Source organism: Manis javanica, chromosome 14 (assembly GCF_040802235.1).
Source record: "Manis javanica isolate MJ-LG chromosome 14, MJ_LKY, whole genome shotgun sequence".
Classification (NCBI taxonomy): domain Eukaryota; kingdom Metazoa; phylum Chordata; class Mammalia; order Pholidota; family Manidae; genus Manis; species Manis javanica.
Genome location: NC_133169.1, coordinates 18,219,901 through 18,291,989, shown reverse-complemented (window position 1 = coordinate 18,291,989; position 72,089 = coordinate 18,219,901). Strand labels below are relative to the sequence as shown.

The window sequence follows — 72,089 nt, the reverse complement described above, 5'->3', positions numbered from 1 at the left end:
AAAAGAAGACTGTATTTCTGGTGTTCTGCAAGATTTACCTAAAGACTCCACCTTCATTCATTGGAGGAAATAAGAGATATAACATCCCTACTGACTCAATTTACAGGTAATCAGTTATAGCCTATTATTCTATTCACAGTATATAGGCTATGCTTATCATCTGGTTATTTTTTGTATGCATGAGAGAAATACCACCAACATATAGGATAAGCTACATGGTACTGAACAGGAGAGCTTTTGCACTCTGTGTGACCACAGATCAAGATATGTTGCTAGAACAGCTGTCTGGGTCTGATGTAAAACAAATAATAATGTCCACTTTCCCAGAAGTTGAATGTGTCTAGAAATTAGCCTGTGAAGGCAACAGATTTCTAATTGAATAATAACTAATAGAACACCATTCCCTTCAATAATGCTCTTAAATGAGTTTATTATCCCCTCACCCAGGAAAAATTATTGGATATTCTAATCACTGTTGAATATTTTGTCTTTAAAAGTCAGTGGCCAGTTTTGGTAATTAAGGTAAAGAAATGAGTTTGTGTGTCAACTATGATGAACACTAAATACAGCACAACATATGACTGGACAATGAGGCCTAGTAATGTTCCATAATGAAATAACTGCCAGAAATAAAAAGAGAATTAATCATCCCTGAGATGCAAGCTGTTGGGATTGGACAGATAAAGAAACAATATGTCATACTTATGAAAGTATATGGGCCCTATTACATAATGACACCTGGGAGTTGATATCCATAAAACATTTACTACATATGGGATATGGTTATGTCCACAAACTAGATGTAATCCTGAATTCACTGAACAATGGTGGCCTCTAGTTACCACCTGGGTCAGTGGATCATGGTATGTGAGAAAGGTCATTCTGCTGAGAAGCAATGGAGAAGCAAGTTATAATTTAAACTGTGTTGATGTCATTTATTATTTTAATCTCTGCTACAACATTATTGTGACCAAATAATTTCCATTTAATTGATAGACATATGTAAACAGTATCTCCATGGTGAGAAAATATTATTCAGATTAAAATTTACCACTTACTAACACTCATAGAAAATTTTGGGACAAGTTTCCCTATATGCTATCTGCAAAATGACTCTTAAATTGCCTTCAGAAACCTCAAAAAAGGAGCTTTGCTCTCATAATATAAAAAATTGTTTTAAAGTGATACTAAGCCTGAGCAATTTGGTCAACCACAAAAGAATAATTAGAATGTGTTTGAATGGATAAAAATTTGAAGTGATACTCTTCTCTGTACCAGTGGATAACAAGATAATGGTTCTGATAAATTAGAATGAATTTTTTCCAGACTAACCTTCCAGATTCTATGGAAATTTTTGATATTCAAATTGTATTTAGCACTGATATATTTTTTCACATAGTCTAATACTTTAGCTGCTATGTTAACAAAAATCTTGTTTTACTCAGTTTTTATGTTCATCAGGTGAACTCAGTCTGAGACTCAAAGAAAAAAGATTTTCAATTAAAAAAATAAAAGAGATATTTGGAGCTGACTAATGCCTAGTGACTAATGCCACAGTTTATACTACAGTGATATTATTTGTTATTTAAACCATAGAATTAGGAAGTGCCTTCTCAAAATTTCATGTACAATTGTACAGATTTCTTGATCCACATGTTTTCTACTAAATTATAATGTGGATTTTTTAAGTAGTCCTTATTACAAAAACAATTTTAGTTTAAAATCCTACTGAAATGAAGTACCCCAAGTTATTCTACCCTATTTTTATTAAGATGTCCACTACACTAAGATTCTTAGTGTAGCAAACATATTAAGAAACTTTCCATAAACTGGAAAACAAACATATTAAGAAAATGTGGTACCAATGAAATAGTGGAATTTGTTAATATTCTTCCAAGAATGTGAGACAGAACAAAAATTCTCTTAAATAAAAATCAAGGAATAGTACCTATTGTAGGGGAAATGTTTCTATATTTTGTGTTTTTGTAGGGCAAAACTGGATCACAGGGTATAATGTTACAATGTGAATGCTTGGAGCATTCTAATTCCTTCCCTTTTTTTCAAAGTTGATTACTTAGTTGTGACAAATGTACCATATTAATATAAGATGTAAACAACAGGGGAATCTGATGGAGGTTACAGGGGAACTCTATGCTAGCTTTGCAACTTTTCTGTAAATCTAAAGCTATTCCAGAATTGAAATTTTACTTTAAATATCTTAGAAGTGTTGCAAGGATGTGAAGAAAAGGGAACTCTCATGCATTGTTGATGGGAATGTAAATGGTGCAGCCACCAATGAAAACAGTATGGAGATTCCTCAAAAAATTAGAAATATTTTATGATCCAATAATTCTACTTCTGAATATTTATGCAAAGAAAACAAAACACTAATTTGAAAAGACACATGTACTCCTATGTTCACTGAAACATTATGCACAATAACCAAGATATGGAAACAACCTAAGTGCCCATCAATAGATGAATGGTTAAAAAAGATGTGGTACATATACACAATGGAATATTAGCATTGTGATGATGGGATGGGATTTGATTTATAGTTTTCAAAGCATTTTACATAGTATTGATATATTAATATTTAATGAAAACTCAATATAATTGGCTAGTTATGAGAAGCTTCTAATCATTGATAATAAGGGATTTTAAAAGTATTCTACTGAGTATATTAATCAATATCATCATCAGAGAAATTGTTCTAAAATAGAAATGTTATTCTAGCTGAAGAAATGTTATTTTAGAAGAAAGTCATGTCTAAGAATTTGATTGAAGGTAAAGAAAATTTTATTTACAAAACTTCTGCCAATTATTTGTCTAAAGGTGATGATAGCTCGGTTCTTTGGAAAGTTGCAAATGTCCTATGTTTTAGCTCTTCCTACACTTTACAGGACTGTTGGTACTCTATTTTGTATAAATAGGGACCACATATTTATATCTGGTTGTATTTAAGGTTTGAAACTTTAATGAGAAGTCCCCTATTTTACTAACCCATATTCCTCATTTAAGGTTGCATAACATCAGAGGTAGATGGGCAAAACAAGTAAGGGCCTTGTAGTATTTTTCTTTGGACAAGGTGAACGCTTCCTTTTTGCCTATGGTGACAATGTGGGGAGAAAGTCATGTCTAAGAATTTGATTGAAGGTAAAGAAAATTTTATTTACAAAACTTCTGCCAATTATTTGTCTAAAGGTGATGATAGCTCAGTTCTTTGGAAAGTTGCAATAATGGGCCTGATCTATTAACCATTATTAGGCACTGGGCATGGCCTAGTCCAACAAACTTTTTCTATAAAAGGCCAGGTAACAAGTGTCCTGGGCTTCAAAGGCCATATGGTCTCTGTCATGACTACTCATCTCTGCGATTACAGTACAAAAGCAGCCATAAACAAATAGGTGTGACTGGGTTCCAATAAAACTTTGTTACCATAAGCTTTTATTTACAGATAGGGGGTTGGCTCAGTTTTGGCCTGTGGGACATAGTTTACCAATGACTGGTTTAGAAATAAGATGATAAAGAAAGGAGAATTGAAACAGCTCTGCCTAGTAATACAAAGTTTTATCTCCATTGTGGACTTAGGAAATTTTAGTAGATTATATCACAATTGTTATGAGTATCATCACTGAGAATATTTTATTTTACCTTATGAGGTGTATATTCTGAATACAAGTCCTTTATCAGCTATGTTATCTGCACTGTGTTCTCCCGATCTATAGCTTCTTTCCATCCTCTTCAAAGTGTATTTAAATTTCAGAAGTTTTTAATTTTGATGAAATGCAATTTATAAACTTGTTCTCATATGGATTTTGCTTTGGTGTTGTATTTTAGAAATTTACATGAAAATCACAAATTTTTTCTCCTATGTTTTATTTTTAGGTTACATTTAGGTTTGTGGTCAATTTCAAGGTTTTGTTTTTATAGTGCAAGTTCGGGATCAAAGTTCTTTTTCTGCATGTAGATCTCAAATTGTTTTAGTATAATTTGTTAAAAAAAAGGCCTTTCTTTCTACTGAATTATTCTTATACCTTGCACTTTTGTTGAAATCTGTGTGTCTGTTTCTGGACTATATTCAATTCATTGATAGAACTGTCTATATTTACACCAATACCACACCATCTTTATTTCTATAGTTTTTAAAATCAGCCTTAAAATCAAATTGTGTTAGTCCTCTAACTAGGTTTTGCTTTTTTCTAAGTAATTTTGACTATTCTAGGACTTTTGTATATCCATGTGAATTTTAGAGTCAGTTTATAAGTTTTTATGAACAAATGTGCTGGGATTTTGGTGAACATTCCATCAAATCTATAGATCAATATGTGGAAAACTGGCATACAGTATTGAAGGAAATTTGTATAATCTGTCCACTAATTAGGTCCTCTTTAAGTACTTTACAGTATTGTTTTATAATTACCAGTGTAGAAGTCTTTTTTTCAAATTTTTTCAAATTTATCCTATGCCTTGTTTTATGCTATTGAAAATAGAGTTTAAAAAAATTTATTAATATCTAAAAATAATTAATCGAATTTTACATATTGATCTTTACATATTGCTTGCTATCTGGCTATACTCACTGATATATTCTAGTGCCTCTTTAAAAATAGATTCCATTTTCTCTATAGATTATTGTGTCATTTTTAAGTAAAGATTTTTTTTCTCTCTCCAGTCTGGAAGTCTTGTGTGTTTTTCTTACATTATTGAACTGACTGAACTCTTCAATGCAATGTTGAGTATAAATAGCAAAGAAAGATAATTTTTGTCTTGTTCCCAGTTTTAGGAGGAAAGTCCTCAATTTTTAACTGTTAACATGATGATATGTGGATTTTCATACATGTCCTTTGTCAAGCTAAGGGTGTTTCCTTTTATTCATAGTTTGCTGAGAGTTTCCTTTTGTTAAATCAGAAATGAATATTAGATTTTTTTCAAATACTTTTTCTGTATCATAAAAAATGGTTTTAAGTTTTAATTTCTTAATAAAGGCTTACACTGATTTTCAAATGTTAAGCTAACCTGGCATTCCTGGGGTAAACCCAGTTTTGTTATAGATGTATTATTCTTTTTGCATCTTGTTGTACTCAATTTGTTAATATTTTGGTAAGCATTTATATCTTCACATTCATAAAGGATATTGTTCTGTAGTTTACTTGTAATGTCTTTTTCTGATTTTGGTCTCAGGTAATGCTGGCCTTAGAGAATGAGTTGGAAATTCTTTCCTATTCTTAAATTTTATGAAGGAGTTATGTAAAATTACATTTGTAGGATTCACCAGTGAAGCCATCTATTCCCAGATTTTTCTTTGTGGGAAGATTTTAAACTACAAATTCAAACTCTTTTACAGATAAAAAACTTTCCGGGTTATCTCTTTCTTCTTGAGTCTTGGTAGATTTGTCTTTCAAGGAATTTGCCCTATTTCATGTAAGCTGTCAAATTTATTGGCATAAAGTTGCTCGTAACATCTCCTATTTTCTTCTAATATCTGTATAAGCAGTGGTGATATTACCTCTCTCATCCCTGAGATTGGTCATTTATATCTTCTCTTTTTTTTCCTAATCGTTCAGGCTGGAGTTTCACCAGTTTAATTGATCTTTTCAGGTTTTGGTTATGTTGTTTTTCTGTTTCCTATTTCATTGATTTCCACTTTGATCTTTATTTATTATTCTTTTCTTCTGCTTGCTTTAAGCTTACTTAGTTCTTCTTTTCTTAGTTTCTTAACACTGACCTAATAGTCATTGATTTTAGACTTTTCTTCTTTTCTAACATATAAGCTGAATGCTAAATGATTCCTCTAAATATCATTTTAGTAACATCTCAAAAATTTTGATATACAGTTTCAGAAATCTTCAAACAATTTCTAATTTCCCTAAGATTCATATCTTATTTAGAACTGTGTTATGCAGTTTCCAAATATTTGTGAATATTCCAGATATCTTTGTGTTATTTATTTCTTACAGAATTGGATTGTGGACAGAGACTATAATTTGTATAACTTTTTGGATCTTTTAAAATTTACTGAGACTTTTTTATGGCCCAGAATATAGTCTATTTTGGTAAATGCTCTGTGAGCACTTGAAAAGAATATGTATCTTACTGTTTTTAAGTAGAATGTTTTATAAATATCAACAGGTTCTGTGGTTTGATAGTGTTGTTCAATCTTCTATGTTTGTACTGATTTTCCATCTAGTTTTCAATCGACAATTATTGCAAGAGGGGTATTGAAACATCAACCTATACTTCAGGTTTATCTATTTCAACCTGCAGTTCTGTCAGTTTTTTCCTCCTGTATTTTTAAGTTCAGTTAATAGGTACATGAATGTTTTCAATTGTCATGTTGTCTTAATGACATAATTCTTTCATCATTACGAAATGATCTTCTTTATCCCTGGTAGTAATTTTCACTCTGAAATCTACCTTGTGAGATACAACCTTATTTCTGACTAATGTTAGCATGGTATCTTAGATTAGGCTGCTATACCAAACTACTATAGAACTGGGTGGCTTATAAACAGTAGAAATTATGTCTTATAGTAGTAGAATTTTGAAGTCTGAAATCAGGTTGCCAGCATGATTGGGTTCTGGTGAGAGCTCTCTTTTGGGTTGCAGAATGCCATATCCTCATTGTATCCTCACAAAGGAAGAAAGAGAGTGAGAGAGCTCTCTGGGGTCCCTTTTATAAGAGCACTAATCCCACTCATGAGGGCTCCAGCCTCGTGACCTAATTTCCCTGCAAAAGCCACACTTCCTAAAATCATATCGGGGGCTGGGATTTCAACATATGCATTTGGGAAGGACACAAACATTCTGTACATTGCATAGGGTTCATCTTTTCTTATTTTTTTACTTTTAATTTATTTGTGCCTTTATATTTAAAAAGGATCTCTTTTGGACAGTGTATTGCTAGTCTAGGTCTTGCTTTTTCATCTAGTCTGACAAAGCCTGCCTTTTCCTTGGAGCATTTAGACCACTTACATTTAATGTGATTATTGATACGGCTGAGTTTAAATCTACCATCTTGTTGATTGTTTTCTATTTGTCTCACCTATTCTTTGTTCTTGCCTTCTTCCTTTTATGCCTCCTTTGGATTAACTGAGTCATGTTTATGATTCTATTTTGTTTGCCTTGTTGATTTAGAAGAATGAAGGCCTGAGAAGGTGATAGTTGAAGAGCCTTTAAAGAGTGAGCTCTTGGGCTATGCAGAAAAATCTTCACAAGTAGAGGTAAAAGCAAGGTGCAGGGCCCTGAAGCAGAAGCATATTTGACATGCTGAAATAAAAGCAAGGTGGCCAGTATACCTGGATAGGCAAGAACATAGAAGACAGCAGAGGGAGAGGGAGAGTTGATAGATGGGATATGAGATCATCTCAGGCCTTGCAGGCCTTGTATTTCTTCATAAAGCCTTTGGAGACATATGTTTTGGGAAGTGTTCATTGAACTTCCTTTACTTCAGGCAAAGGCATCTGTTGTCATTCTCATCCCAAAATTAAATGAAAAATTCTCTGAATTGCCACCACAACCTGCTTAGGAGAATCTCAGGACTAACCTGCTCATGCCCATTTTCCCATTTTTTATTGTTCTGCACAAAAATCCAGCACTGATAGGTCATTGCTCACTTTCCACTCTCTACCCCCTAAACATAGACCTTCCAATGGGAGCTTTGGAATTCGTGGTCCTTCAAGAGGACAATCCCTTTCATCCAAGCCCTCTTTTCTAAATGTCTGTGGCACAGACTGAAAGTGGCCACTCTTCTGTAGACAGATTCCCTTCACCAGCAGGCTGTCTTTCCCCCATAATCCTCACTCCGTGGGCCCAGAAGGTAGATGGCATCCTGATTTACCAGTGCTCCTTCCAGATTATTATCCTTCCATCTTCCCCTTGAATCACAACTTCTTTGATCAGTATGCCATCAGACTAAGAATGTGTGTTTGTACAGGTTTGAGGGATGGGATACCGTGAAACTTTAAGCGCTTTCCCCTTTTCTATGGCCTATCTTTATAAGTAGTTCTGTGAGAGGAAGTTTTCCCTAATATGTTTGTAATCTCAACCCTGTTTTAAAATCAGATATATAGAGCATATCATTAGGGGCATACCCAAGTAATGGGTGTGTCTACACTTAAAGTGGGTTAGAGGGTACCAATAATAACAATGGCAAGAGCAAACACTGAGCAAATAACCTATACCTGTTGCTCAGTTTCTTTATCTTTATTTGCCTAGGTATCATCTTCCTTTACCTACCAAAGACATGACTCCAATAATTATTTCTTGCCTCTCTTGAATACTAGTTTTTGCTCTCTGCTGAATGGCTTCCATTAGCATGCTTTTTTTTAAACTATCTTTGCAAATTCTTCTCTTGATCTTATTTCCCCTGTTTGTTACTGTTCCTTTCTTTATTCTCTTTACAGCCAAATCCCCACCAATCACGCTGTTTCTCCTATCACTGCAATTAGAACTACCGTTATTTACAAGGTCGCCGATTTCCTCCATGTTGCTAAATCTAAGTCCATGTTAAAGCTAAATCTCAGCCCTTATTTTACGTGACCTGTTATCTCACTGGACCCCATACTTCTTTGTTTTTTTTCCATCCTGCTGATACTCTTCCCTGGCACCTTGGCTGGATCTTCTTCTTCCATTCTCCTAATGAGGATTTCCTCTTGATTTCTATTCTTGTCTTATTCTACACTGACCCCCTTGTGATCTCAGGCAGTCTAAAGGCTCCAAAAGCCAAGTCTAGCAGGAACTAGACTGCTAATTCCCAAAGTTTTATTTCAGGACAGTAAGAGTGTTTTCAGTTTGAATCTCTCTCCCAAACTTCTGACTCCTATATACAAATGCCTACTTAACAACTCACTTGAATGTCTAGTGTGCAATTCTGCACACAATTCCACTGTACAAAGAGGGGGGTTTCCCCACCAAGAAGCAATTTTAAGGACACCATCTGGGTGCCCTACAATTCAACTCAATTCTGACACTATCTACCTGGAGGAAGCCCCAGATTCTACAGGTTAAGAAATCAGTCCGACAAGACTTGCTTCTACTTCGTGTGCCAATCACAAGCCCACATTTCCACCTGTGATTCTGACAGGCTGGCTGTAGATCGGAGGTTCCCAAGACTCAGTCCTTGGATGCCAGATGCCAGTTGCACATTCAGGCTGTGACCTGTATTTCTGACTGACTGGCTATACATCAGTGGTTCCCACAGCCCCCTACTCGGTTTTGATTAATTTGCTAGAGCAGCTCACAGAACTCAGAAATTTATTTACTAGATTCTGAGTTTATTAAAAAAGGATGTATCTCAGCAACAGCCAAGCAGAAGAGATGCATGGGGCAATGTATAGCGAAAGGGCACTGGCTTTCTATGCCTTCTCTGAGACAGCCTCTCTGAATCTCCACATATCCATCAACTGGGAAGTTCTCTGAACCCTGTCCTTTTGGGGTTTTATGGAAGCTTCATTACTTAGGCATGATTGAGTAAATCATTGGCCATTGGTGACTGACCAACCTGCACTCCTATCCCCTCTCTGGAGGTCAGGAGATTAGGACTGATAGTCCCAACCCTTTAGCCAGGTAACCAGCACCCCGTTCTTAAGTGCTTTCCAAAATTCACCTCATTAACATAAACTCAGTTATAGAGGAAAGGGGCTTGCTATGCATATAACAAAACATCCATTTCACCTTTATGGCTCTGAAGTTATTTCAAAAGCTGAGGGAAATAGAAAAATATGATAAAATATGCTCTTACTGCTCTTATCACTTAGGAAACTCCAAGAGTTTTGGAAGCTGTGAGCCAGAAACAGTGGATAAAGACCAAATATATATGAGAAATACATTTTGATCATCTGAATGACCAAATATATATTTCAGTGGTCATGTCTCATTGACCAGTTCAGATGTTCTCAAACTTGTGTATTAAGTTGCATGTGAGTTCTAATATGCAGTAGGGCCAAATATTTACATCCAGTGAATTGGAAATGAAAAAAAAACTTTTCTTTCATCTGAGATAGTTTGAGAAGTACTAGTCAGTAGACCTCTGAAATTCAACATATCCACTAAAAATATTATTTAAATAACATTATATTTATATTTTTACATGCATAAATATTTAAAGTAAATTTAAGCTGTCAATGGACAACCTTCAATATGCTCTATATTTATCTTTACATGCATAAATATATACAAGTTATATACAAATGAAACTCACTGTAAGCAATTTAAACAATATGAAAATCCATAAAGTTAAAATGTTCTCTCTATTCATGGCTGCTTCCATTCCATCACTGATTCTAATGACTGCTCTAGAGGTAACACCTCTTCAGTTTCCTAATTCACTTTTATATAGAAATATTAGTGCAGATCTAGACATAAGATTTTAGTTTTCCTTTTTTTTTTTAAATGAGATTGTACTCATTTGGCACTGTAACCTGATTTTTTATTCCAACAAGCAATGTATTTGGAGTCCTTTTCTGGACAGTTCATATAGACTTGGCCCGTTTTAGTCATAGTATACAACATTTTAAAAATCACTCCCCTATTGTTGAGCATTCTCCTTGATTCTAAGTTTTGGTCACATAACACTGGTACAATGAAAATGCATTTCTTGATACATACCTTTATAATGTCTATAAGATATGTCTGCTCATCTGACATGCTAAATCCAAACATTGACATCAGGATGTAGTGAAAGAAAGTAGGTGTTTATTGCAGGGGGCCATGCAAGGAAAACAGGTAGTTAATGCTTAACTTTCTGAACCCACTGTTGCTTTACAAGTAAGAGTTTTTAAAGGCAAAATTATGGGATAGGGTTGCAGGTTGCATCATCAACTAGTATCCATTCTTCTGACTGGTCAGTGGTGAGGTGATGGGATTGATTCAGGAATCTTAGGTATCAGTCTGGGGTCTACATGCTAGTTGTCAGGAGGTGACCCATCTGGTTGGGGAGGAGGGTCTAAAGTCCTATAAAACAGCTCAAAGATACAGGAGTCAAGAGTTTATCTATAGCCTTAAGGGGGAACTAAGTGTCCTATGCCTGTGTATTTGCCTTACCTTGGTTTGCAAAATCCCATTTTTAAAAAAGATCTAATTACTCAATCTAATTCCCATACTCTGGGTCATAATTGAGTGAACTGGCTTCCCTTTGTTAATGAGAAGTTTGAGGGTTTTCATCAAAAGGCGGGGCTACCTGTACTGTTATGTGCCCATTAAACAGTTGAGTGTGACCATTTCAACACCCAATTTTACAAAACCTCTTAATTTTTGCCAACCTCATGAGTGAAAATTACATCTTTATCTGTTCTTTACATTAGAATTTTAGTGTTTTTATTATTCTATTACTTGCCTGTTGATATACTTTCTTTAGTTTTCACTTTTATTTTCTTGTGTTGTAGAATGATATGCACCATCATATGTTGCAGATTTTTAATCTTATTGTTTGTCTCATAATATGTTTTTCATTTTGCTGTTTGAGTTTGTTAATAGTGTTCAAGTTTATTTAAAAAAAATAAATCATCTACAAACTTTCCATTTTATCAGTAAAAAGTCCTTTCTGACACATCTCACATTGGTCTAGACACATCAAGGAGTGATGGTCATTTTTTTAATAAAATAGTGAGAACTCATCCCAACCGTGGGCAACCAGGTGAGTGCAGACTGGCAGCACTGATGAATTTTATGGTGTGTGGGTTGCATTTCAATAAAGCTATCTATGTAAAAAAAAATAGTGAGAACTCTTCCATCCCATGTTGCAATGTCTTGCTAATAGTTAATAATTACTGTGCAATGCGATCAATGTTTCATTTATTTTAGGAAAAGGTAAGCCTTCTCACAAATATTTCTTTTAATTTATAAGGCCTAAAATTCTGAATACCACTTTCATTATGTGTGGGGGTTTTCCCACACCACCAAGCAATTCTGACACCTGGTCAATATTCCTACAATTCAACTCAATTCTTACACTTTCTACCAGGAGGAAGCATCAGATTCCACAGGTTAAGGGCCCAGTCCCAGAAGACTGGGCTCTACTTCAGATGCCAATGGCAAGTTCAGGCTGTCACCTGTGCTTCTGACCTACTGGCTATAAATCAAAGGTTCTTGCAACCCTCTTGTTGGGTTCAATGAACTTACTTGCCAGAACTCAAGAAACTAGTTTACTCATTAGATTACTGGCTTATTACAAAGGGGTATGAATCAACAGCCAGATGAGCAACACCATAGGGCAAGGTACTCCCAAATAAAGAAACTTCTGACCTTGTGGAGTTTGCAACCCATCTCAGTAGCATGTGGGGGAGTGTTCTGGTTCACCGATCTGGAAGCTCTCCAAACACTGTCCTTTGGGTATTTATGGAGGCTTCATTACAGAAGAATGACTGATTAAATCACTGGCCATTGGTGACTGAATCTCCAGCCCCTCCCCTCTCCAGTACAAGTTTTCTAACCATTTAACCATTTTAAGTCCCAGTCTCCTCTTCCCAGAGATGGGATTTGGGACTGAAAATTCCAACTCTTTAATCACAGGGTTGGGTCCCCTGGCAAAAAGCCCCCATACTTAGATTACTTGAGTGCAGTCCAGAAGTCACCCTATTAACATAACAAAAGAAACTTATTATTCTCGTCACCTAGGAAACTCCAATGGTTTTTTTCGGAGCTCTGAACCCAAATCATGAAGAACAAATACATATTTCTTACTGTAAGTCACAATATCACAGGCCTTATTATAACACCCACTTGCCTCTTGAATTCATTAAAGGCAGAAATCTCTTAGTAAATGTTCTTTTACATTCTTCCCAGGTATGGGTCTATGGAAAATTGAATGGTCTTTTTGCCACCTAATACTATCCTGCAAATTTGAAAGTGAAGTCTCAGATCCTGATAGAAGCATATATTACCAGTTAGAGTAAAAACAGCTAACAGTTGAAAGAGTGAGGGATTCCTGGTTTTCTGCTACTTTAATCTGAACTGTCACTCATCTTCTAAGTATAAAGAAGATATGAGGTACAATGCAGAATGACCCTGAAATCAAACTGCCTGCCTTCAAATTCCTGCTGTGCCACTTGCCAGCTATGTAATTCTGTGCAAGTTTTCTGATCATCTTAAGTCGCAGTTTTCTATTTGAAAAATAATGATACTTATGAAGAAAAAAATGACATAAAATATATAAATCACCAAGCATATGATAAATCATAAATACAAATTAGCTATTATTGTTATATTGGCATATATATTGTTATATATTGGCATATATAATATTTATCTTGTTAAGTGCTACTCTTTTAGGTTGAACTTGGATAAAGTCATCATATCACTGGTATATTTGCCAGAAAAAATCAAACTGTGACAATGAAAATTAGAATATAACATCATATGGCTCATCAGTTTGAATGCTTGTAAAACTGTAAAAATTCATGTCATTAAAAAACAAAATTCAACTGAGTAAATTTGAAGATCTAATTGGTTTTACTTGATTCATGTATAAAGTAGCATCCCATTTAACAAATAGAAGGGAGCTCTGAGTAGTTTTTATAGGAGCTTTTTGAGGCAGAAGGAGGGTGGGACAAGAAATGTTTAAAAATGGCTTATTTCCAGCAAGGTTACTTCCCCAGAAAAAGCAGGGGAGTCTTATCAGACAGGTTACCTCACTTGTGCTGACCAGGAAATTCTAGATTGGATTAAAATACCACTTCTGGGAGATGCTGAAACTGAAATTAGGTTAGGCGTTAAATCTTGGTGGGGGTTAGCAAAAGTGACTCCCATTTGAACCTTATGTTTCTTTTAAGCATAATTTAGTAGCACAAACTAATGACCTCTGAAACAACGCACTGTCTTTGTTAGCTGGTGTAGCTACGGTAGAATTACAACTTGGAAAAATATATTTTAGCAGCCATTAAGGCTTTGGGTTCCAGTTCATATTGCTTAAAGCAAAAACAACCAAATTGTTCAAAGGTGTGTTTGTGTGTCTAACCTTACTTGAGCGTTCACTATATTCCAGAAACATGTAGCCCTACACAGCCTAGGGATTTTTTTGTTTTTGCCTGTTTCCTTCCCTGCTTAACATTAAGAACAGATAAAATGCTTGGAAGAGTAGGGATGAGGTTGAAGAAGCTAAGTAAACGCCATGAAGTTTTTAAATCCCCCAATTTCACTGCATTTGCACTATGTACATTTAGGCATCACGTCTACTACCTCTAGTACATTTTCCTTTCGTCTCACAAATCCACGTGGAGAAAAGTCGACACGAAATATGCTTAACACACAGCCCAGCCTTGCCCTGGGAAATCTCACTCCGGGTACCAGAAAATCTTAAATAGAAAAGTAAAGAGATGGAGCCGCGTACGGAGGAAGGAAGAAACGCAACTCCAGCTGAAGAGGCGGCCCGCCAGGCGAACCCTCCCCGGCCGTCCTCCCGCGCCTGCCGGGCCGGACTGGGAAGCTCCTCCCCGGCCCCGCCTTCCTCCTCCTCCTCCTCCTGCGCGCCGGCGCGGGCGAAGAGCTGAGCGCCGCGGTAGTTTGTCCCGAGCGGCGACCCCTCCTCCCGGCGCGCTGCGGCGGCGGCGGCGGCGGCGGCGGCGGCAACGGTGGAAGCCCCACGCTGAAGAGAGGCCCTGGAGGCCGCGAGAGGCGGAGGTCGGGCCGCCCTCCCGCGCCGCGGGAGCGGAGGGGAGGAGGCGGACGCCGGAGAGCCCCGCCCGGTGGCCGGGAAGGTGGGGGAGGCTCCGTGCACCTCCCGCCCGCCCGCCGCCCCGCTGGCCCTGCGGCCGCCGCCGCCGCCGCCGCCACCGCCGCCTCGGGTTCCCACCGCGAGCTCGGCGGCCCCGGCCGGGGAGGGAGGGCGGCGTGCGCGCCCCGAGCCGCCCGAGATGGCGGGAGGGCACTGCGGCACCTTCGCTGCGGCGGCGGCCGGCAGCGGCGAGATCGTGCAGCTGAACGTCGGCGGGACCAGGTGAGGCGGCGAAGGGGCTCGGAGCGGGCCTGCTGCGGGCGGCCTCCGGGGGGCGCGGGCGGAGCGGGGCGCCCCGGGCGGGACCCAGTAGGTGAGGAGCCCGCCGCGGGAAGCGGGAGGCAGCGCGCCTCGGAATTCCGGACCGCGCCCGTGCGCCCGAGCGCTGCCGCCCTGGAGCGCCGCCCTGGGTCGCCCTCCGTCCCCGAGGTGTCGGGCTCGGGGGGACATTGTGAAGCCCTCCCTGCCCAGTTCTGCTCGTGTCGGAGGAACGTGCGCGGTAGGAGCGGGCCTGTGGCGCGGCTGTTGGAGGTGAGCTGGCCTGCCTGCCTTTCTCTTCGGTCAGCAAGGTTGCGACTTGCTTGGGCAAGAAAGCACGGAGTTCTTTCTTACGCTTAATTTAGGGCTGTTTGTGATCTCGCTGATTTCAGGAGCGGGAGTGCAGTAGATTTGCAGTACGGTGCCACTCACTTTCAGACTTTTTGGGTGCGCGGCTTTGAAGGATATGTTCAACTTCCAGGACAGTGTGTCTAGAAACTGCAGTTTAAACAGCTGGTGTTGGGAAGCCTTGGGTGTTAGCACCGCGTGGCACACACAGTAAACAAACAGAGCTCGCGGACTGTCCGCCCTCTGGCCTTCCTTAACCTTGCTATGCTTTTTATTCAGTTTGTTGGGGAGAAAATATTTTTTTGTGTGTGTGGATTTGCTGTGGTTTCTGAGTCACTCTTAGAAACGGGAGTTTGTCAGCTCTGTTTGAAGGAAGGGGTGGATGGAGTTGTAAGCTTGGCAGGAGATAAATGATGGAGTGAGTGCCCTGGAATATAGTGTATTTTGCTGTGCATATGAAAGTGTTTCAACGTCTAACCGGCTTTCAACTAATTTAAAAAAATGCGAGTAATAACAGTGTGAACCATAGGGATAAAAGTATATACACTTCTAATCCTGAACATTGAATAGTTTTCTAAGTATACCCGAGAAACTCAGCACAAGAAACAGTAAGCATTCTTTCTCTGCATTTTTCTTTTCCCTTATCCCCCAAAGCAAAACTGTTCAATAGTTTAAGAAATTATATTTTTGTTGTTGTCTAGGAGTCAGCTTTATGGAGGAGAAGAGTGTATTCATATTGAAGAGTAACACTGTAGGCATTTAAAGTCTCTGCGCGTGTTACTAATTGCTGTTGGTTGTTGGTATGTTTGTTTAGACATTCTAAAGGACACACGGTATTATGAAAAAGAACAGTATTGTTATTTACCTATATTAAAAGTGGATGGCTTAATGTGTGAAGTCTGTTAATGACTGCAAAATTCAGTTTAAATTTTTAAATCGTGTAAGACATTTATCTTGGAGCTGGAACATTTTAAGCTAGAAGGGATCTGGAAGTCATCTAGATCTTGTACAAAATACAGATGAACACTATTAAGTCACTGGACAAGAAAAATTTCTGAAGTGAGTGTCATTAAAGTTGAATTGCCCAGGGAGAAACCACCTGTGGCATAGAACTGAAGTTGTCTCGTAAGTGACAGAGTAATACTCAGGAGAGTTGATTATGAGCAGAGAAGCACCTGTTACAGGTAAGGGCTCCCTTCTGTCCCTCCCTTGCTCCCTCTCCACACCTGACATACTCGAAGAAATTATAGGACTAATGTTACGGTTTATTTTACACTTTGCGGGTGATTCAGAAAATAGAGAAGATGAGGTTTCATTTAAAATCGTTAATATTGTTTATTTACAAAACTATATGAATGAAGTGAAAGAAATCTAATATGACTCAAATTGTGATTAATTCTGGTTTGAGTGAGTGTGAGTTGAGGCCTCATGAAACAGGGCCGGGAACAGAGGGTGGAGGACTCAGGGACAGAGAACTTTGGAGTCAGACAGATAGGGGTTCTAGTTCCCAGGCTTTACGTCTAATTAGCTCAGTTACCTTGTGTCAGTTATTTTTTATTTCTCAGTTTCCTGAAATGTATAATGACAATATTACCGACTTTACAGGATTGATAAAGGAAGTTGAAGTAATGAATGGGAAATGCAAGAGTTCTGGCATAGTAACATTGCAGAATAAATCATTTAAATTAGATTGCTTTTAAGTTAATTGTAGGAGGCAAGGAGCAAGGAGTATAAATATTGGATATGCTAATATTTTTTATTAATACTTTTGCTGAGACCAAATTTCACATGACCCTTTTTTGGCACGCTGTGAGTTAAAGAGTGAAAAAACAACGAACCATAGAGAAGGCTTCCATGTGTATAGCAGAGAATAAGTAATTTTAAATGTCAGAGTTTTTGTGAAGTCATATTTGGACCCAGTTTTAGAGCTCTGTGATTTTTTTCTTTTTGTCTTACTCCGTTGAAAAAAGAAAATGGTGGGGATGAGAGTCCCATCCCTTTGCACAGAAATTCCAGATTACTAAACACACCCCAAACTGCTGATTTTAATTGCAATTGCCAATACGACTTTAAGCAGACCTGTGTAATTTTTCAAGTAACACAGAATTTGAATTATTTGCAAGCAGTTTTGCTGAATGAGCAGTGAACTTGAAAAGTGGTTACAATTTACAAGTGATCCTTATTTGGAATTAGTCTGATGGCCTCCAAAACACAGTGATTCATTTTTGCAGTGGATCCTTGGATCCTGAAGTTTACCATTTACTTGACTTGCTTATTTATTTGCTTATCTATCTATCTATCTATCTATCTATCTATCTATCTATCTATCTATCTACCTACCTACCTATTTATTTATTTATTTTTTATTATGGTATAATTAATATGCAATCACATGAGCAACATTGTGGTTACCCCCATTATCAAGCCCCCACCACATACCCCATTACAGTCACTCTCTGTCACCATAATAAGATGCCATAGAGCCACACTACTTGTCTTCTTTGTGCTATACTGCCTTCCCGGTGCCCTCCCCTGCATTATGTGTGCTAGTCATATTGCCCCTTATCCCCTTATCCCTCCCTTCCCACCCATCCTCCCCAGTCCCTTTCCCTTTGGTAACTGTTAGTCTGTTCTTGGGTTCTGTGACTCTGCTGCTGTTTTGTTGCTTCAGTTTTTGCTTTGTTGTTATGTTCCACAAATGAGTGAAATCATTTGGTACTTGTGTTTCCGCCTGGCTTATTTCACTGAACATAATATCCTCTAACTCCATCCATGGTGTTGCAAATGGTAGGATTTATTTTCTTCTTATGGCTGAACAATACTCCATTGTGTATATGCACCACATCTTTATCCATTCATTTACTGATGGACACTTAGGTTGCTTCCATTTTTTGGCTATTGAGAGTGGTGCTGTGATAGACATAGGGCTGCATATGTCTCTTTGAATCTGGGCTGCTGCATTCTTAGGGTAAATTCCTAGGAGTGGAATTCCTGGGTCACATGGTATTTCTATTTTGAGTTTTTGAGAAACCTACATACTGCTTTCCACAATTGTTGAACTAGTTTACATTCACACCAGTAATGTAGGAGGGTTCCCATTTCTCCGCATCCTTGCCAGCATTTGTTGTTCCTATTCTTTTTCCTATGTCGGCCCTCCTTGCTGGCATGAGGTGATATCTCGTTGAGGTTTTAATTTGCATTTCCCTGATGATTAGAGATGTGGAGCATCTTTTCATGTGCCTGTTGGCCATCTGAATTTCTTTTTTGGAGAAATGTCTGTTCAGATCCTCTGCCCATTTTTTAATAGGATCATTTGCTTTTTGTTTGTTGCAGCGTGTGAGCTCTTTATATATTTTGGATGTCGACCTCCTACCGGATATGTCATTTATGAATGTATTCTCCCATACTGTCAGAAGTCTTCTTGTTCTACTGATGGTGTCCTTTGCTGTGAAGAAGCTTTTCAGTTTGATACAGTTCCATTTGTTCATTTTTGCCTTTTTCCCCTTGCCCAGGGAGATATGTTCATGAAAAAGTTTCTCATGTGTATATTCAAGAGAGTTTTGCCTATGTTTCTTCTAAGAGTTTTATGGTTTCATGACTTACATTCAACTCTTTGATCCATTTCATGTTTACTTTTGTGTATGGAGATAGTAATCCAGTTTCATTCTCTTACATATAGCTGTCCAGTTTTGCAAACACCAGCTGTTGAAGAGACTGTCATGTCCCCATTGTATATCCATGACTCTTTTATCATATATTAATTGACCATAGATGCTTGGGTTAATATGTGGACTCTCCATTCTGTTCCATTGGTCTGTGGGTCTGTTCTTGTGCCAGTACCAAATTGTCTTGATTATTGTGGCTTTGTAGTAGATCTTGAAGTTGGGAAGTGTGAATCCCCCTGTTTTATTCTTCCCTCTCAAGACTGCTTTGACTATTCAGGGTCTTTGGTGGTTCCATATGAATTTTAGAACTATTTGTTCCAGTTCGTTGAAGAATGCTGTTGGTATTTTGATAGGGATTGCGTTGAATCTGTAGATTGCTTTAGGCAGGATGGCCATTTTGACAATATTAATTATTTCCATTTGTTAATGTCCTCTTTAATTTCTCTTAGGAGTGTCTTGTAGTTTTCAGGGTATGGGTCTTTCACTTCCTTGGTTAAATTTATTCTTTTTGATGCAATTGTGAGTGAAATTGTTTTCCTGATTTCTCTTTCTGCTAGTTCACCACTAGTGTAAAGGAATGCAACAAATTTCTGTGTATTAATTTTGTATCCTGCAACTTTGCTGTATTCCGATATCAGTTCTAGTAGTTTTGGAGTGGATTCTTTAGGGTTTTTTATGTACAATATCATGTTATCTGCAAACAGTGACAGTTTGACTTATTCCTTGCCAATCTGGATGCCTTTTATTTCTTTGTGTTGTCTGATTGCCATGGCTAGGGTCTCCAGAACTATGTTGAATAAAAGTGGTGAGAGTGGGCATCCTTGTCTTGTTCCCGATCTTAGAGGAAAAGGTTTCAGCTTTTCACTGTTAAGTATGATATTGGCTATAGGTTTGTCATATATGGCCTTTATTATGTTGTGGTACTTGCTCTCTATACCCATTTTGTTGAGAGTTTTTATCATGAATGGGTGTTGAATTTTGTTGAATGCTTTTTCAGCATCTATGGAGTGATCATGTGGTTTTTGTCCTCTTTGTTGATGTGATAGAGATTTGCTTATTTGTTTGATTAAATCAGTTCCTGTGACTAGTAATCTGCTTCTCATTTTTTTAAAAGATTCTTCTAAGAAATACACTTGAGAAATTTTGCCATGTTTTCTTGGATAAATTGGCTCCTTTCTTAATTTGATTAATAAGCACAGGAACTTCTTTAAAACAGTCATATAATACTAGAAAATAAGTGGAATGAAAGTAGAGTGAAAGACTCTCCTGCATGAGGACACATGTTGATGGAGGCAGAGAGTAAAAAATACATGGGTGGTTCAGTGTGATGAGTCTTAGTGAGATAATGAGAGACAAGGCTAGATTGTATGAGCCCTGTATGGGCATTCTTTGTTATATCAGTTTGCGTCAGTTATTTAATTTTTTTGTTCCAGTCTGTAACACTAGGCTTTGATAAAGTTCCCCCCAAATTGGTAATAAGCCAATTTGATTAAATGATAAGCTGAAAACAATGATATACCGAGTGATTTTTGAAAGATTGAATGCAACAGTGATGGATAGCCCAAGACTACATATAAAGTGTTAAATGTAGTATGTAAAATGGAATTACCATAAGCTCCAAGATAATATAGGATAGAATATTTGGAAAAACCATTAAAAGAAGGTAAAACCTGAGTGATGTCAAGATGGATGGGACTTGGATTTTTGGACATGAGGAAGTCATCTAGCTGGGATAAATAAAGATATGGAAATGATAGTGAGCAGGAATTGTTTGGGCATATTAAGAAGTACTCTTATTAGAGGCATAAACAGTTTGTGTTGGAGAGGTGAACGAGACTTGGTAATTTTGAATGTTATGTTGAGAAGTTTGTACTTGGTATGATGGGCTTATGTTGATTCTTCAGCATGTTGGCATGCTGGAAAGCAGTGATTTGGGAAACATCTATCAGTGAGTTACTTATTTAATTTTGTTGGGAGCTGTTTGAATATTCTTAACTGAATCGAAGTAGCAAAATTTAAAAACATTAAATGTAGTAAGTTGGTAATAGCTATACCTGTGCAACAACTTGTAAAAGATGAGCCAGCATATTAAAGCAAGTTAATTAACATTCAAATTTCAAATCATGTTCTCATTTATAATCCAGGTAAATTTTAATTGCAGATTTAGTACCTCAAGGCAGACTCTCATGTGGATTCCAGATTCATTTTTTTCCAGGTATTTCATGTAGTTTTTTAGTAATATTTTTAATACATTTTATTATCAAGGTAATACAAATTTTGTCAAATTAATATCTTTATTTCTTGAATAAAATTTCATAACTCTTAAAATAGAATTTTTAAATTTTATTTTACTTTGGAGATAGAATGATTCATTTGTATTAGTCTGATATTTGATAAAGAATTAGCACTTAATTCATACTCAGATTTTAAAAACTAACAATAGTTTATTATTGACTTCCAGCTTGTTGAGTGGAAGAATTTCAACACTTCGAGACGAAACTGGTGCAGTGAGTATAATATTTACATATTCTAAACTAGATTAATTAGTGCTTAGCAATGCTTGATCCTTATTATATAGTAACTCTAAGAAGATAGGAAACGTGATCTTTTAATAACCACTAAATGAAAGTGACATATATGTGCCTAAAATGTTACATTTCTTGTTACATATGGAGTGTTCCATAATTATAGAGGAGAGTGTAATTCTCAAAACAGGGAATACTGCATGTGGCAATTAAGTATTCATGACTCTAGAGACTATAGGATATGAGCTTACATTGTCAATAGAGGATATACTTCTTTTAATCCCTAACAAACTTTAACAGTAAGTAGAGGACTGTAAATACTGAATTATTTTGACATTAAATTAGAATGGTAAGATATTGCAAATGAGTAAAGCCCTACAGTTTTTTATTTTGGAGAATAAGAACTTGTAAAGCAATAGTGGAGTGATGGAAGTAAAGAACTATTAAATTTCAGTACAGAAATACAGGTTTATAAAAGTAGGTTTAATGTGCACAACAGCATGTAAGGTAGATGTCCAGCACTCACAAAATGAAAAGGGCTGTCTGTCTGGAGGCAACAAGAGTGACCAGAGGTGTTGTTTTGCTGTGATAGGATTAGCAGATGAAGTAAAAGCAGCAAAAGCAGGTATGCCCATATGAGACATAAACAAGATATCAGTAGTGAGGTCTCCACAAATCTGTGGTGTTTCTTCAACTTCTGACTGGTTCCAATAAAAACAAAAGCAAGCATGTATGAAGCTAGAAAACTTCATTCAGTGTAGAAACATAATTGATCATTGTATAAAGGTGTTTATTAATTGTTGCATTCTCCTATCTAATTGACCTACATAAGCTCTAAAAGATGTTCAATTTTATGGTTAGAGCTTTTGTAATTAATTCAAAGTAGTGTTACTACACATTCCTGTAAAAAGTTATTAGTTATGCATTTCATATTTTTAAAGCATTTTATTTTCCACTTGTGTTGCTGTATTTTTATTTTTAAAAAATGTTTTTTGTCATCATCCCCTACCCACCAGTGCTTGAGGAAATTGAGATAGTGGGATGTAAAAGTGTTAATGGGAATAGTGTTCTTTTCAAGTTTGGATAGTGGCATGCAGTATTTACTTCTTTGATTTATTTGTGTGTATGATAAAAGTACGTTGTTGTTTTAAGGATTCCCATATGAATCACGAATTATTCAAGTCCCAATCACTGTTAACAATAATTAATGATCAGATAATAGAAGTATTATTTACATAAATTTTTAAAGCATTTACTGAATTCTAGAATATTTCAGAGAAAAATTTCCCTTGGGTGTCACTTTTACCAAAGTTATCCATAAATAGATACCATATTTCCTACATGTTAAAATATATCAATCTAATAATAGTTTTTTTATGGGGGAAACACAGCATATTACATTAATTGCACACAGTTATTTATAACTGCATTCTAATTTTACAAAAAATAAAATATAAAAGTGAAATCAATGAAATGTAGTGTTTACATAATTTAACATTTGTTCCCTAATTTAATGTTACAGATATTAAAGTTAGAAGTTTAAAATTGAAAATAAAACAGTTCTTCATTTACAGATATTTATTGATAGAGATCCAGCAGCATTTGCACCCATTTTAAATTTTCTTCGGACAAAAGAGCTGGACTTACGGTAAGAAATACATCCTTTTAAAGCAAATTCTTATTGATAGACATGTATTTTGATATATTTTATGAAGAAGAGGGCTTTGTTCTGGTTGTTTTTTTTTCCAAGATTGTTTTTGCTTGAAAGTTTCCTCAGAATTGAACTCTCATAGATATAGGCCACTGTCCTATCTTCCTCCGGACTACTGCAACAGCTTCCCAACCAGTTTCCTGCCTTCATTCTTACATCCTTCCAACTTACTTTCCACACTGCAGCCATAATTATCTTCTAAAAACATAAATCTGATCTGGTTGCTATTCTGCTTAAAACACTCATTTAATAGTATTGATTAACAGCTAAGAATTTTGTACTTGGTATTGTTTCTTAACACTGTCTGTCATAATCTTGCCCCCACTTAATTTCTTTTGCTTCAATATTTTCTTCCCTTTTTGGTCTTAGTCCTGACTTCAGTGATCTCTGCTCATTCCCCCAATAAATGTCTTCGTAGTTTCCTGTACTGTCACCATCACAGCATTCATTATACTTACTCCATTTCAGTAGTCTTGTCTTCCATTAGACTTTAAATTCCAAAAGGCAAGCACTGTTTACTGTATATCCTTAGTATCTAGCATTGGGCTTGATGCGTAGTAAGGGTTCAGTACATGATTTTCTTTGGGCATAAGTGAATGACCGTTTAAATCAACCAGTCTGTTTTCGGAACAGGAAGCTACAGTCTATTTTGTATTTTACTGTTCTTTTATTCTACATATTCCTAGTGAACTTTCACTTAGGATCTACTAATACTCTTTCTATGTACAGCTTTTAAAATTCTAATTGTTTATTTGAGGTACTTCTTTTTAATATTATATAATTTTTGGCTTATATTCATTAGAATATGAGCTCCCAAAGATTTTTTAGATCTGGTTTGTTTCCTGCTATACTCCCAGTGTTAAAATTGAGCTGTAGTAGCTGCTCAGTAGACATTTGTTGAATGAATAAAAGATTTTGTTGAGGCTTTTTGTTTGTCTGGATTTTGGCCTGGGATTGGGTGGAGGTGAGAAGTTTCTACTTACTGCTTTTTCTTGAGTAAAACTATTTTGACCCATAGCATTTGATCTTTAGTCAATCAAATCATGCCTAAATTTACTTCTATTTTGTGTTCCTATGACTAATCCACAGCTAGATAACCCATGAAAGGCTGAATTAAATATCTGTATTTACTGACCACTTTTCTTAGAAATTGCTGCCTTATTTCATTAAGAGGTCTAGCAAATTAAAATGTATTCGCAGTATCTTCCAAAAGAAGGTGGGAAGGAGCTAAAAAAATACTGTGTTCTGATTCTGTTCCTTCCGTAGTATTCTGGAATTGCTCTTACATTATGTGTTGTAATTATCATATTTGTTTGCCGGTTCTCCCAGGAGACTGGAGCTCCTTCACAACTGCTGTGTCCTGTGCCATCTTGTAGTTAGCCAGTATTTCTGTGCGGTTAGCACAGATGGCTTTGAAGTAGAATAAGAAAGTTTTAACGGTTCTTATGTTAAACTAGTCACAACCAATTTCATAAATAAAAATGATTTAATGTAACAATTGCATGTGTTTATTAATCAGGGAAATTTTTTTCCTCTCCCTTTCTTTTAAAGAATTTTTTTAGAGTAGGGTTAGATTTATAACAGTTTTTGAGAGAAAGGTACAGAGATTTCTCGTACACTTCTTGCCCCTACACATGCGGTCTCCCTCATTATCAACATCACTTACCAGAATGGTACATTTTTTACCGAGGATGAACCTACATTGACACATGGTTATCACCCAAACTCTATAGCTTACATTATGATTAACTGTGAGTGGAGTCCATCCTGTGGGTTTGAACACAGGTATAATGACATGTATTCACCATTATAATAGCATACAGAGTATTTTCACTACCCTAAAAATCCTGTTGCTCTGCCTTTTCATCCCTACCCTACCACAAAAAATTGTATTAATTCCATAATTCTGGAAACTGTCATATACTTGGAATCATAAAGTATGTAGGCTTTTCATATTGTCTTTCTTTTCACCAATACCACACTGACTTGATTACTTTTTATGTTGGGTAGTGGCAGTCTTCCAGTGTTGTTCTCCTTCAGTATTGGGTTGGCTATTCTGGGTCTTTTGACTCTCATGTAAACTTTAGAAACAGTTTGCCAATATCCATAAAATAACTCGGTAGAATTTTGATCAGGATTACATTGAATTACTTAGCTCAAGCTGGGAAGAACAGACATCTTAACAATACTGAGTCTTCCTATCATGAACATGGAATAATTCTCTATTTATTTAGTTCTTTGATCAGAGTTACGTAGTTTTCCTCATATAGATTGTGTATCTATTTTGTTAAATTAATACCTAAGTATTTATTTTGGAGGGGGTGCTAATATAAATGGTGTTGTGTTTTTAATTTCAAATTCTATTTGTTCATTATTGGTACATAGGAAAGCGACTGATTTTTGTACATTGTGACCTTGTGTCCTGCCACCTTGCTGTAATCACTTATTAGTTCCAAGAGTTTTTTGTTGATTCTTTTAGGTTTTCTACATAGACAGTCATATGTTATCTGTGAACAACAGTTTTATGTCTTCCTTCAGTCTGTGTCCTTTTATTTCCTTTTTTGCCTCACTGCTTTAATAAGATTGCTAGTATGATGGTGAGAGGAGTGGCGAGAGGAGACATCGCTGCCTTGTACTTGATCTTGGGGGAAAGCTTCAAGTTTCTCAACGTCAAGTATGATGTTGGCATTAGGTTGGTTTTTTGTTGTTGTTTGTTTTTAAAGGTATCTTACCAAGTTGAGAGCATTTCCGTCTTCCTAATTTACCGAGTTTTTGATCATGAGTGTGTGTTTGATATTTTCAGATGGTTTTTCCACATCTATTGATACAGTCATATGATTTTTCTTTTTTAGGTGTTGGTACACTTGATTACATTAATTGGCTTTCCAGTGTTGAGCCAGCCTTCCACTTGGTTGTGGTGTATGATTCTATTTATACATTGTTGGATTTGATTTACTAATAATATTTTTAGATTTTTCAATATATGTTCATGGGAGATACTACTCTCTAGTTTTCTTTTGTTGTAATGTTTTTGTCTGGTTTGGATATTAATGTTATGGTGGTCTCGGAATGAGTTAAAAACCTCCTGCATCTGTCCTCTGAAAGAGAGTGTAGAGAATTGGTATAATTTCTTCCTTAAAGGTTTCATAGAGTTCACCAACGAGTTCTTCTGGCCTGTTGCCTTCTATTTTGGAAGATTATTTGTTTATTCAATTTCTTTAATAGATATAGTCTATTGAGATTGTGTCTGTGTGAGTTTGGCAGATTGTTCTTTTCAAGGTATTGGTCCATTTCACCTAGGTTATCACATTTGTGGGCATGAGAGGAGTTCATAGTATTCCTTTATTATCCTTTTAATTACCATGGGATCTGTAGTAATGTCCCCTATTATTGTTGCCCAGGCAACATTTTAAAAATAAGGACATGGTACAACTGAAACCTAAAATGAATCATTAGTATTATAAATTCTTAAACTTCTGTTCTACTTTTTATTTTCATATTATTTAACTGTACTGTAACATCTTCGTCTGGATAACATAGGCCTTCCTAAGGATGGTCTTTTTGTCCTCTACTGTCTGTTTTACTCTTATTTTTGGTTTCTGATGAGAAGATAGTCATTTATCTGATTTTCTTCCACAAATATTTGTTGCATAACTATTATATACAAGCACTGTGCAAGGTACTGTGTGAGGTATACAAAAATAGATTTGAAGTAGATCATGCTTGCAGGGAGCATATGGTGTAGTTGGGGAGGTTAAAATAAGGACAGAAATGACTGTGAAAGAGACTTGAAAGCAAGGAATGCCGTATAAGAAGGATCTCCACTCTTGTTTGCCTTATTTGATACTTCTTGATAATTTACTTGTTGTAACCGTATAAAGTCTTAATCTCTCATTTAGTATCCAGTCCTTTTATATGTGAGTGATTTTTAAGTTAGAAAATGTTTTTGTTGGAATGCTGTTTTTTTTTAAATTTAGGCCTTTTGAAACGATTAAGGATATTAGAAGAAAAGTGAGTTTTAAAGCCTTTTGACTGTTCACATTAAGAACCTATTTTTCCTTCTGCTTCAGATCATAATCCACATTGCCAGAGGATTTACATTATTTGTTTGTTTCTTTGTAGAGGAGTGAGTATTAATGTTCTCAGGCATGAAGCTGAATTTTATGGGATCACTCCATTAGGTGTGTATTCTCCTAATTTATATTGATGATTTGACTCTCTTTGCACTGACCTTGCCCAGATGAACTGTGTTTCATACCAGGTGCTAATTCGTGATGGACTAGTTCAGTGCTTTTTGTGAATTTTCAAAGTAAAAAGGTGTTGTCAAGTGATTGCACTTAAATTAAATTTTCCTATTCTTCCCTTATCCTCTAACTAGAGACGGTTAAAATGGAGTATTATTTTTCTGTTTGCATGTGCTCTTGACAAGTTTGCTTTGAAATGTTTTTAGTACGAAGGCTTCTCTTATGTGAAGAACTGGAGCGGTCGTCTTGCGGCAGTGTGCTTTTTCATGGCTACTTGCCTCCACCAGGTACCTTCTGTGTTATTTACTTACTCTTTTTTTTTTTTTTGAGAGGGCATCTCTCATATTTATTGATCAAATGGTTGTTAACAACAATAAAATTCTGTATAGGGGACTCAATGTACAATCATTAATCAACTCCAAGCCTAATTCCCAACAGTCTCCAATCTTCTGTAGCATAATGAACAAGCTCTTACATGGTAAACAAGGTCTTACATAGTAAGTTCTTACATGGTGAACAGTGCAAGGGCAGTCATATCACAGAAACTTTCAGTTTTGATCATGCATCATGAACTATAAACAATCAAGTCAGATATGATTATTCATTTGATTTTTATACTTGATTTATATGTGAATCCCACATTTCTCCCTTATTATTATTATTATTATTATTTTTTTAATAAAATGCTGAAGTGGTAGGTAGATGCATATTTACTTACTCTTTTTAAAAATTATTTTTATCATTAAGCAAATACAAATGCATAAACAGGAAAATGTATTCCTCCATTAGTGTGAGTCTCATTTGTAAATCTACTAGAAATGATGAAAATTTTTATTTTAACAAAAGTTAAGTAGCACTATATATTAGAACAGGGATGTGCCAAACCTCTTCTGTAAAAGGCTGGATAGGCTTGTGAACTAGAAGATCTCAGTGTCAGCTGCCTAGCTCTGCCCTGCACCCTGTGAATGGATATGTGTGTGACCAGCGCAGCTTATTTACATAAATAGCAGCTGGACTAGATTGGGCCATGGCACATAGTGTGCTACCACTTGTGTTAAAGGACTGGTTGTGAGTCTCCTTTTTGTAGAACCCCAGGAACTCTGCAGAGATACGTCAGTGTACAGGACAGAGGCAGGTGAGGTGCATTCCTCTTCAGTCAGAACAGTTTTGCCTTTACCTGTGTTACAGTGGGCTTCTGAGCAAGATTTCATTCCAAAAAAGGCTTCCTTGCCAAATAAAAAGACATGTGAAAGTTAAGGGGCAATCCAACTCTAAAGCAGGTGAAATGAGTATGTAGTACCTAATGCATAATAACTGTACCGTTAATGTAAATACCAGTGTCAGACTGAAAGAATTAATGGTTGATTTCAATAACCTATAGCTAGGTAGAAATGGATTACAATATATAAACCTTAATCTTATTTATTGTATGTAATGTGATAAATGCCAGAAATCTGTTGAAAGAATTTATTTCCTTTTCATTTTATTGGTTTTTTATCATAATTACATTATTTGCAGTAAATCATTATATTGGGAGATACATTTTGGCCCTAGTGAAGTTTACAATTTTATGTTTCTTTGTTATAATGTGGAATTTTTAAGTTTTAGTAGGTGAACTTAGAAGTCAATTTATCCTATTTCCTTTTATAGGTATTCCTAGTCGAAAAATAAACAACACAACTAGATCCTCTACTGATTCTAGGAATGGACTAAATTCTACAGAGGGTGAAGCTCGAGGAAATGGTACCCAGCCCATTCTCTCTGGAACTGGAGAAGAGACTGTTAAGTTAGGTGAGCAAAGATAACATGAAAAGAAAAATAAAAATGTGTATTTTTTAGTTCTAGGTGATACTGAATAATTATTTTTAGAGAGTTTTTGCCTCATCTTTCTTTTTCATGCAGGTTTATCATTTATATCTTAAGAAGTCTCATTACAGTTTTTATATAAGGAGTATGTGACCCTTCGTTTGCTCTAAATTGTTAACACAGGGGTTGACAAACTTCTCATGTTAAGGGCATAGGCTTCGTGAGCCGTACAAGTTCTTTTAGAACTCAGCTCTGCCGCTGTAGCATGGAAGCAGCGTGCACAGTATGTAAACAAGTGTACATGGCTGTGTTCCCACAAAACTATCAAAACAGGTAGAGGGCTTGAATTGGCCCATGGACAATAGTTTGCCAATCCCTGCTTTAGAACATAAAATACTTCTTTTTGTAAAAACAACAGGATTTCCTGTGGATCCACGAAAGGTGCTAATAGTAGCTGGCCATCACAACTGGATTGTAGCTGCATATGCCCATTTTGCTGTATGTTACAGGTACTGTATAATTAATTGTTTGCTTTTTATTTTAGAGGGGTAGTTTTTAGTAATTGTGATTTTATGTATAGATTTAAGAGTTGTTTCTTTTAGTCACCAAGCTTTTTTCTTGTATATTTCTTACCCACTTCTTATCTTCTGATTTAGATTTAGTTTCCTTTTATTTTCATGGCTTATTTGGTAAATATTCATAATAGCCTTAGTATGTCTTAAATATTTCCCCCATGATATGAACGGTAATATAACTGAAATACCTTGAAGATATTCTTGTTTATTATGCCCGAATTATGAATCACTCACCTATTTTATTAAATGACGAGGCAGGATTGGTAACATGAGCCCTGTGATTTCCTATCTAACGATGGAGCCCTTTGTACTCTGTAGTTGGGGAAAGTAAGACTCTGCATTGGTCATGACTGCCACATAGTGGGGAGTGAGGTGCTGAAGCAGGACCGTTGCGGGCAGAAGTGATGATCTGTATGATGTGTGAGACTTACATAGAGGTAGTTTGGTTTTACTGATTCTTGCATCCTCAGAAATGAAGTGAGAAGTGTAGACCTGTGATTTTTTTTTTTTAATTGGAGAAAGTATAGGGTTCTTAGTTCAAAGTCACTGTATACACTGAGAAATGTTGATGACATGTAGAAGCATAAAAATAGTTGGGATGTACTCGCTTAGATTCCCATTTAATTTAACTGCTGGAAAAAAAACAAAGTATATGTAAGTATTTTGTTACTATTGAGTTTAAGAAAAAATAGCCAAAATAGATTAGACATATTTAAAACATATATTTAAAGAATCCCAAATGTACTAAAAAAATATCTCAATTTGTGATAGATTTGCTGTATATGGTAGAAAAACCCAGTAATTCTATCAGTAATCTCCACTTTCTATTTTCATTGAAGTAGAGATTAGAAATTCAGATTTCCACAAAAGTGAAAAAGCCAATTCTGTATATATTTTAAATTATTGAATAATATGGAAGTGACATTTTGGATGATTTCTTTTGGGGAATGACTTCTGATTATGTAGAAGCAAGACTGATTTGGAAAATAATTTTTTTTTAGGAGTATTATTTTGAATTTACCAACTTACATAAATTGAGAAAACTGTTTTAAACTTTACTTTTTTGTTTGCTTAAATATTATGTACATATTTTTATTGATAAGGGATTCCAGAGGAGTTTAAAACAACCATGATAACAGGTGTAACAGCATAATTTATATATTGAACAGCAGTGCTGAAGATTGCCACTTGCCACCCACATACAATATTGCACAAAATTGGATTCATTTAGTGACAAATTAAAGAATGATGCTGTTAACATTTTCCATTCTTTGTGTTTGCTTTTGACCATGATCTTTGTTTGCTTTCACTGAATGTCAGTGATGTCAGAGCAATGTGCCAAGGCAAAATGACAAAGGAAAAGAAGTGAGGACATACTGGATTTCCTCATGTGCAGTTAAATCATTCAACACAATGACAATAAAAAGATTTCAAAGGAAAGGATAGTATTCAAACTATTTTAATAGTGTAGTCTTTCCTACAAGTTGTTTTTCCATAGCTTTTTATATCATAAGTTTAAAAACCTTAAAAAAATGAAAGAATAGAATAGTGAACCCCTTGTATGTTTTTGTCTAAATTCACTAATTTTCTAAATTGTTAGGCTTTGCTTTTGTTTTTCTTGCTGAGTTTACAACAGTATTATATTAACAAGAGTAGTTGTTTAATTACTGGCCTCCTGGAGTTTATATTCCATTTTAGATCTTTAATCCATATGTAGTTTACTTTTTATATATGGCGTGAGATTTAGATATATATTTTATTTTCTTATAAGTGGGTAATTTTATTCTGATTATTTGTCCTCCTTACTGAAGTTGACAGCCCCTTTTATCGTGCTTTATATGGATGCTTGGGTATAATATTAGACTCTTTCATGTTCTTCTGACATACTTATCTCTACCCATACAACTTGAGGTACAGTATGCTTATAGTAAGTTTCAGAATCCTGTACGGCTTATCCCCTCCACTGTATTTCTGTGTGATACTAATGTGTAAGATAACCATATTCTTTGCATATCTGTCCTGATGGCAGACTGTGGTTTACTCAGCAGAAGTAAGGAGATAGAGTGCCGAAATAGCAGAGCTTATTGTATGGGAAACTATAGAGCAAATATGTTTTTCTTTCTTTCTACTTAATTTTGATTTAAAAATAGGAGGAAATGTCACATCTTATGACCTAAATTCTGTAATTATATAATTACTCTCACATATGCTGCCCGATTATTTTACACTTTTTGGCATCTCTTTATTTTATATTACCCCAAATTCTATAGGGAAAGATAACTTAGAAGTTTGATCTTTGTTAAAGATTAGATCACATCTAGTTTTATTATTTGTAGTCCTAAATTTATGATCATAGAACTGCAGCATTCACCTCATTATATCAATATAACATCTCTTTATTGAACATTAATATGAACCTAGTATATTTCTGCATCCACATAGCAGCATAGTATCATTATCCTTGACGTGCCAGCAGTCCGATTTGTGTCCAGTCTGATAGTCCCTAAGAGGATCTATATTTCATTTCTCAATGTTTGTTATTTTTAGAAGTTTATTATATAATTATTTCCATTTGTGTATTTTAACACATGAATCCCACCTGGTGGCTGAAGTGGGTAATTACAATGCTTAGGAAAAAATGTATTTTTCTGTGTAGTGCTTTGAGTTTAATTAAGGAAATGCTTAATTGTTAAAATTAATAAGGGTTAATTGTATATTTTTTTGTGAATTATAACCGTATTTCTTTAGTCTACAATTTTAAACAAAAATGGAGTTTAAGTGATTTCGTTAGGTCCTTAGGTAATCATTTAGGAATACTAGAGTTTTGATTTTTGTGATGACTGTGTCAGATAGTATGTAAAGGAGCAACTTTCTTCGTGTTCTGTTTATCCTCTTTAGGTAAGCCAAAGAGAAGTTTTACAGTTTTGTTTGCGTTGTTTGCTGTACCATTAGAAATAGGTATTTGATAGTTAAAGTTCAGGTCGTTCATTGTCATGATTAGATAACTGTGTAGTTTCTAAATGAATAAAGAATTGCTACATAATGAGCATAATGAGACAGAATACATGTCTGAAAGACTTGAATTCAGATAGGCAGAAAAAATTATTTAAAAATTATAGGTATGCTTATCAGAAATTGAATATTAAAGAAAACATTTATATTCAGTCAACTACAAATCTAAACCCTTGTGACCCTTTATTTATGGGAAATGAATAGGTTCATGAGGTTTTTTTCATTTAAAATGAAACTTTTTAAATATAAGGGTTTCCAGAGCCTTCATTTTATCCATTTGATTGTATCAGGGTATTGTACTATATATAGAATACTAGATTACTCAGTTAATCTTTGTTTGCTTGGATAGGCTATTATCTAAAGTAGCAAAACACAACAGATTGAATGCATGTAGTTTCAGTTAATAATACCTGAATAACTGATTAATAACTGAAAGGAAAAATAATTATCCAAAAATTTTATTTTGATGACTATTCCTACCCATAGATAATGACAATAGCACTTTCTTTTGTAGAAAAGTGAAAGGGTACAACCATCTTTTAAAAGTTTTTAAAATGTGAAGAACATTCCTAAATTATTCTTTGGTGAAATATATAACTCCAGTCTCTTTTTTTTAAGTGATTTATGTGTCCAATATATATAAATTTATTTAAGGAACAGTATTGTATATCAACAAAATTTTATACTTATACACATAAAAGTAAAAAGTAGCTGTGATAATTTTTTATTAAGAACATTCATTGGTATTCTGTTTGTTCATTTGTGGGTCTAACTTAGCTTGTCTGTTCTTAACAGAATCAAAGAGTCTTCAGGATGGCAACAGGTGTTCACAAGCCCGTACTTAGACTGGACTATTGAACGAGTAGCTTTGAATGCAAAAGTGGTCGGAGGGCCACATGGGGACAAGGACAAAATGGTTGCTGTTGCCTCGGAGAGTAGCATCATCTTATGGAGCGTCCAAGATGGAGGAAGTGGAAGTGAAATTGGTAGGAAAAATTTGTTTGTGCTGCATTTTGCTAGCACATATAATATTCTGAAGTTAAGAGGAATTGCTCATCAATATCAAAACTAACTTGGACTGTTAGCTATAGTTTACATATCTTCTTTCCAGGGTCCAGTGGGAGATAATAGGACCAGTGTGGGAGGAATGATCTGATAAAGAGGGGAAAAAATTGATGTTTTAGGAGAGAGGAGACAGGCTCCACCTGTAACCTGGCTGTTCTCTGAGAATGTTCTTCCTGGATCCCATTCAGTGGTGGCTGCTCCATCCCTCATACCACTGGCCCTGAAGATGGGATAAGTAATTTTCTTGCTTCTCCTCATTTGCTGCTTCTAGACCAGAAATTCTCAAACTTTTTCATCTCAGAACCACTTCACACTCTTAAAAAGTCGTTCAGAGCTATTAGAGTTTCTGTTCATATAGGTTATATTAGTATTTACCACAATATGGATTAAAACTGAAAATTTATAAATATTAGTTTGAAAATAACAATAACAGACTTATTGCATAATAACATGAATAACATTTTCAGTGAAAAGTAATTTATTTTCCAAATATTTTTGTGAGAAGAGTAGCATTGGTTCGCAGTTTTGTAAATTTTGTTGAATTCTGATACCTGTTTCTGTGTTCATTCTGCTGCATTGTTTTGTTTTGGTTGAACTATATGAAGAAAATTTGGCTTCACACAGATAAGTAGTTGGAAAATAAATATCTTTATAGTCTTTTCAGATAATTGTAGATATTATTTGCTACCATCCCCAAATTTTGAAATCATGTCAATGAACTTTTCATACTTTGTTAAATTGAAATTCCTCAGTCTGTTTTGTACTTTTTGAAATGTACTTTATATACATACACATCTTTTATCCATGCATGATCTTGTAACATCATGTGTTGGTTATTTAGAAAATTTTGGATTACTAAATTACATAGATCTTTCAAATGTTGATACCATTCGTTGTGCAATATAAAAAAATTGCATTTATTACTATAACCACTGATCACATCTCTAAACTTGAATGTATTAGAAAGTTGTCACACCTCATTGGCAGATAAAAGTTTTCCAAAATACTAATTTTTACTTGAAGCATTGAATTTTTATCATTGAAGTTAAAAATTGAAATAGTAGAGAAACAGACTTGCTTTACTTACTTTTGAGGAAAGTGCCAGACACCCAAATTTGAATTAACCTATCAGTCTTCTTTTTAAATAAAAATGGTATTTTTACTCTCAGCTCCAGCAATGCAGAAAATGCTTTTTCTCAGCACAGGACATAGTACTTAGTCACACAGAGTATTAAGACATACACTCAAAAAAAGAGATACTCAGTACAAATCCTTATACAGATCGCTTCAGTGAGGATATTCTTAAATTAAACTAGCCTTTTTTTTGTTTCCCTGAAAGTGTGTGGCAAAAAATTTAATGATCACTAGTACGATTTAGTGCCACGTTCTGATTCTTGCTAAAGTGTCTTTTTACCCAACATTGCCTTGCACCTTCAGTGCAAATGTCAACACAGGTATTCTAGGATATTATGAGATTCATAAGTTTTGAACAGTTTGAAACTTTGACTATTTCAACACCGTATGTGTTTGTGGCTAAACATTCATGTAAAAAATGTTGAATTGTTTGGTGCTGTTACCAGATGAATAAATGCAAAACACCAGGTCCTGCTACATCTGTATATTCATGTGTTTGTTAATACAGCAGTGCAGTCCTGCTGACAAGATACTGTCTTCACCAAATCTTTAATTCAAGGATTTACTGGTCATTGAAAAGTAGCAGTGTTATGATGTCGTCTGTTGACTTTTCATGTGCTATGCATTCAGCATTGTGATCTGATCAGGGCCTCTTTTTTGTCTCCGAGCAATTGGGCATACTTCTCTGGCCCCTGCAGTGCCACGTACGATGCTTGAGGAGCTTTTTCGTTTCTAATTTGAGTTTCTGTAACAGTCAATTTCAGGCTTTTAGAGTTTTTCACATCTTTATTTAAAATACTTGTTTTTCTTTAAACTCTGAATGTAGGTCTCAGTGAACCTACAACTGGCATCATAATACCATTCAAAAATGTTCTGTTGCATAGGCACAATAAGGCAAGTTATTAGTATTTATAAAGTTAAAGGCAAGATAATTTTTGTAATTTTTTACTTTTTACTTACAATTTTGCCCAGTTTCTTTAGGGTTCTCCTTTTCATGAATCAAAGAATTGATATGTTTTTGTTAGCATCTTTAGACTTACATGCTGCAGCTATAGGTTGAGCAGGTGTGTTCTGATTTTCCCATTTTGAAGCCAGGGATCCATCAATATGTATATGAAAGATATATTATGAATAAATTTGTTTCAGAATAAAATTAAACAGTTTTAAGTAAAATTCTAAAAATTTAGAAAGGTTTTTCAGAGCAATAATGTTGCAAAACACAGCCAAGTGTACTTCATATGTTTCTTTGTATGCTCAAGGAAAATTTGGATTGTAAAATAATTTATTGGACAATAATGAGGTTACAGAGGTTATAGCAGACATAACTGAAAACAGCTAGGAAGAGCATAGTGGAGGTTTTTACAACGAACTAAATTAAGTTAATCTTGGGCAACCCGCAAAGTTAGTTTTACTCTAAACCTACCACCATACACAATTCTAGAAAACACAAGAATATATACAAAGATTCTATTGTTATAATGATGACCTCATCACATCATGTGGCCTCTGAAAGACTCTGTACACTCTTGAGATCATGAGAATAAAAAAGGCAAATAATGCTTTAATATTACCATGAAAATGATCTTGAGCTCTCAGGTTTCCATAAAGGTCCCACAGACCCGCTGAGATTCCCAGCCTACACCCACGTCTCCCTCCCTCCAGCTCATCCCTTCTCTTTCTCTCCCCCTCTCTTTCTCTTTCTGTTTTGAAACTCAGTTTTGTGTTAGACTCTTTCATGCTGGCCTAGAGGTCACTGAAGAACTAATTTATTTCCAATTTCTTTTCTCTCCATTCTTAACTGCAGTTAAGATAAATTTTCTTGATTAATGTCTTATATTCTCTTTCTGTAGTACTCAATCTTCAATTAAGCCCATCTAGTTAAGTTTTTCACTTGAGGTATTGGACTTTTTTTTTTTTTTTTGAGAGGGCATCTCTCATTTATTGATCAAATGGTTGTTAACAACAATAAAATTCTGTATAGGGGACTCAATGCACAATCATTAATCAACCCCAAGCCTAATTCTCAACAGTCTCCAATCTTCTGAAGCATAACGAACAAGTTCTTACCTGGTGAACAAGTTCTTACATAGTGAATAAGTTCTTACATGGTGAACAGTGCAAGGGCAGTCATCACAGAAACTTTCGGTTTTGGTATTGGACTTTTCAGCTCTAAATTTGTCTCTTCATTCCATTTTAGTTTCTTTGCTGACATTTCTTGTTTTTTACTCCTTATGTCCTAGTTTTTAATAAGTCCAACGTGCTCATTATAGCTTTTTGACTGCTAATTCCAGTATCTGGGTCATCTCATGGTTTTATTTTGGGTCACATTTTCTTCTTCACATGTCCAGAAAATTTTAATGATAATGCTGAGCATGTACATGATACATCATGTAGGGAGTATGGATTATATTGTCTTTAAAAGATGGAAGTTTTGTTCTGGCAGGCAATTAAATGACCGGAGGGTCTGCTTGATTCTGCTGGGCCAGTTTTATGCTTTGTTCTGGGGCGGTAGCCTCTGTCAGCTTTCTGTGGGACTTGGCTCCCGCTCAGTGAGGTTCTTACTCCTGAAGGGTTGCTGTTCTGGAGTCTTCAACGAATGCCTGAAGTGCCTGGCAGGGACTCTCCACTGTCACTGAGCTGGAACTGTTCTATCTACCTGTGCGTGACCTCTGATATCTCCACTCTCTCTCAGTCCTGCAGCAACCCCTCTCCTTTACTCCTTGGGGATTCTCACCCTGCCCAGGTGCAGTTTGGCCTTAGCCATGGCTGCTTTTGTGTTATCTCCGCTCCATCCTGGTGCAGTTCCCTCCTTTCTTACAACTTGCCCGCAGATTTTAGCTACCCCAGCAGTCTAGACTCTGACTCAGCCTCTTCAGTTCAGGGAAACTGTCACTGTCACTTGAGTTTTACCAGCCTGTGGTATGGTCAGGAAGGTGTCCTTAATGTAGGAAGCCCGGGTGAACATGGGGCTTATCTTGTGTATTTCCTATCTTTCAAGCTTCTGCTACTTGTTTTCCAGTGCTTGAAAATAGTTGCCTCATATATCTTGGCCAGTTTCTTCTTGTTGTTTCACAGTTTGGAATATTCTAATGCCATTTACTCTGCCCTAATTGGCAGTGGAAGTCCTCCCTAATAGCCAGAAAAAAAATTTTAACATTCAAATTTTGGAATTAAATATACTGGTAATTACACAGAAAGAAGATGAGTTGTGATTTTTTTTTTCTTTTTTTAAATAGCCACTTGGAACATATCAGTAAGTGAAGGAGATTCCAAGGCTACTGTAGTAGGTAGCTGTGTCATGGTTTAGTACATAGTGATTTGTAAAAGAGACTATTTGTTGTTACAAATGTTCTTCAGAACTTGACACCACCATCCAAAGAAAATTGTTAGGGTTGGTATATATCCATGATAGAGCTCTCCCAGCGGCTTAACTACCTGCTTCATTATAACTTGTGTGTAAGGCCAGTATTACTGGATTGCTGCTATAAGCATGATTGTTCTGAGAGGGACCCTTAAGATAGGAACTTGTCATTATACTGTTGTCTTCCCTGTGGATAGTGGCCAAGATTGTTCAGCCTAAGCAGGAGTGACACTAAATTTCTTGAGATAATTCAGAATGTATTCCTTGATTTCCTAGAATTTTATCTTGAGAGTAATCAGTGTTAGTTGGTTTTCTTGTTTTTATTGCTACCTTTCACATAGCCCATAGTACTGAATATAGTTGGCTTCACATGTTCTGTAAAACTTTTTGATGTCAAAATTAAAATACTATTACAGAAAAATCCCTAAAATTGTGCATGAAGTAATGATTTTCTGCTTTGAAGTGGCAAGTTATTTCTCAACCAGTTCTAGTCAGAGAGCTTAGCTTTGTGTGTGGTATGGTGCTAGCTCTGGTGTTTTGTTTGACAGGTTGGGCTAAGATGGTGTATTCATGTGTGTAAGTATGTATTTATGCCTACAAATTAAAATGTGTATGTAGAAGACATTCTTAACAATACTTAACCAGTTTTTTTTCTTTTTGTCCATTGTATATCATTTTTCTTCCTGCTAGATCCCTAACCTTTTCTTGACTGGTTAGGAATTTTCAAGGTCTTTATTCCCACTGGTCTTATATATAGTGCTGCTCTGAACAGAAAGAAAATTCCCACACCGGTGTAATATTCAAAAGAAACCAGTTAACATTTCTGGCTTATGCTTCTAATACATGCTGCAATTGCATTTAATCGGTTTGTTTTCTCCTTTGACTTTTTCAAAGCCTTGTGCACCATTGTTTGTTCATGTTATCACGTAGTATGTACTTTTTCAAAAAAAATGAAAACCTGGTACCTGAAACAGCTAAAGATCACATAAAAAACAATATTTTTAGGTGAGACTTATTATCAGCATTATTAGATAAAAAAATATTTTTTATAAGGTGCTTTTCAAATAAGATAGTACTATTTAAGTGTCAAAATTTAATTACAACATTTTTAAGGTGAAAGTGAGCCTTGAGACATGCAGCTTGGACCCTATTTTATTGAAGCAATAAGATCGAGAAAGATGACAAAGTTACTTACAGAGCCAGGATTCCAACTCACATTCACCTGGCTGCTAATGCAGTCCTCTGCTAACAAACTGTATAGGGCCATGAATGCCATACTGAGGTGAGCCTAGAATTCTCTGCTTCAGCCATTCTTGTCTCTTTTGCTGTTAATGTGGGATATTTGTGCCTACAGCCTCCCTTATCTATATCCCCACTTCCCTTTTCTCAGATTCCCTGGGCTTACCTATTTCCAAACCCTCAATTTGATAAATGATTCACCTTTTAAAAAACTCAACACAGATGGCTGCTTTTCTAAGAAATAATTCTCAAACCTCTCCTCCTACCCTCTCTCACTCCTCGTTATATTATAATACCTTGTGCATTCTTCTGTTACTGTTGCAGTGTTGTAATTGTTTGCATTTTTCCTCTGTTAAACTTAACTTCATAGCAAATCCTGTTTTCTCATGTTTTTAATCCCACAGCTATAAATGTAGTGCCTTTTGAATGAGTTCAGTTGAGATCTGCAATGATGAGAAATAAGGGATTTAAAATAAATTCTGAGCAAAGGCTTGAATGTTTTGAGTATGGTATGCCATACTGAGGTGAGCCTAGAATTCTCTGCCGTAGCCATTCTTGTCTCTTTTGCTATTAATGTGGGATATTTGTGCCTACAGCCTCCCTCATCTACATCCCCACAAGCTGGAAAAAAGTATCTGTGAACCAAAATACCTTTGCTTGTTTCCTGATTTGTAGACATATTCTGGATAGTTGAGGTTGCCAAATCTTTGTATCTTCAGATCCGTGGTTCCCAAGTAGCTGGTCCACAGCTGCTAAATCTCTTAATGGATTTTATTAAAATATAGTAGGTTTTCTGATTGGGCAGACCTGGCATGAATCTTAGGATCCTTTTTATTTTTGTTCACTTTAAATCTACCAGGTTTGTTTGATGATCAACTTAGGTATCAGAGCTACAGCTTCAGATAACAAGGTGTTCTATCATTGTGAGATTACTCAGTGCAGACTATTATCTGCGATAGGAGTTGTGTAAGCAGCTTAAGAGCTTACAAGCCTCTTATTTCTTGTCCCTAACATGTCTAGCATATAATTTGTAGAAGTGACAGTAGGTTTAGTCACCTTTAAGAAGTCTTTAATCTGTATTTTGATTAATTCTAAAGATGGTGACTGTTTAACCTCTTTATTTTTCATTATCATTTAAGGAGTGTTCAGCCTTGGCGTTCCTGTAGATGCTCTCTTCTTTATTGGTAACCAGTTGGTGGCCACGAGTCACACAGGGAAAGTGGGAGTGTGGAATGCCGTCACTCAGCACTGGCAGGTTAGTTTTAACTAAAGCATATACAGAAATGAAAATATGCTGATTATGTGTCTGCTTTATTCTTGTGGAATTCATATTTCTGTTTTCCTTTTTTTTATTGCAGTATTACTGGCATACATTTTATTAGTTTCAGATACACAATGATTTGATATTTGTATATATTGAGAAATGGTCACCATAAGTCTAGTTAATGTTCTTCACCATGCATAGTTACAAAATATTTTTTTCTTGTGATGAGAACTTTTAAGATTTACTCTCTTAGCAACTTTCATACGTACATACAGCATTATTGACTATATTATTGCCATGTTGTACCTTACATCCCCGTGGCTTATTTATTTTATATCTGGATTTTTACCTTTTGACTCTCTTCACCCATTTGGCCCGCTTTTCTACCTCCTGCCTCTTCTCTGTGTCTGTGAGTTTGGTTTTTGTTTTAGATTCCTTTTATAAGTGAGATCATATGGTATTTGTGTTTCTTTGTCTAACATTTATTTTAGCATAATGTTCTCAAGGTCCTTCCATGTTGCAAATTGCAAGATCTTATTCTTTCTTATGGTTGAATAATATTCCATTACACACACTCACCCCACATCTTTATTCATTCATCAGTCCATGGGCACTTGGGTTGTTTCCATATCTTGGCTACTGTAAATAATGCTGCATTGAACATGGGGGTACATGTATCTTTTCAAGTTAATGTTTTTATTTTCTTTGGATAAATGCCCAGAAGTGGAATTGCTGAATCCTAACAGTTTAATTTTTTGAGAAGCTTCCGTACTATTTTCCATAGAGGCTATACCAATTTGCACTCCCACCAACAATGCCCAGGGGTTCCCTTTCCTCCACATCCTCGTCAGCACTTACTTGTCTTGATAATAGTCATTCTGACAGGTATGAGGTGATACTTAATTGTGGTTTTGATTTACATTTTCCTCATGATTGGTGAAGTTGAGCATGTTGTCATGTATCTGTTGGCCATTTGTATTGTCCTCTTTTGAAAAATGTCTGTTCAGACCCTCTGCCCATCTTTTTGTTTATGTTTTTGATACTATAGAGCATTGAATATATTTAATGATAAATTTGCTTCAAGGTACAAATTTGACTATGTTTTCAAGAATTTTTTTAAGTTACTTTGGAAAGTTGTGAGTTTTTAAACTGTGGTTTGATGTTTCTTTATTTCCTTTAAGTTCTGAGAGTTGAGTATAGTAGCCCAAGCATACTCTATTTCTTTTGTGAAAATACATAGCCTGGTCAGAGAAGATAGCAAGATAGATCATCTGAGGTACTTGAAGGAACAAGAAGGTTTAAGACTAAAAAATTAATACCTGGTTCTGAAGGAGAGAAGAAAAATTAAAGGATTTCAAGCAGAGAATGGCATGATTAGATCTATGTTTTAAAAAGATGACAGTGGGAACTAATATCAAAAGAGTACTGGAGATCAAAGGCATAATCCAGCCAAAGAGGCAGAGAGATTTAACTGGAGGCGGTGATGGAGATGGCAAAGATGCATCATGTGAAAAAGCCTCAAAGGCCTTTTCCTAAGATTACAGGGCTGGTGTCCAGTTACAGTGGGAGATTGAGAAGAAAGAGATGTGGTTCTAGTTTTGGATTCTAGTTTTGACAGTCAAGTGACTAGTAATATTTTAAATTCACAGGATCATAGGAAGAGAAAGAGATGCTGAAAGATAGTGTAAGGAGCAATTAGATGAATTACATATGTTTACTTAGAGATTCCTGTGGGCGATCCAAGTGTAATTATTCAGTGTATAGTTGGGAATACCCCTTTGGAGTTTATGTAAGAGAAAAGGGCTGGAAAAAAAGTATCTGTGAACCAAAACATCTTTGTGGTAATTATAAAATTAGAAATACTAAAATGGTCCATTGAAAGCATATACATGAAAAGAAAAGCCAAAATTAAAACTGAAGAACATTGACATTTGAGGGGCTAAAATAGGAAACCGAGAACCAAAGGGACGTATATGATATAATTGAGAAATGACACTAGTTTAGGATGTCAGTTGCAAATGTAAGTTAATTAGTTTTTGGTCTGTGTTGTAAGGGGAAGTCAGATGGCAGGAACTGAGGACTTAAAAGATCAGAGGTAAGAGACAGCAGGTTAAGTTATCTTTTAAGAGGTTTAGTGGCAAAAGAAAGCAGAGAAGCAAAGTAATAGCTTAAGGATCAAAGCTAGATTGAAGAGATGTTCAGAGCTTTACTTTTTCTCCAGGATGAGAGAAGCTTGAGCACTCATGTAGTCGGAGAGGGGAGTTGTCAAGAGAAAGCATACAAAGAGTGAAAAAATGGAGATAATTTCTAGTCCCTTAGAAGTTAGAATGTGTGCCCTAGCACACAGTAGCGGGGTTCACCCGGCAGAGAGTAAAGACACTTCTTTCTCTCCTTTGTCTTAGACAGAAGAGTGAGGAAGTAATACTGAAGAACATAAGTTAAGTGGAAGAGAAAAACATTTGAAGTATGCGTCAAGGATTGCAGAGATTACAAATGGTACATTTGTAGTGGGCCTGGGTGATAAGTTACAAGTCTCTCCAGGACTAGGTAGAGGAGCAAAGGAAAGAGAACAGTCTTGACCTGATTCGGACTGGAGATGTACTAAAATCGGTCTGACACACCTGGGTATGAAAAACATAAAGATGGTGAAGTAGTTGAAATTGTGAGGTCATGAAGTGATGAAGCGCCAGGTAGGGGAGAAGGATGCAGAGATGTCAGGGGACTAGAGGGAAGTTAAAGCTGATTGATGACTCATAAGGAATGAGAACTGTTTGGAAAGATAGGAAGTTGTGGAAAATGATTTAATTTAAGATTTTGGAGTTGAAGTAGTTCTCAGTGATGTAGCCATTGAAATCACACATTGAACTGACTTAAAAATGAAAAGTTAAGGGTTAGAGAATTATAAATATGGACATTTATATTCCAGGAGTGAAGTAGAGAATGGGATAAAAGTAAATTGTGATCCAGGTGCCCAGATGTTCAGCAGAGGTGATGGGTTGGTTGATCTGGAAGTTACAGTCTGGGCAGAGATAATGGGGATTGAATGTCGTAACCGAGTTGAACTTGGAGAGGAACATTCTTCAGATCTTTCTGCCCCTGAGATACTGGGGAAATGGTGGGAGAAAGAATGTCTTCAGTGGAAAAGGATATACTCAGGGAAAGTTAGATCTCACTTTAGGTGAAGAATAAAAGTCACATTTGTGGAAAAAAATATATTATTTCCAATGGGCCTCTGTGTAGGCAGAGAAAAAGGCACAGTGGTTGTCACTGTAAATGTGATGGGCCAGGGATGGGAAAGAAGTGGTCTGGCTGGGTCTGAAGTTCAGGAAGAGGGAAGCTGATCAGAGGATTCTTCAGCTGGTGATATTTCTATAAAGAGGAATGTGAATTTTAAGAATTTATGGAAGATCTGCTCTTCAGTGCGTTATCTGACTAATTATGTCAAATCCGAGCTTTTAGTACCTGGGAAACACTATACTATCTGTGTAATAGAACTGCTAAGGTAAAATTGGATTTCTAAAGGAATATGCTCATTACCATTTTTTTTTACAAACATTTTCAGAACTACAAATTAAAGTTTCTATTTTTGAGATCTTGAAAACTGTACTAGTGCCCTGTAAGTGCCATCAAGGTCAATACTTCCTCTTAAGCTTTTTGTCCCATATGTATAACCTGATGTTTCTTGTTTGGTATATACATGAATTGAAAACCATATATGACAAAGTGGGTTTGTTACTACATTTCAGGAAGACCGTGGGAAACTTGAGCATTCATGCAGCAAACATGCACTCTATAAACCAGCTAGATGAATTTCTTTGCAGTAAAATACAGAAACTTTGTCGTGAAATCTCAAGTCTCTGAAATGCAAATTCGAACAGACAATTCTAACCTGAGGGTGACTCCTGTAATTGCTGGGATACTGATTGAGTAGGTTGTGATTTGGCCTTTAGCAGCAGTTCTGCCCATGAATAACATGCAAGAGTACACAGGACCACTGTTGTAGTTCAGTACAACTCTTTTTGTATGATCAAGATTGATTTGAAGTATCTGAGTTAGATGAATGAGAGGTGGGGATAGTGGGGGGGGAGGGAGGGAGAGAGAGAGAGAGTGAGAGAGAGAGAGTGAGTGAGTGAGTGAGTGTGAGAGAGTGTGTGTGTGTGTGTTTTGAAGCCTAAAAGCTGTTGTGAATTTTTTGTTGGTGTGTATCATTTCTTTTTAGGACAGCTTCAAGAAGATCTTAATGAAAATTTTATGAACCCATTGTATCTGATTTGGGTAAGAAGAAAAGTTAGTTTTTTGTTTTTTTTTTTTTGAGAGGGCATCTCTCATATTTACTGATCAAATGGTTGTTAACAACAATAAAATTCTGAATAGGGGACTCAATGCACAGTCATTAATCACCCCCAAGCCTATATCTCAACAGTCTCCAATCTTCTGAAGCATAACAAACAAGTTCTTACATGGTGAACAAGGTCTTACATAGTGAATAAGTTCTTACATAGTGAACAGTGCAAGGGCAGTCATATCACAGAAACTTTCGGTTTTGATCACGCATCATGAACTATAAACAATCAAGTCAGATATGATTATTCGTTTGATTTTTATACTTGCTTTATATGTGAATCCCACATTTCTCCCTTATTATTATTATTATTATTTTTTAATAAAATGCTGAAGTGGTAGGTAGATGCAAGATAAAAGTGGAAAACATAATTTAGTGCTGTAAGAGGGCAAATGTAGATGATCAGGTGTGTGCCTATAGAGTAAGTATTAATCCAAGCTAGACAAGGGCAACAAGACATCCACGGATGCAGGTTTCTCTCAAAACGGGGTGTGAGGTTCTAAGCCTCCCCTCTTTTGGTCCCCAATTTCTCACCTGATGGCTCCCCTGTGACTGTGCCTGTCTTAGGTTGTTCCTCCCTTGAGGAATCTTACCCGTCTCTGGCTAACCTGTCATCTTCCGGGGCCATACAGGGAAATGTAAAGTTGGTAAGTGAGAGAGAAGAAATATTCTTTGAAAAGGTTAGCTTTTTACTTCTTTGCAGATTTATGCCCTGTGACTTCTATGCCCAGCATTTGTCTTGAGGTATCTTTACCACTTGGAAGAATTATGATACTTGGTAATTTTCGATATGAGGCACTAATTCTATTAAAAGGTTGTAATTAGGAAAGAAGAAGAAAAGCTATAGAAGTAGCAGACGGAAGAAAACTTGGGAAGATTGATTATGTCTTTGACATATCTTGTAGAGTAACATAAGCATGTATAGGTTTTAAACTACTAATTAAATTGCTCACATACATTAACATAATAGGAATACAGCTACATAACAAAAGCAGACCTACAATTACCATCCATATCCAGTGAAACCAGTTAGGTACCCTAGGCATTTGTGAAAACTTATCAATGATATGATGGATATTGTCTAACTGAATTTGAATAGTTTGAGAAAAATCAGACAAATTAAAACAACACATTCCTGGGAACTGTTCACATCCCATGTGTTCTTTTAACAGTAGATAGTCTATAGTCGCATGATTTTGGAGCACTGCAACTTGCACTTCTCCTAATTCTTCGTTGAGTTCCGACAGTATAGATCCAGTCAAATTTGTTGTTTTACTGTATGCACAGCCCAGGAAAAGTTAGTTTTTAAAATATGTTTCATTTTTTGTTCTCTGTTGCTTAAACTTGTAACCCTTAATGTAACCAGCTACTAAAGATATATCCTTTGATAAGAAGGATATGTATACTTTGTGGGGAAGGAGTGGAATGAAATAAACATATTTATCAAAGAAGGGTAGATATGTTGGTAAATCTAAATAAATGATTATTTTTAAAGTAATAGATGGGAATGAAACACAGTGTTAAAAACTGATAATTATCCAGGTAGGGATTGTGGTTTAAAAATTCTGGGGGTTTTGTATTTCTTGAGAAGACAGACTATTTTGAAATTGTGAACCATTTAAATTTGCACATAGAAATTAATGGTAATCACTGTGTGTACTACCTTAGAGAAAAACCACTTCCATCCTGGATTTGTGACCATGACTGAACCAAACATACTCATCAGTACAGTTTCTCGATTTCTTCAATGAAGTTTAAAGAAGAGGAGCGCACGTAGTGACTGACTCCTCGCTTATGCTTGGAGAGCAGAACTCAGCAGTACTAATTTCTTGTAACCTTCCTTAACTTCTACTTGCTCTCTCCTCGTACTGAGGAGTAGGTAGGCATGAAAAAAAAGCAGGACTTGAACAAGGGTTACAGAAAAAGGTAGGAAGGCTGTAATCCTAGAGCGCATCCAAATGGCAGAAATGCTTTTCTTAGATGTGACTTGGGAACCCCAAGCTGCTGGCACTCTTTTTTGAAAAAAATGTGTCACAAGTGAGGAATCTCATGGCCTTTTCTGTCCTCATCATCCTCCTGTGGAACTCTTCTGGAGTGCTAAACCTGAAAAAGATGACCTTGGTGTGAGAAAACTGGTCAGTGGGGTGTAAAGCACCTTCCCTTCATTCTTCAGACATTTTTACTCATATCATTGAAAAATTCTCAGTCTTTACCTGCTACAAAACTGGTTGATTCTGGTGAAACAGAAATCTGACCTGGACTTAGTAGGGGGTGTTAATTGAGTCTTTGCAGAGATTCTTCTCTGCATGACACCAGTAGGCACCTACAGAAATTGGGGTCATATACATGGACAGCTTACAGGAATCATTTCCAAGTTTTCACTCTTAGTTAAATGTGTGTGTGTATGATTTTGTTTGTTTTTAGTTACAAGTTATAGCTTCTTTGCTTTTACCCTTGCTGTCCTGTCAGATGTGCCCTTCTTCTACCTTACAGTTAAATTTTTCAGTTTTCTAGCTTTGTTTCTTCTCTGAATTTTTCCTTGATACTTTGCCCTTCTCCTCACACTGGATTGAGATGAGCATCCTTTCTTGCTTCTCTGATTATATTGCACACCCTATTTTAATGCCTATCACACTGTAATTGTCTTTATTTTTCTTTCTCACCTACAAGTTTGCAAGTTCCTACAGACCAAAAGTGGCAATTCACATCCCTTATTTAGTCCATTACTTGTTCTCTTGGATAATATCCAGTACATAAAAAGTAATTCATTAAAACGTCATCCTTGAAGTTTCTTATGCATGCTTGGCCTGGCTATACATAGGGAAGATTCATTTTGATCTTACTTAGTGCCACTGCTCTAACACTTTGTGATTTATTTTGTTTTGTAGTATACATCATACTAATTTTGTTTTCCTTTTAGCACAATTACAGTTTTTTATTTGTAACTAGACTGATTTGCTTGGAAAACTGATTTTTTAAAAATTTTATTGCTTGAGGGAAAAAAGGCATATGAGAACTTACTTGCTTTGGAGAATGAAAATAGAAAATACTGCCTTTTCAAAGAAATGATTATAAATTACCAAGGGATGCAAGTATTGTCTGTAAATTGGTTGATCTGTTTTATAGTTCTAATTCTGTCCCTTATTTATTCTGTGACTCTGGACAAGTCATTTAATCTCTTATTAAAGAGAGAAAATAGGAAGAAAGGGACCTACCTGCTCAGACATGACCTTCCCATTGCAATGTATACTGTGATCTCAGAATGAAGTGCAAAAAGAAGATATAATCCATCTAAATTCCTAAAGGGAAGTGCTGATGTTGAAAATACATAATTTTTTTAAAAAAGTTTTAGAAGGAACTGTATTTGTAGTTGCTTGCGGGAAATGTCTGTGTATAAAGAAAGTCCATTTTCTGAACTCTATTTAAGTTGGATATTCATGTTCTTTTTATTGAATCAAAATTTTGAGGAAATTGAGCAGAAAATATAAGTTGTAACTAATATCTAACATGTAATAATCATCTCTCTACATCAGGTTCAAGATGTTGTTCCTATAACTAGTTATGACACTGCTGGGTCATTCCTGCTACTGGGATGTAATAATGGATCAATATACTACATAGGTAAGGGTACTTAACATGGCCCTATTTAATATCATTTTTTAAATGAGAATAAGGAAACATCATCTTTTTCATTTTTAAAAAGTGAGCTATTAAATTTTAATATTAGTTAAAATTTTTATATTTTAGATATGCAGAAGTTCCCTTTGAGAATGAAGGATAATGATCTTCTTGTAACTGAACTTTACCATGATCCTTCAAATGATGCTATTACTGCTCTGAGTGTTTACCTCACACCCAAAACAAGTTAGTACATGGCAAAATTATTAAAATTCTTGAAGTTTTTTGATGGTGTGTTTATTCATTGATTTATTCTAAAACTAATCTGGTCTTTTCTTTTTGAGAATTGTGTTGCTAAGTATATCACCTCTATTAGTCTAAAGTTTTATTTGGTTTTATATTGAAATCAAACATGACTAATAAGCATAACTTGAGGTAGGTAATTAGAAGTTTTCCTCTTCTGACTTGTATGTTAAGCCATATGATAATATTAACAATGTTACTATTATAATATTAATAAAAATTATTTAAAAATTACCCACATATTTACAGATATATTACAATAGCTGATTTTGTTTTGAAATTAACATTTTTAAAAAATAAAAACAAGAAAGCTCCCTGACTATTAATCTTTATTGGAAAGTGAGCTTATTTCCTTTGGAAATTTTAAATTTAAGTTGTGGGAAAGACATTTTATTTGGAAATTTAATATCTATTACTTTGCCTTTCAAAGACTTATAATGAAATTAACAAACTAGTTCGTAAATTATTAAGAATTTGTATATATTCTAGAGTGAAAGATAAACATATATGGAAAATTTTAAATTTATCTCTAATGAAAGGAATTTTAGGAAATATTAATGTGTCCAGTAATATTAATAGTTGCACATGTATTACTTGTATAAAATCAACATTTCATAGAATTCCTTAAAGGAAATCATTGTCTTCAGGATGAAAGACACATTCTAATGTACACAGATGATTTTGATTGAAATTTATGGTAGGATTTCAGCTATATTGTGCTAGAATGGGTCAGCAAACCATGCTGTTTATATTAATAGTTTTAATATTACTGTCTTTCCTTTTGTACAACAATAATAGAGTTGAGTGGTTGTGACAGAATATCACATGACAAGAAAAGTTTAAAGTATTGCTGTCTAGCCTTTTAGAGAAAGTTTGCTGACCCTAGAATGAGATGTGCTCTTTTTTTGGCAAACTAATTAAAAAGGAAGGCTAATACTTCTATTGCAGTGACAGGGGAGAATGGAGTCACCTTTTAGTGTATGAGAAGTGTTTTCTATGGCATGCTCTTTCTCCTTTGATTAAGAATGTTTTCAGGTCAATCGGGAAAAAGAGCTATTAAAGCCAAAGGTTCTTATCTGTGAAGCTTTTAACAATATAGATTACTGAAGCCATACTACCTAAGCCCATACTACCTTTATATATGTGATAGAGTCTGGGCACTTGTTTTGGAAAAAAACACAGATGAACTTGATGTAATGATGAGGTCTATGCAATTGGAAAATTAGAAGAGACAACTTAGATTAAGTATGGTGTAATCGATGTAATGGATATATTTGTTCCAAAGTGTTTTGCAACTGCTAAATTGTATATATAGGACTTGATTATTTAAAGAAGGTTCAATATTGTAGCCAAAGTAAAACAAACCAGGTGGTCATTCTTGGCTAGAGGTAATATGGAATATTGCTTTAGGAATACTATGTTGTGTCAGTGACATTCTTAGTATGCCTGATTTATTAAGTCTAACATTTATTGAGTAGCTGCTATGTCTCAGGCACTCTGTACAGTGTCACAGATAAAAAGGTGATTATGATTCAGTCTCTCAATAAGGAGTACAAGTAGACAGATGTGGGAACAGAGAATTAGTGTATTCTGGTTGGTGTGATAGAACCTAATGGCACAGTACATCAGAGAGGGTGAACAGTTCTGTCTGGGAGTGAGGGTTAGGAAAAGACCTGTAAAGGAAATAATGATTTTAAGATGGTTAGAGAAGTCTTAGGATTGTACTTAGCTGGATTTTGGGCTGATAAAAAGCTTTGAATCTAGCTCTGCCTCTTTTGTCACAGGGAAACTTTGCAAGGACGGTTTTCTTTTTGTCATCAACTAACATACCACCTTTTAACTTTTGACTTTGTGTAGGTGTCAGTGGTAACTGGATTGAGATTGCCTATGGTACGAGCTCTGGAGCAGTACGAGTGATTGTACAGCACCCAGAGACAGTTGGGTCAGGCCCTCAGCTTTTCCAGACTTTCACGGTTCACCGAAGTCCTGTTACAAAAATCATGCTATCAGAGAAGCATCTTGTATCAGGTAAAGTGAGTTTTTTAGTACTGGTAAAGAGCTCTACCTCATCTAAAACCCTGCCTTGTGTGTAACTTCCCACACTCCTGCAGATTGAAAGAATATAAAAGCAGTGCTACGTACGAGAAAAACATACCTACAAGAAGTGGGAGAAAAGTTTAATAACTAAGGAAATGTTATGATTGTCTTTTAAGAATTTCTTTGATTTTGCCTGGTTGTAGTGTACATCAATTTAGAAGGTATATCTTTTATTTCTTCTCTATTCTAATATTTTGTTCTCATGGCATGTTTTATTTCAGACTATTTACATAATCCTGTTGAGAAAGAATTCTTATTAGAGAAATTTTCCAAGTATGCATTTAATATAAATTTGATTGTATTGTCTTAAAGTTTAAAGCTAAATTTATAGATTTAGATTGTATTGGGTTATCTAACAAGATTAAAAACTACTAGAATGTATAAAGAGAATACTTAAGTAATTTAACTTTTTTGTGGGTTTGTTGTTCCTCATAATGATATGAAACTTTTTAAAATGTAGATACTAGATACTTAGAACATAGATTCTCAAGATTAATGAGTGTGTCCCACAAAGGAAAATGATCACAAAGTAAAATTTCATTGATGAGATTCATTGTGTATGATGGATGATTTCTAAAAGCCCTGATGAGAATTGAATTCTGAGTCAGTATATCTGTAGGGCTTGCTTTTACATTAAATCTTTTGTATATCACTTCCTGCCTAAGTTAAGTTTTTTATAAACATCATTTTCATATATCAAGTTTGTTTATATGAAGACTACATAATATTGAAGAGTGATCAATTTTTCCCTCTGCTCTAGTCTGATTAAACACCAAATGGAGCTGAAATACCTTGTCCATGGATGGATGTGCTTTTAGTGAATGTCTGTGTAACCGTTTTGGATGTATTCATGCCTTCTGAAACAGTCTCTTTAGGTATAAAAAGCAGTATTCACCTGATGCTCACCTGCTTCACTGAGGAGTCTTTCTCCCTGCTATTGGTTCCTCCTCTCTTGCCTCACTCCTAAGTGTTGGATTGCCTGGAGCTCTGCCTAGGTTCTCCGTTCTTCCTTGTGCCTTCTCTGGTGATTGACTGTGTGTGCCAGTGACTCCCAGGCTTTTCTTCGACCTGTGACCATCTGCAGAGTTCTCCGCTTGTGTATCCAGTGCCTATGTCTGGTTGTATGTTTAATAGGCATCTCAAAATTCACCTGGATAAAATAGTGTTTTTGATTTCTCTCTCAAATGCCATCTTAGTACACGATGTCTGCATCTATTCATTTTTCAGGTTGAATATCTAGGCATCACACTTGGTTCCTCCCTTTCTCTCAGCCCCTCACGTAGGTGGGATCCGCAGTAGGTCCTACGTTAGCTTTGCTTCAGCAAACCTCACAAATCTGATCACTTCACTTTGTGTCCATTGCTGTCAACCTGATAAGCTCAAATCATTGTTTGTTCCCTGGATTACTGAGCTGCTCAGGTCTTTCCCTGTTTCTTGTGTCTCTGCAGTGCATGTTCCACACACCAGCCTGAAATATCTTCTGAAAATGTGAAACATGTCTGATTTCCAGTGGCTTCCTATTGTAGATAGAAAAAATAAATTTACATGGCTCCTGTTCTGGCTCCTGGCTATCTTTCAAGCTTCTTTTCCACCCTCCCCGACATGTCACTTTTCTTATTGCTTATGACATCCTAACCCTTTGGCTTCGCTGTTTCTTAAAAGTGCCTCAGAACCTTTGCTCTTTTTTTTTTTGAAATATTTCACCCCTAGGTATTTGTTACACTGCCCTTTCCTTGTCATTCAAGTCCCATTTCAAATACCTCCTCAGTGAGGCCTCCTTGCCAGACCTATCCAATAATCATCAGAGGCTTAACACACGATCATTTCTTTATTTTCTTGTTTTATCATCTGTCCCTCTTTTAGAATACAGTATAAAGTTCTACAGTAGCAGAAGCTTTTGTTTTTTACCCTAGTTTTAGCACTTTATATTATTCTTGACACATAAAAGATGCTGAATAAATGTGCAAAATGAGATAATTTGATCCTGTGAGAAAATTAATTTTGCAGGGTCATTGTAATTAAATGACAGTGCTTAGAGATAATCATTAAGTAATTGCAGTTATTTTGATGGCGATGTTATTGTCAGATGTAGTGCCAAAGAATTACTAAGTAAAATTTATATTTTATTTGAGACTATTTCATGTAGGTTTGAAATTTAAATAAATTTGATAGGAAAAATGTCCAGTCTAGCCAAAAATCTGGAGTGTTTTATGTATATTCAGTTTTGCTGTTCTGCCACCTGGTGGGTATCAACATATGTGTAATGACATTCTTTTTCCCATAGTTTTAGCTTTCATGTTTTAGTAAAAAAGTTTAATGATTAATATTAATAAAATCACCATAATGGCCAGTGTGTATCAACTAAAAATATTTGAATCCTAGAAAGCTTAACAGTGAAGTCAAGAAATTATTTCCCATGAAGCTGATTAAACCACCTAGAATTAAACATCTCCTTTTTCTCAAAAAAGTGGCATTCTGAGAATTGAAAATTTTGTTACATAACTAACATCATACATTTTATTCTTACTGCTATTTGCTAAAATTAAATTTCTCAAGTTTCGTTTAAAATATTTAACTATGGTATTTTACCTAGTAGGAAATGTATGTTTATATAAAAATTTGGATACTTATATACTGATGAGTTCACAATGCATTGTTAATAATAACGAATTTTCTGAAGTCATAATAAATGGCAAATTAGTATACTATTTTTCTTAAGGCATGTCGTAAAAGTAGTTCTTGCATTAATGATACCATTTCTTAAAATTTTATTTCCCAATAGGGTATCTATTCATACAAAACAACAGATAGGTTACTTATTAGGAGATATCTTTATATATATATATATATCTCAATATTATCTGCTTGAAAAAATAATTGGATGTTTCTTAAATGAAGACTCATATAAAAATAATTCTTAACTACAGAATTTTAATTTTCCTTAACATAATAACTATAGTGGTCAATAAACAACTGGTTCCTACAAGCTTTTTAACAAATGTTATTTGTGCCACTAAAGTTTCAATTCCTGATTTAGGTTGTTTTAATATTTGAATAATATAAGCAAAAACAGTTTCTGTGGTTGAAAAAATAAGCTAGGCACCTAATGTTTGCTGTGTAGTTCAGCCACGGAACAAAACAATACTCATCATCTTCTCTTTTACATACACCTTTTTTACATTTATACCCTGCAGGCTACTTGTATAAGAATCTATAGATTTATTCATATACCTTATTTTTCAGCAAGGTTAACCATATTCAGTTCTTTCATTTTTGTTGTCTAGTTTCAGATTAAGTATAATTTCAGGGTAAATTTACCATTTGATACTCAGGATATGCTATGATCTAATATAGATCATAGTGAAAAAAATAAAGTGTTTTTATAAAAGTGGTTTCCTGTGTGCTGTTATCTATATTTAACAACTGTTATGTTCTCTTTCTTTCCTAGTCTGTGCAGATAATAATCATGTCCGGACGTGGACAGTAACACGATTCAGAGGAATGATCTCTACTCAGCCAGGTTCTACTCCTTTAGCATCATTCAAGATACTGTCTCTGGAGGAAACAGAAAGTCATGGAAGCTATTCCTCTGGAAATGACATAGGTGGGTTAGATCATTTTGGGGCATTTTCAAATACTGTGTAGGCAATGCAGAAGTGTTATTAACTATAGTAGAAATCTGAAAATGGATTTTAAATGTAAATTTTTCATTTAAATTGTGAAGCTCATTTAAGTTTTAGTGCATCTTGTTAAATTCTGTTTATGTACAGTTATATTCTAGCATCGTTTTTCATTTTTTTAAATTGATTTTTCATCTTATTCACATTTCCTCATTTAAATAACATGAGCTAATGCTAATCATTTTTGTTTATAAATAAAAGTCATGATGGCTATACACATTTGAAACTTGAGTATTTTTTCTTTTATTGCTAATAATCTGAAAATAAAATTTCAAAGCTTTTGAAAAGGGCTGTTGTTCTTACATACCAAGAGTCTTATTGTAATATACATTAGGAAATATTGTAGCATGTCTCCATTGATGTGCTCTGATTTCAGCCAAAAAGTATGTAAAGTCGGTTTACACACATGCACATGGGGAGCAGGGGTTGTATGCATGGAGACAGGCACGTGCACATGCACACACACACACACACACACACGGAGTCTTCATGTAAACAGATTATTTTCCCCAAGAACCCATTTGAAAGAATCTAATGTGTACACATTGTATCTCACCATACTTTTATTTTTAGTACTGAGGGATCTGTTGGTTAACTACTGTACCTATGTGATCAGTCACCTGCCTTGCCAAGTACAATAAAGTAAAAAAATTGAATCTTTCTTTTTAGATTAAAAACCTTTCAGGAATCAACAGGCTTCTAATTAATTAAATTCTGTTTAATGAAGTTCCACTATAAGAATTTGCATATTGGCTTTTTAGAAAAAAGATCAATACGTAAAGTAATTTCATTTGTACACACTTTTTTTTTTAAGTTATGAGAAACAGCACATTTTCAAAGATAGGACATATGGAGTTTATACAGAGTCTCTAATACTGTTAATGTTTAGCATTATGTGAAATACTGCCTTCAGCTTTTATAGCCTTAGTACATAAAATATGAATTCCTTAAAAAAAAGCTTTCTAATGCAAGATGAAATACTCGCAGAACAGCATTTTGTATCTGATTTTGGCTGAATGTGATGCCTTATTGATAGGCATGAAAAATTCTTTATTTGGGGGTATTAATGTTAATATTCCTTTTGTTAAGTGAAACCAGTTAATATTAATTAACTTGTGACATTTTCTCATTTTGACCAAGGGCCTTTTGGAGAACGAGATGATCAACAGGTATTTATCCAGAAAGTTGTTCCCATCACAAACAAACTGTTTGTAAGACTCTCATCTACTGGGAAAAGGTAAAACTTTGCTGTGAAGATACTCATATTCAGAAGTCACATTTGTCTTTTGAAATGTATTGAATAATTTGAAATATGATGAAAGGTGTTCCCAGAAACACATTGTTGAGAGAAAAGTCTTTTCATTGTCTTGTGATAATTTTAACTTGAAGTTAAGACACTACGTAGTGCTTTTCTCTAGGATTTATTAAAGATTTTCACTGATACTATGGACATTTGGAAGACTGGTGATATTATAGAATAAAGACATAATGAATTTGATGGCAGACAGCTGAAGTGAATTCTGATTCTGGCACTTGGTCTTACTAGTTATATGTAAATCCAACTTAAGTTACTTTATTTCTCTGATTTCTAGTTTCTTTATAAAATAAAGTTCAACTACCTTGGCAGGATGTCATAAGATAAAATGAGTTAAAAACATGAAATATCTTGCTGAAACCCTGACTATAATACATGCTGAGTAGAAGTTAGTTCTCCTTTTCCATTTGTCTGAAATTTTACTTCTTTTAAAATAATTATTTACAACTTCAAACATTGAACTGTTGTATTTCTTCTCTTTAAAAACATACAATTTTTTGCATGTCAAACAAATGAAAAAAGTAAACTTCCTATTAGTCACTGAAGGAGGTTATAGATTTTCAAATTAATGTTGCTGGTATTTTTAATAATTTCTTGGTTAGTTTTCAGCAAGTTTTCTTTAATCATATTTTAATGAGTAAACTCTGAGATAAGTTTTCTTTCCATCAAAGTTTATCATATGTAGTCATCAGCAATTATTAAATGAATTGATTCCAGAAAATGACTTTTATGTAAAACTATTAGCTTTTTTTAAATAAAATGAATTAGAAGGCTATAATGTAGTTAGAGGCCAAACTATCTTAAATGTTGTAAATCACTGTGATGAAGTATTCTTTGAATATTCAGTAAAGAAGCTGCAAGTGTTTATTAAAACTGTCATAACATCTAACAATGTAGTGTTTAATATCCTTATTCAGTTATGTCTTTCCTCTTCTGTTACTTTAAGCAGTAGTAATGTGTTATAATCAATTTAAATATCCTCACAATAAAACAAATTGTACAATTTTTTTTTTTGAGACGGCATCTCTCATATTTATTGATCAAATGGTTCTTAACAACAATAAAATTCTGTATAGGGGGGTCAATGCTCAATGCACAGTCATTAATCCATCTCAAGCCTAGTTCTCTTCAGTCTCCAATCTTCTGAAGCATAACGAACAAGTTCTTACATGGTGAACGAATTCTTACATAGTGAATAAGTTCTTACATGGTGAACAGTACAAGGGCAGTCATCACAGAAACTTTTGGTTTTGATCATGCATTATGACCTATAAACAATCAGGTCAAATATGAATATTCATTTGATTTTTATACTTGATTTATATGTGGATCCCACATTTCTCCCTTTATTATTATTTTTATTTTTATTTTTAATAAACTGCTGAAGTGGTAGGTAGATGCGAGAGAAAGGTAGAAAACATAGTTTAGTGTTGTAAGAGAGCAATTGTAGATGATCAGGTGTGTGCCTGTAGACTAAGTGTTAATCCAAGCTAGACAAGGGCAATAAAACATCCATGGATGCAGAAGCTTTCTCTCAACACGGGGGGGTGAGGTTCTAAGCTTCACCACTGTTGTTCCCCAATTTCTCACCTGATGGCCCCCCTGTGACTGTGCCTGTCTTAGGTTGTTCCTCCCTTGAGGAATCTTACCCGTCTCTGGCTAACCAGTCATCTTCTGGGGCCATACAGGGAAATGTAAAGTTGGTAAGTGAGAGAGAAGCCATATTGTTTGCAAAGGTTAGCTTTTTACCTCTTTGCAGATTTATGCCCTGTGGCTTCTATGCCCAGCACTTGTCTCGAGGTATCTTTACCACCTGGAGGAATTATGATACTCGGTAAATTTGATATGAAAATTTTACAATTTTTAAGTTGACAATTCCAGAGGAAAAAGCTATAGCTATAAAAATAACAAGCAGAAATTACTTTATAGAGTTAAATAAAAATCAAGCCTGAATGAAGCCAGTGTGTAAAGTAAAAGCTTTTTGTTTAATGACAGTTCAGGTTCTTAATAGTGAGAAGTGAAATGAAAGGGCTTAATCAAAAGTGGGGAGGGAAAAAAACCTTGTAAAACATTTTAAAGGAAAGTAATTCCAGAGACTCCCATAGGAAAATAAAAAGAGCAGAGTCATGTTTGTTTTCATGCACATAAGTTTATTTTGTTTTTATTTTGTCTTAATCATAGACAGGAATCTAGATTTTAAAAACTATCAATTTATAGGTGTTATTAAAAATGTAATTCACTATATTAACAAAAGGAGAAAAATTGTGATCATTTTGATAAACCCGAAAATAAATGTATTTGACAGTTCAAAAAAAAATCCTCACTCTTAAAGGGCATATTCCTTAATTTGGTAAATGACATCTATAAAAATAAGTGTGGTAAACCTCATCCTCAGTGATGAAATACTGAGTTTTTCCCTTAGATTGGGAAGAAGGAAATGAGGATAGTTTCTCACTATATGTGGACATCCAGGAGTTAACATCCCCTCCTCTAGCCCCCAGCCACTTTCTGCATTGCTTGCTAGGAAGCTCATCTAAGCTTCATATTCTATTCCTATAATGTTTCTCTTATTCATATGAATTGTATTTCTTCTTCCTTAATTTTTTTATCTTGCATTCTCCTAGTACTAATTGTTTCTTTTTTCTTAAATTAAGCCCCCTCAACTCTGTTTTGAAGTAGGTTGAGGATATGTAATTCAGTCAAGGTAAAGTTCACCTAACCTTTACTAGACTTTGGCAAATACTGACATCATTCTTTGGTTTTTTTCACTTGTCAGATGTGGATGATAATTACTCTTTCCCAGGTTCTTATTATCGTTAAAACAAAAATTAATGAAATAACTATAAAAATGCTTTGAAAAAATTAAGAGTGCTAATCTAATGGAGGATATTATTTAATCTCCAGCTATACATTTATTCTGGTTTCAGGTTTTTTAAATATACACATACATCTTAAATGGCTTTTCAGAATCTTTTCTAGTTTCTTTCTTTCTGCCTTGTTAATTTCATAACTTCCTTTTAAAGAATTATTGATTCCCACCAAGACTTTTTGTATTTTATTTTTAAGGTTGACTTAAATTATTTACTTTATTTCAGTTATTCAATACGTTGTTTTATAAGAGCCTTTTCTCTAGATTCAAAAAAACAAGGCTTGTATTTTATTCTGTTGACTTGTCTCCTTTAAATCTGTTTTATACATTGGCTCTTCAACTGTAACTTTGCAAATAAACAATTTTAAAAACCTGAGCTATAAAATCTTATTTGCTCCCCATGGTTCACATCTGTATGATATCTTTTGCAGAATCTGTGAGATCCAGGCTGTTGACTGTACTACAATATCCTCATTTACAGTCAGAGAATGTGAGGGATCCAGTAGAATGGGCTCAAGGCCAAGGCGCTACTTGTTCACAGGCCACACTAACGGCAGCATCCAAATGTGGGATCTGACCACCGCTATGGATATGGTTAACAAAAGTGAAGATAAGGGTAGGTTCCCTGTGGAAAGATGTTTGTCATGGGGAAGCTTTTGATGTAAGGGATAATAATGAGTGTATGTTTTCCCAAGATGTAGGTGGTCCGACTGAAGAAGAGCTACTCAAATTACTGGATCAGTGCGATTTGAGCACATCTCGCTGTGCTACTCCTAACATCAGTCCCGCCACGTCGGTGCTTCAGCAGAGCCGTCTGCGTGAGTCAAACTCTAGGTAGGTTAAGAGCTGAATGTGGCAAGTTGAATTGATTGCCCTGGGGCAAATGGGCTGAGATAGTATAATCATGTAGTTTCTTAAAAGCCATATTTTTCAAAGTACATTTTCAATTCAGACTTTATATTGATACTCAGATGTTTAAAATTTTTTACTAAATTTCTACCTCTCAATTTAAATGCCTATTATGTGATCAAGAATTTATTCAAAGGAAATAAGAAAAATCACACGTCACTTTGGATAGTATGTGTAACTTTTGTTCCTTTTGCCTTAGGGATGTGTTCATTACAGTGATTACATTATCTTGTCCAATCTTACATTTAAGCATTACATATTTTTAATACAATGACATAAATCTTTTAGCTACTATATTTTTTAAAAAATTCTAAAGTCTGAACAGAGGACCAATTAATTACTGAATTATACTAGTTCCACATTGGTTTTAAAGTTGTTTTTTTCTCCTCCCCAGCTTTTTTCAGTTATTCAAAAATCCAGCTTGACTGTGAATATATGTATGTGGTATTATTTACATTGGTAATTTTATACACACAAATATATAAATATGGATTGTTAATAAGTGTATTTTAATATATAGAAATGAAGTATAGTATTCTTGACATATTTATGTAATGTGTTTTTATTGGTAGTTTAATGAGATGTACCCCTGAAAAATCCCAGAAAGAAATCTGAAGTATAATTTTTAAAAACAATTGCATTTCAGCCTTCAGCTCCAGCACCATGATACCATCCATGAAGCTGCTACTTATGGCTCCATGAGGCCTTACAGAGAGAGTCCTTTATTAGCAAGAGCAAGAAGGACTGAGAGCTTTCACAGTTACAGGGACTTCCAGACTATTAATTTAAACAGAAATGTAGAGAGAGCTGTCCCTGAAAATGGTAGCTTGGGTCCAATACAAGCTGAAGTGAAGCAGGGAACAGGGGAATGTAATGTGTCTGAGAAAAAGTCTCCTGGCCCAGAAATAAAAAGTTCCAGAGAATCAGATAGTGCATTGGATGTGCATAAAGTAGCTGAAGGTTTTCTAGAATCCAAGAAAAAGTCATCAGAAGATGAAAATGACAGTAAAGTGGAATTAAGGAAGAAAGGAGGACTTGAAGGGGGAGGATTCCTTGGAAGAAGGAAAGTTCCCTACCTGGCGTCATCACCAAGTACGTCTGACGGAGGAACCGACTCACCTGGTACTGCATCCCCGTCTCCTACAAAGACCACTCCATCTCCTCGGCATAAAAAAGGTGATTTTTCAGGTCAAGAGTACAGCTTGTGAAAACTCACCAAAATGAATAGCTGTTTTGTTAAGTTTGATGAAGGTTAAGCTTCACTGGATTTCAATACGTTAGTTTTTACACCAAAACTTTTACAAATTAAAAATGGACTTCACTTAGTATCTTTTTAACAGAATTACCTGGAATAAGAAGATGAAATATATCTCTTTTGACCTTTTGGAAAATTATTTTTAGTTTTTCAAGTACATGTGACAGATCATTTGTAAAGCAGGAGTCCATTTCAATATTTAGTTACTTTGTGGATTTTGGAAGCATAGTACCCCCTCAGTAAGGTGGTGCGTGCAGAGATGAGCACCCCTTACAGGGCGCGAGCCAGCAGGCTGCATTCCTGACCTTGATGATGCTCAAGACTTATTTTGAAATGTTATGTTCAACAAATCACATACTTGTCTTTGGAACTTAGTCTCTGAACCCTTACTGTAATTGCAGAGTGTTTACCAGATATCTGATGAGGTGCTATGTTGTGAAAAAATACGTAATTCAAAAACACTATCGATGTTGAATACCAGATTACACTGCACATAGTAGTCAAGTCCCTTAGTGTAATTTTGTTTTAATTGTTGGTCATTTTCTGATTCTTGTTGTTGGAGTTCTTAAATCTTAGAATCACTAATATTAAATGCCAAAAATCTATTTAAACTCTCTTTAAAGTTGGAGCAATTGTCTGTGTTTGAACAGATGGAATAAAAACAATCAGGAAAGAGCTATGTGTCCAGAAGAGAGAACTGTACCACTTGCTAGTATGTCTTGCTTTAGGAGCCACTGTATTTTTTTTTTGTATGTTAATAATTGATGTTATTATATTAGAATGTGACCATTTTGTTGAGCTTATGAGAATGCGATTCTGAATTTTGGTTAAATGTTTTGGCTACTGTTAAAATGTTATTTTAAATATATTTTGAATTGTAAGAACAAAAGGAAAATTTTTGTACAGCTTTTTTCATTTAGTTGGAATGATTTTCAAGTTTCTGCAAATAGGGTAATTGTAAATTTAAAACATTAAGCATTTATTGGTGAATAATATATATATTCCCATTCCAAGAAATACAAGTGAAGTTGAAATAGATTCTTTAAAGTTTACTATATTGCTAATGGTTTCACAACAGTTCTCTTGTATTTATTTATCAAGTCAAATAAAAATGATCGAGACTATGTGTTTTCTGTTATTTAAGGAACAGTTATCCTGTTTAAAGTGCGCCTGCATGCGTTTGTGCATCTCTGCTTCTTATAGTAAAAGTGGGGGAGGGAGGAAAGAGACTAATATGTATGGAAACCAACATATTTGTCAATGAGTGAAATATTAAGCAAAGCATAATTTCAGTATTTCTAAGGGTTTTTATTTATCTCATACTGTTCTTTCTTGTTTTCACAGTCATGTAAAAGTTGGGTGGGCAAGAAAACTAAAGAGAAGAAATTCAGTTTTTATCCAGCCTTTTCAAGAGTGTTAAGTTCATTTAGGAAAAGAAAAACACAAAAAACTAGTATATAGTAAAATGCCATAAAAGGCAACTCACTATACCACAGTTTGCATTATACTACAAGTTAAATCTTTTTTTACTTCTTTCATTTACAAGAGGTTGAAAGTTTGAACCTTGATGTTTTTTTTAGTAGGGGTTTGATTCTCCTCTGCACTTAACTTTGTAACATTGAGCAGATTATCTTTGCTATGCCTAAATTCTTTCATTATTATACCTACCTCATTAGGGTTTTTGTGACTGAAAGAGGAAAAAATCAATAAATGTACCTGTGTAATCGGTAAGAAATGAGAACAGAATTATAATTCTGATGATGAGAGTTTTTCAAGCAGTCCTGTTCTTCAGAGCAGCACTTGTAAGTATTGTCACACCAACTGGGTGGGTCATGATGTCCTCATTTCACAGATCACTGAGACCCACTGAGGATAAGTAACGTAGCCACAAGGCTCCTCAGTCACTGAGTCCAACTTTTCAACCCAAGTCTGTCTGTTACAGGAGCCTGTGGTCTTTGTTCCTGACTTTCTCATCCAGGCTTATATGTCAGAATCGCCTGAGAGGATATGTGTGTAGTTATCCGACATCCCTCCAGATCTGCTCAGTTTGAATCTCCGGTGGTTGGGACTCATGTTTTGAAAAAAGCACCACAGTTGACTAATGTACATTCTTTGGCGGTTGACAGTATTATCCAGAACATCCTATTTTCCTAAATGGGCTCACTTTTATTATTATTCATAAATTGTACATACATTTCAGAGCTGTTAAGTGTTTTCATAAATGTGTTAAACATGGTTTACATTAAAATATTAAGCAAAGCATCTTTAGGTAATTTACATGATATTTGTGTGTTGGAAATAATTCGTATGTGACACAACTAAGTTCTTCATCACTGAATTAACTCCACCTGGCCTGTATTTTATTTGCAGGTTACTCAGGTTGAATTGATGCCAGTATGATTTTTAGATCAGCATAGGTACAGATTCAAATTTAGGTTTTCCATTTAGTAGAAATGACAATAGATCACCTATAAATACAATTGTTAGTAGAGCTTATAAAAACATGGCTATGTACTCTTAGCAAACAGTTATATTAGGAATAACAAAATATTCCTAATGATTCTTAGAGAATGTGGTCTCTTCAAGTGATGAGTTGGGAGATTTAGAGCAGATTTAAAGGGGTTTGTAGGGAGCTGCTCCTCATTGTTTGTAAAGGAGAAGTGGTAGGCCAAGGAATATAGTACCTGTGCACAGCATATTGCTCCTATACACTAGTCCCTTCAGGTTTTACATCATTGCTCCTCAACATTATGAACACCTGGAAGCCTCAGCCCCACCCAAGACCAACTGAGTCAGAATCTAGGGGTGAGTCTGTAGTGTTTAATGGAGACTTGACACACAATACCACATAAAATAGCATAACAAAATCTTGGGCTTCTCCGAACTAAACACAAGTAAGGTTAACAGCATTGCACAGGGCATTGTTCTTGGTGAAAGCCCTACAGGCTTCTGTCCATTCTAATCTATGGGATCAAAATGTAAATGATTCAGCTAGATCATATAATGGCTAAGTGGAAAATGACTTAAGTGATAAAGGTATCTAGTTAAAGTGAGGATGAGTTCAATCTAGATCCACCTGTGACTAGGAAATACTGTGTGCAGAAGAATAGACCAAGGATAGGGCTGTAAGATGGGAAAAGAGAACTTCCATATATACCTTAAATAGCTTATGTACATCAGAAACTCAGCCCTGATTAAGGCTCATTTGTGCCAGCTTTAAACTACTAATTGACCCAGAATTAACAAATGGGAATTAAAACCAATGAACTATCAATCCTCAGTTTCCATTTCAGGAAGCATAAAACTTCTGGCGAGAAAAAAACTACCTCCACTGCTAACTATGCACAATTATTTCAGATTTGTTTGCTGAAAGTTCTAACAAGGGGGACAGAACTGCTTAATACTGATTTTGTCCACAGATCTGGTTCAAGTCTCAGTATCCCCAAACTGTCCACAGTCCTTATTGAACAGTGGACTAATGAATAGTTTACAGACAATAAGTAAAATTATCCCTTTATTTTACAAGTTTTTGCTGGCTCTAGATGTGAGAAAACCCACCTACCTGTGAATGTAACTGATGAAATATTGCCAGACAATGTCTATGAGAAAGATTCAAAAAAACTCCTTGGAATCATTTAAGACCTTTAAGAAGGAAGAGAGGTTTTCTTATATTGTTTTCCATGAAGAGCAAACTTAAATATCTTTAATTTTATGTTGATGACCTGGGAAAAAATGTTTCCGACTGTAGGACTTCCACCAGTGACTTTTTAATCCAAATAGAGCAATGACAAACTTGACCCATGGAAACTGGTACTGTTGAATATCATCTGCTCTTAGTGATTCTAGGGCTAAAATAGGGAGTAGGTCTCTGAGATGAAGGGCTATGTACACAATATTGCATAGGCTATGTGTATCTGATACATTTGCATATGTATCATTTTGTGTTTACATATAAACGGTAATTTCAAAGCTGGAAGCACAATGTTTTGCTTTTTTAATTCCACATAGGCTAGTTAAATACTACAAATAGAAGAGCAGTTTCCATGTGAAATGTGCGAAGTTGAAGATGTCACTATTACGGGGTATTAGGTGAACTGACAGAGTTTTATTTAAAGTATGTTGATTGAAATTTCAAGACTAAAATAGGTGGAGATGTCTCTATTGGAAGATTTCATTTCTCTCTGAAATATGTAAATAAGCAAATTCTTAGATTTTCAGAAGAGTCATAAATGTAAGAACAGACATGAGTTCATGTGGTACTCTGTCAAAAATCTTGATGAATCTTTATCCTCCAACATTGGAATTAAATAGAACCTTCAGCTAAGCTTGCACCCTCAATATGGAGTTTGTTTTTCTCCAAGTGATTCGGCTTGGCCTGAAATTGGAACTTTTGAAACGATCACTGTAAGAAGTGATCATTCCTTACAGTATCATATCACTTCAGGGAAATAGGGAATTGAAAGAAATAGCAGTGACACCCTTTTAGAAGAATTCCTTAGTTTTAAACTAGTAACTTCTTTTCACTTGTAACCACTGTGGGCTGATTTGAAATTGCCATTGATCACTCATCAGTGGTGTTACTGGCAGGCAGAATCAAATGAAAATTACATGCTTTTTTATCTTCCACACACAAGTAGAGCAAATTAAGTATTTTCATTTGGCTAGTATCCCTCATTTCAGACATCTAGAAAAATAACATTTCTTAGACCTCTATTAGGAACATTTTTTGTTTAAATCCTCGATTTTTAAAAAAAGGTACAGAATAACAAGCCATTTTTAGCATCTACGGTAATACCAGAACAGTCAGCAATACCAGAACAGGATGTGGAGCCTGCATCCCAGATTTACGCCTTACAAGTTTCCATCCTTCTATAAGTGGGTGTCGGTGAATGTGGTGTGTTCCTTGGTCACAGAGTTGAAACCCTTGATGGCATTCATCAGGTCCTCTTCATCCACATACTGAAAAATAAGCCAGTTGTCATTCGTTAGGATGTTTGTTGTCAGTAGTGTGTGCTGTCAATTCATAGTTCTATCAGTTCAATGTGAAAGGTACTCAGTATTTTGTTAAAAGGTTAATATTCTGTGCTCAGCACTGTAAGATGTGCTTTGAGACTTGAGGTCCTTGCTTTAAGTTTACTTTATGGAAAAGATCCGCATGATATGCACACATGAACTGTAGACTAATCCAAAACATATGTCATTTGAGTGTTACATTGTGCTACATCTATCTTAATCTTTCTAAACCTCAGTTTTCTCATTTGTAAAGTGGAGTTCTGTCTCATCTATCATCTATATCTACCTACCTACCTATCTGTAGCTATACAAATTTAAGATTTACTTCAAAATGTAAGCAGAACTGCCAGACTGGAAGCTGTTGTGCTCCATTTCTTCCTACTCTCTTACTGTACTTCGTATTTACTGTATTTCTTATTTATTGAATTGGACCAGTAATGTTGATTATAATGCTATAATGAACATGATTTACCAACTACTGGCATCTTCAAAAGCTTTTACTGAATAGCTTTGCATACTGCCTACTGCTAGTACAATAAAGTAAGCAAAAATGGCAATACAGAATGGGGCTTGGTAATCAGACTCTATTTTTAAGATCTCAATTCCACAAGAAAATTACTAGTTGTGTGTCTTGTTAAAGAGACACATGCATCTGAGTTCTCAATGTGTTTTGTTGAACCATATGAAACTGCCATTTTGCATGTCAAACGTGATCAGCTGATAATTCCTTATATTCCAACCTAATATAATTATTCTTGTCATTTAGAAACTTTAGAACTGAAATGGAATCACGGAGCTCGATAGTCAACAACATCAAGCAAGCCCATGATTTTAAAATGTATTCAGTGTCATCATCCTGAATAAGCCAGACAGACTGTGTATTTTATTTTTCACTGTGTGTGATTGGGACCTGGAGCCAGGCAACCTGCTTTACTGGCCGGAAGTTAAGAAGGCTTCATGGAAGTACAGGGACACAGAACTTAGAGAGAAACATAAGTGAGAGTCCCAAAGCAGAAGCAGATGGTTGGAAGAAATGGTGAAAAAATCTGCCTCAGAGGAGTAAGCAGAGGAGCTAAGTTCTCAGTTGGCTGTTTATTATCCAGCCATGCGAAGGAATGGTTCTCCAGCAAATATCTAGGAAGTTGGATGGTTGGTAAAAACTCTAGGATTTTATTCATTTTGGCCATTGGAAGCACAAATGTTAGGTAATGATGAGGTTAACTTTCAAAGAGTCAATTATTTGTACCCACTGGACTGAAATTCTGAAAGATGCAAATCATAAACAGTAATACCCTTAGTTATCATGATTGTGTGAGTTTCTTGGAAAGGAACCAATTAGCCTGGTGTGAGAAAGACTCTTTCTCTTCTAACCACAAACCAGCACGAATAAGTGATGTGGCCCTCCACCCCCTTTTATAAAACAGGTGCTTGTGCATTATGCCTTCTTTTAGACCAGTTCCAGTGTTCCCCAGCTGCCTTGTGTTCAAGTGAATGAAATAGAGCTTGTCTTTTATTCATGCATTTATTTTTTGAGCATCTGTTATGTGCTAAAGACAGTGTCCAACTTACTCATCAAACATCTGTAGTAGCACTAGTAACCAGGTCATTACAAAATACTTGGGTAGAGGGTCGGCAGGTGCCAGAGTGCCGTGGGGCACGTTCAGGGAGGAACGGGGAGCCCCACACCATCTCTTTACCAATATTCTTTTTGGCTGTTCAGCTAAGGCTCTGGGTGAGGAAATGGACTCACCAATCCACTGTCATGGCCCATGACGGTTTCCCACAGGGAGTCGTCAGTCGAGGCTTTCTTGTCTTGAATGCCTGTGAGTTGGCTGGCGCTGCGGTGCAGAGAGCCGTGGGACTGGGCTTGGCTGATTGGGCGCCGACTCGGGATCCGAAGCACAGACATACTCCGGCTGCTCCTAATGCTCACAGGAGTCCCAGCCCGGGGGATTTTGGTATCGGCTAATCCCTGCAAAGAAGTTGCTGTTGGTGATCAATGTCGAAAGAAAACAGGTTTGAAATAGGGCAGAAAATTGTGTCACACATTAATGAAGAGGACACTGTTTGCACATCCTTCTACAGAATGTAGCTTGTCTGGAATGCGGTGGCCCCTGGTTTCTTGGCAAGGGTGAGATAATAAACTGGCAGTCATATCAGACGCCCAGTTTTCTTAGCACCTAGCAAGCTCGTGTACTAGTGCTGTGGTTATTGCTCCCTGTCCATGAGGGCTTGCTGCTCTGCAAAGTGGTCGGGTGGGTGACAGGGCGGGTTGACAAAGTAATTTCTTCATGCGTGTCACCATATAGCCTCTTTCTTGAGACCTCCAATTTCCCTGAACAGAGTTAACCATGTTCTCTGGTGGTTGCCCACTAAGTGAACGCAGTTGTATTACATCTTGAAATCCTTGGATTTGTGTAGGGAAATGGGACTCCTTCCTCCTTTCCTCATTCCATATCGTTCCCCTTGGTATAGCATTCAACCCTCCAAAATAAATCAGGTCTGATACTAACATCAGAAAGACAAAAGCACTCTATGATTAGGTTCTGTAAGAACATCTAGCTGCTCTAAACATTTGAGGCTTTCTGATCTAGCTATATATTCTCGCTTTTCATTGTGCAGTCAACACACCATGCAAAAGATCATGCACGCACGCAGCACTCAGAGGTACCTCAAAGTGCATAGTGTAACTTTTCAGGGTAACATTGCTTGACACATCAGATACATCAGCCACGGAGTCAAACTGAGAACAAATGGGGAGGCATCAGCATTTGGCACAATCAAAATGAACATAAAACAAATTCTTTGTGTTTTTCCAGTGGTAGCATAATCACACAATCATGCTGAGGTACATCTGTATATTCATGGTTCTGCAACTAAAATCATGTGGTGAGTGGAAAGTAATTGCTTGATATTTAAGGTGAGTTCTGCCAGCATTATTTCTTCAGTATTACAGGGAATGAGAGGATCGTCAAGTCAGCAATTAAATTACAAGTAAAAACCTGACTCAAACAGCTATACTTCATGCTGTGTGATCTTAAAAATGTTAACAAAATATGAAAGGCTCTCTCATTCCCTGGCATCTCTGCTTCGTTTTTCTCTGTCTGGAGTGCAGCCTAAAATCCTTTTTTTCCAGTGTGTATCTGGTGTCAAAGGGTATCTTACCTGGTCAGAGGACAGGAGTGTTTGGGACAGGGTTACAGCGACACTGCAACCAGAGCTTGTCAGATTGTCGTGTGTGTGTGTGTGTGTGCACGCGCTGCAACTCTCACTGGCTTATCCAAGCAAAAATAAAGTCAGTCTGTGACACTGAACATAGGACTCCAACTTGCTCTAATTTGAATTATATGTACTCTCTTTAGTTTGACTTGCCTTCACTAGTATTCAACTTCGAATACCACTGACCTCTAGAACTTCTGCAGAACTGAAATTGTATACCGCTTAGTTGGCGACTCTCCATTTTCCCCTCCCCCCAACCCCTGCAAACACCATTCTATTATTTATTTATTGCTGTTTTTAAATTTTTAAATTTCTCTTCAATGTTTTTATACCACCATTCTATTCTTTGCTTTCATGAATTTGACTATTTTAGACATCTCAGATAAGTGCGATCGTGTGATACGCCCATATGTTTTTATTGATTATGGGACTGTATACACTGCTTATAGGATCTGTATTAGTCATGGCTGTTCTCAAACTTCACTGTGCATCAGAATTCCTGAGGACCGATTGAAATGGCAGGCTCTTGGGTTTCTTCCTCAAGGTGCAGGTCCTGCCCCTATGTGATGCTGACACTCATAGTTCAAGGGCTTCACTGTGATAAAACAGAGCTTAAGGATACATGAAAACCCTGAGCAATAGGACCCTCCAGAGTAACTTCCCTAGAGGAACGATGTGATCGCTCCTTGACCACTAAGCTAGCCAAGTGAGCAAAACCGGATTCTTCCTCAGGCAGGTTCAGGAGGCAGAGGTGTCTGCCTGTAGGGACTGGGTCACGGGACAGGGGTAAATTTTCCTGTAAGCTCACTTCCCTGCACAGCGGACATACCCAGCAGTGCCCAGGAACTGCCCTCCCACTGTCCTCGCGCTCCACAGGCCCCAGCGTGGGCAGTGACAATCTCTGGTGACTGAACACTGAACAGAAGAAGCACAGGGCTGTGGTTTTCATTGGCCACTCAACATCCACTCATTCTACAATCGTTTGTGGGTCCCTGTTATATGCCTGGCACTGTTCTGGGTGTTGGCACACAGCAGTAAATGGGCCACAAAAATCCTTGCTCTCAGGGAGTTTACATTCTATTCAAGGAATCAAACATATCTGCTACGGTTCGTGGTGAAGAAACTATGAAAAAGGAAAAGTGGGTGTGTAAAAAGGAGTGTTAAAAAGGAAAGTCACAGGCCCAGAGTGCTGGGCAAGGTCACCAAACGTTCTGAATGTCTAGCCTAATTATAGTGTCAATGTCCTGGAGAAATGGAATCTTAGTTGACCCGGAATTTTCGGGCCAGTGAGGTGACATGTCACATGAGCCCTCTCCATTCCCCCCAAAGAAGATGGGGTAACCTGCACAATAAGACCCCCTGCTCTTCGTCCTAAGGGAGGTGATCTTGACTGAAACAATCCCTTCTTTTCTTTTGCTAATAATGTCTTGCCCCACCCTCCTATCTATAAAAATCTGCCATTTTGTGTAACTCCTCAGATCATTTCTCTACTTGCTAGATGAGATGCTGCCCAGTTCATGAATTGCTAAATAAAGCCAACTAGACCTTAAAATTCACTTGGTTGAATTCTGTTTTTTAACAGGATCTAGGGACTTCCATTTTACAAGGAAGGAAGGTGACTCTGTGCAGAGACCCGAATGAGGTGAGAGTGTGAGCTGCCCAAGGCAGCAGCAGGACGGACCCTTGAGACCCACGGAAGCAGAGCCAGAGCCGCCTTGAAGTCGCGCACATCCGGCTGGTATCAGAGGACTGCTTGCTGGCGTGGAGAAAAACTCCCCCGCAGGTTGGAATTGGAGACATGCATCCCCCACTCTTTCAGGTAGACCTGGCCCCACCGCAGAGGGCGCCACCGACGCCAGCCACCACCTCGGTGAGTCCGCGGGCCCACGGTCTGCCCGCAGCACGGTGTGCGCAGCCTCACCCACAGACCTCTGCCTGACCTCGCATCTTGGGAGTGGGTGGTCTTGACCTATGAGGAGCCATCCCCCTCAGGGGCTCAGGGCGTTAGGGCAGAGGGACAAACTGAACCGTGCAGGCACGGCTCTGCAACCTATAAGTTCCCCAGGTGATGTCAATATACGACTCTATTCTACGGAGCAGAAATACTCCTTCCTGGTTGCACATTAGAATCAGTTCTGGAGTTAGAAAAAGCATACCAATCCCCAGGCCAATCAAAGCTAATAAAATCAGAATTTCTAAGATAAGGCCCAGGCAATGGTATTTTTTAAAGCTTCCCGGATGTATTAGTCCACTCAGGCTGCTAGAAAAAAATACCATAAACTGGGTGGCTTATAAACAACAGAGATTTGTTTTTCAAGATCTGGAGGCTGAGAAGTCCAAGATCAAGGTGGAGTGTCTGGTAGGGGTCCTTATTCCTGGTTCATCGTTGGGGTCCTCTGGCTTCCCTTCTACGGGGGAAGGGACAAGGGGGCCTCTCTGGGGCCTTTTTTATAAGGTCATAATCCCATCCGTGATCACCTTCTGAAGGCCCCACCCCCCCTAATACCATCATATTGGGATTATGATTCAACACGATAAATTTTAGGGGGACA

The 72,089-nt window shown here is 36.1% G+C and overlaps 2 protein-coding genes across 5 annotated transcripts in view; one reads left to right on the top strand and one right to left on the bottom strand.

Moving 5' to 3' along the window:
• Positions 1 to 14,501: 14,501 nt before the first annotated feature.
• On the top strand, positions 14,502 to 62,429 carry KCTD3 (potassium channel tetramerization domain containing 3). Of its 4 annotated transcripts, none has more exons than XM_073222148.1 (18): positions 14,502 to 14,932; positions 21,143 to 21,196; positions 21,443 to 21,488; positions 23,081 to 23,154; positions 27,340 to 27,398; positions 27,668 to 27,748; positions 29,112 to 29,252; positions 29,686 to 29,776; positions 33,650 to 33,840; positions 40,793 to 40,908; positions 48,793 to 48,880; positions 49,007 to 49,123; positions 51,038 to 51,208; positions 54,726 to 54,881; positions 56,098 to 56,194; positions 59,573 to 59,757; positions 59,843 to 59,975; positions 60,697 to 62,429. In XM_073222148.1, the coding sequence occupies exons 1-18, from the start codon at positions 14,850 to 14,852 to the stop codon at positions 61,256 to 61,258; spliced, it is 2,445 nt and encodes an 814-aa protein (XP_073078249.1). In that variant the 5' UTR covers positions 14,502 to 14,849; the 3' UTR covers positions 61,259 to 62,429. The 4 variants fall into 4 exon arrangements, with proteins under 4 accessions (XP_073078249.1, XP_073078247.1, XP_073078251.1 ...); XM_073222146.1 differs by having other exon boundaries at positions 14,506 to 14,932; positions 59,837 to 59,975; XM_073222150.1 differs by lacking the exon at positions 14,502 to 14,932 and adding an exon at positions 14,939 to 15,241 and having other exon boundaries at positions 21,126 to 21,196; positions 59,837 to 59,975.
• A 1,336-nt stretch (positions 62,430 to 63,765) lies between these two features.
• Positions 63,766 to 72,089, bottom strand: part of USH2A (usherin) — a 721,517-nt gene continuing 713,193 nt past the window's right edge. Inside the window, exons 71-72 of the mRNA XM_073222145.1 lie at positions 68,069 to 68,290; positions 63,766 to 66,264 (exon numbers count right to left, since the gene is read on the bottom strand). Of these exons, the coding sequence (XP_073078246.1) occupies positions 66,175 to 66,264; positions 68,069 to 68,290 (312 nt within the window). The 3' untranslated portion in view covers positions 63,766 to 66,174. The remainder of the gene's footprint in view (positions 66,265 to 68,068; positions 68,291 to 72,089) is intronic.

Bases quoted from the DNA above. Each gene is read 5' to 3' on its own strand.
- KCTD3 (XM_073222146.1), top strand. From the start codon at position 14,850: ATGGCGGGAGGGCACTGCGGCACCTTCGCTGCGGCGGCGGCCGGCAGC. The intron at 21,197-21,442 runs GTATTTCATGTA...ATTGACTTCCAG, and splicing joins CCAGATTCATTTTTTTCCAG to CTTGTTGAGTGGAAGAATTT. The intron at 29,777-33,649 runs GTACTGTATAAT...TGTTCTTAACAG, and splicing joins CATTTTGCTGTATGTTACAG to AATCAAAGAGTCTTCAGGAT.